Genomic DNA, 72,089 nt, shown 5'->3' on the forward strand with positions numbered 1-72,089 from the left:
GACTTCAAGTAAGTACTCATTTCCTTATGTCTCTTTAAATAAACTATCTTGAATTTAAAGATCCAGTATTTAATCAAGCTTGAGAATATTTATCGTTAATTTACAAACACTTCTTCCTCTTCTGGACAACCTTTACACTTCTCAATTTCACAGTGAAAAATTAAAAACCAGAAAAAGCTGTTATTTGAACAAGAGCGCCGCATAGTGTTACGATTTGTAATAGAAAATCAAAGGTAAGTAAGCCAACCCTAGCCTTAAAACCTGGGAAAAGGAAATAAAGTGGCAGCACTACCCTGAATATATAGAAGTCTCTATCTGTTTGGTTTTTTTTTCCCCCCATCTGTTTTTTGTTTGCGACAAGCAACAGAGGAAATTATGACTGTTCAGTGTGGGGAAGAGATAAAGGCCCACTTCTTTTTAGTTCATTAAACAGTATTTACATCTGCTACCAAAAAAGTTACTTTGCCTTAACCAAAGGCAAAAGTCAATTAAATTGCACAAGTTATTTGCATCACTTTCATCTGAAACACATGGCAAAAACAGAATTTCTGCATAAGACAAAGACAAATAAGCAATATTCTGAGGCTGCGCATAACCACTCAAAATACAATTTGTGTTTGTGCACTTCTTGTGGTGACACTAATTATGAACAAATTTCTGCTTTACTGAAAGGGTTTGTTTGTCTAAAGAACACAAGAGATAGGTTAACATTGACTCATCATCACAAGCTTACCACAACAGTAGAACACCAAAATCAACACCAAAATCTTCTGTCTTCCCCAGAGAAGACTTCAGAAGGATTCTTTTTTATCAAGTCAAGCAACACATATTTTCTCCTGAACAGTATCTGAAGTTACCAGTCAGTGAGGTGAGGAAGTAAGGGTACAGCAGCCACACAGATCCAGATCCAAATTGCCTGGCATCCTTTTCCTGCTGATACCAAAACATATCCCCGGGTATTTTTCATTGAGCTTGTTTTTAAGAAGAAACAATGAATGTGGGGAGAGTCCCTAGAAGATAATCACACACTGCTCCCTCTTACTCATCACCCAGGAGAGAAAAACCTTCATGTATATATCAAACTTCATCTAGTTTCCAATCAGATATGGCAAAACACTGCATGAGGCTTCATAAACTATACAATCCAGCTAGTACTACGAAAGAAAAACAAAGAGAGCAACTAACAACTTTTCATCTCTATAATTGGTATTAAATTTGAAGCAAGTATCTTTCCCTCTTGRCAAAAAACAACTGCACAGGGGAGCATAACTATTGTGATAACAGTTTTTCCAGGAAACATCTAGATAGCTTTAATTTAGAAAGTAAGCATTTACCAAGTGCACAGACAATCTCTATTTGCTGCCACGCAAGGCTATTCTTCTAGTCTCTACATGACAGCTTTCATCCAATTAAGAGCCAAAAAAAAGCTTCAGTTCAGGTATTTTCATTCATGTTTTAAAACCTCTTAACAATTAATAAATTTATTGTTGCAGAAGAACAATACAGCACAACACAACCAAATTACAGAAAGAATATGGCATTGACATTAATTTAAAAAGCCACCAATCACATCCAGAATTCAAAGGTTTTCTTTTATAAACCCATTATATACAAAACACTCCTCCAAAATCTTGCTTTAAAAAAAAAAAAAAAAAAGAAAGAAACCACCACGAGGAAAAGAAAAGCACCCACCAACAAAACCCCATACGACCAACCACATACTTCTTGCCTTTCAGCATAGGTCTTGCCATAGCTCTTCATAGTCTCAACTTCTCTCTATATAAATGATTTTTCCAGCTCAGAGGAAAGAGGGACTATTCAATTCAGACCCACTCATGGCCTATAGCTGCCACTTACAATGGGATTAATCACAGCTCTGCACATGTTCTCACAGGCTCCTGGAGCGGCCAAAAAGAAGATAGAGAACTAGGAACATTGTCTTGGAGCTTGCTGTAGAACTGCTTCTGCAGCTAGCTGCACTATGGATTCGGGGAGGTGAAGAAAGGTGCAGAAGAAACAGCTCAATCAAACAGAGAGAATCACTACTTGATCCTCATGTGTCCATATTTTAGACCAGGTCATCAGGAAGCACAAGGATGTTGCTGAAAAGGTCCATGCCAAGCCAGTCTCCAACTCCACTACAATCCTATTCAACTCACTCAGCACCTCTTTTTTTCCAGTTTGCTCACTAGTCCCTGGCTGAAACTACAAGGTGCTACAGCTGAATCAATTAAGAAAGTACAGTTTTATTTGACTGCCACACTTTCAAGATTAACAAAAATGGCATGGAAATATGGAAGTAAACTGTTTAGGGCTGCAAGAACACCTACGTGTTCATCTTTGCCTGCAAAGTCCTGTACTGCACTGCCTATTACGGTACACCTCTGAGATTCTCTGTAAAAAGCTTCCTTAATTAAGCAAATAAGAGAACATAACCTCCTTCCATTCCCTGCACCTAGTTCATATTATTTAGATAAATCTTAGTGACTAAAAACACTCTCCCACATTCTTATAGGGACAATTAAGTCTCCAAAATGTGCCAGCTCAGAAGACTCTCATTGCGCACTGCCAAAACTTTTCCTGACGTCAAACTAACTCCTAATCTCTGTTTCACTCAACAATGCAGCCAAACTGCAAAGCTGCCAAGCTGCAACCTTACTGAGCAAACACTCTTGCTTCTGTGTAGCCATCAAGTGGCTTAAGTCCATCACACTCATTCAAAAAACTAATTCAGAAACCAGAAGTGGACAGAAAGGATAGTTTCTTTGTGTTTTTTTGCAGGGGAGTGTAGGGAGAGAGGTTGATTTTCTTCTTTAATCAGCATAACTAGTTTATACAGCACTTGCACTGCAGATATATTTGCTCTTTATGGTTTAGAAGCACTGTGGGGGAAAGAGCAGTGTTTTATGAGTGATGCAAATAGTGGCTTTAATAAAGGACTGAAGTTCCCAAATCCATCTGCTTGTATTTGTACTGCTCTCAGAGCAGAGAGAATAGTTTTTGCATCTAATTGCAAAGATACATAGCAATATTGATCTAATGCATCAATCTGAAATTGTCACAGTTTTTTTTTTAAATAAGGCACAAGCAAGTTGCCACGTCACATGCCATTAGAATGCAAGTGAAGTGAACAGATACAAATTATCTGGGATGAGTCTTTTCAATTTTCTCAATAATATTCCCAAATGTTTAGAGAATTGTAACTATTAAAACAGTGTTTTCAGCACATCTTCTCAGCTTTCTTAATTTCTTACCTAACAGTGATCACTTAAATTACTGCACTTAAAATATAGACATCATTTCTACTCAGGCAAAGACTCACACTAAAAATCACATCAGGAGACAGCTTAGGCGGGACTGCAGAATCCTTCTATAGATTTGAATGCAATTCTCCCTAACGAGCAAGAGCAAGATGCACATGCACTATTTTTCTTCTAGTGCATCTTCAGGGAGGAACAATATTTCCTTGCAAAACTCTCAAAGACTTTCCTGGATGGACTTATTTCATATTTGGTTGATTGCTACCAGGAAGGCAATGAGGAACACTATATTTCCACAGACATATATGGTTAGCACAATCTGTTTAAACAGATGACCCTGCAAAAGAAAGGGAAAAAGTCACAAAGTGACATTTTTTTAAAACAAATAATCATATAATCTCATAGTAGTATTTACAAAAGGGTGACTTGCCTCTGCTTCTGCAGATGTGAATGACTGCAATATTTGTATTCTGTCATCCTCTATCACTTCAACTGTTAGTGGAAAAAAGTACAGTTAGCTCTGCTCTTAAGAAGTCAGTATTAATATTGCACAACTCCTGATTATTTAGAATTGAAGTAATTCAATTCTAAACAGTACCTAGCCAAAAAAAAGCCATCTTAAATCAGCTTTTGAATAGCATTTGAAAGAATCTCATTTGGCCTGTCATGATCCCTATTATATTCATAGCAAAAGTGATTAATGCTTTTGATTTGACCTGAAAAACATTATCTTTTCTTTTACTAGAGCAAATAATCAAAACACTGAATTTTGAGCTGAACGAGGCATTTACCTAATCTAAAAACTTTCATTTTAAATTTTACAATTAGGACATTTCATGAAGAAATACTTTCAATTAGCAAARAATAATCATTGTTCAAATATTTCAGATCAATTCCTCTATTTCTAGGATTGCATTAGTGCAGCCCAATTTAAATTCCTATCTTTTCTAATTGTTCCTTCTCCACATGCCACCTTGCACAATCTCTTAACTAATCACTTTTCTCCAGTTCTGCACATATATCCAGATACAGGTCATTTAATATGTGGACAGTGATCTCCTCTTGACGAGGCTACAAATTTCCAATGAAATTCTGATCCTTTACTGTCAATGCTGGAGCCAGGATTTCATCTTATTTTCCCTTTTCAATTAGAGTTTCAACTGTGCTTAATTTCTTGGTCATCTCTTTGCAGCATTTCACTCATGCAACAAGTTATTCATATCAGCAATCTGTAACAACAATATGCATGTTAAATCTGCATAAATTAACCTCTGCTCTATCAAGCCAGCCAGCATCAGATAATGACAAGTAACATTTATTTGTGTTTTCCAAGAATCCACCATGCTCAATTTATCCCTATATACTGTGATAAAAAGATCACTGTTTAAAGTGGCATAAAAAAGTCTTCCTGTAAGGCTTTGGTCTTAAAATCACTTTGTACAGAAGCATTATGTTATTACTTGAGATACCCCTCTCAGCTTTCAAGGTAGAAGCCAGAAAGCACATTTTAAAATTCATTCCACTGAAGTAATATTTTGGCATTTTGCAATCCTCAGCAAACAATTTATCAGGAGATTTGTACCTTTACGTATGAGGCAGTAGCTGTGTATTTCCAGAAGAACATCAATCCCAACATGCCAAGCTACAAAACCAAACATTGTATAGGTGTCCCATGGGTCTGGGAGGTCAAGTGCTGGTAGATCCATTCCCAAGAACATAGTCACAACTAGCGAGGAAAAACAAGATTTAAAAGACTCTGGGGATATTGCTCCAGGGCTATCGACAAGTTTGTCTCCAAAAAAAAAAAAAAAAGGGGGACTTACAGCTATTACTCCTACTCACCTGCTAGTATTCTAGCTGTTGTACCAGTACTCCAGTGAAACCAGTTAAACAATTGTCTCCTATTAAAAAAGGAAAACATTTCATCCATTAGTCTGTAAAAAAAATAAAATTGTCAAATGAAGAAAAGGTACATTTAAAGTAGATAACACAAGAAAAATTTCACTAAAATGTAGTTAAATTTTGTCCCTATGATTTAATAAGCTATAATTTAATCATCTAATTCGCAGTACCTTGGTGCATGCGGAGCTGGTCTGAAACCTGCCATAAGAGGCTGAAAAAATGCCAGGGCCATCACCGTACAGCCGAGGTATGGATGAAAACCTGCTTGCTAAACAGAGGACATATTTCCTTAGTATCTCTATAAAGTATCTCTATAAAGACACAGAAAAATATCCAAAAGAATTTACAATAGAGTTTATTTAAGCTTGTGTTTGTATTTTATAATATTGCAACAGGATTGTACTTATATTAGCATTAGCTACAGGGCACAATAAGCCATCCAGCAGCTGGATGCAGTTAGTTTTCCTTGAAGATGCTGATTAGCCCACCCACGTTTTGTTCCACCTTTTCACTATATGGAGAAGTTCTACCAGTTGAAGAGCAAATAGCAATATGATTGCAGCAGTTGTTACTCTAAACTTTTCATCCTCAATCCTGCTTCTTAGGGAAGGCCTGTTTCTTAAAAATCAGCAAGTACTGGTCTCTACTCTCACCCTCCATGTTCTAATCTCACTTGAATTTATGTTAAATCCAACAATGGATCTACTACTCTTACTTCAATGAATGCAAATTCAAACGTCAGAAAAAACACTACTTACTTTGCTCCATTCTCCTCGGTATACAAAAGGCAAAACAAAAGAAATGCTTGTAAGAATSACTGTGGTCAACATAAGCATACGATGCACCTAGAAAGCGAAGTTTCTTTTTAGAAATTCTTGAGTTTTCTCAATAGAGTATTACAATACAATAGATTTGTAAAGAAAAATATCCTAATTATCTCTTTAGACTTTGTCTATACTAAAGTAACTAAATTTCTGATTCCTACTTACTTTGTTTTAAAAGACAAAGGCAAGATAATTACACACTAGGTTGATCTCCTATTTCTTGATTCTAGTAGGTTTTAATTCTGTTTACAAGAGAGCTAGAGACCTGGGGGAGATTTTGCCCACCTGAAACCACATTTCCTTTCCAAACAGGTATGAATGAGACCAGATAGGTTTGAAGAATCGTGCAACAATAACACCAATGCTAACTGTAGTAATCCAGGCAACAAACATTAGAGCACCTGCAAGCAGAAGGGGGCAAGGGGAACATGATCAAAGTAAACACACAATTCAGCTGTACATGACTACAGATCTAATCATTCTATGCTCATTGAAGTTGTATGCACTTGGTCAGAATTTACCCGTGTTAAGTTTTTATCACCTGGTTCAAATTACAACTTCATAGCATTCACCAAGTCAGACAGCAGAAATACCTATACAAGAGAGGATTAGGAAATACCTACACAGTGCGACAGAGGAGCCCTGCAAATTGCACATTTAATTCACTGCAACACCACCAACAGATAAGACAAGAGTTGAAGTCATTAGCAGCTTTACAAGTCAGAGGATGAAAAACAACATTTATGACAGGCTCTCACTGATAAAGAACAAGTGATAATTCTTTCATTGGCTTTGCTCAAAGTACAGAATCATAAGGAAAAAAAAAAGAAAAAATCCCTTCATTACCTTCCATGGCTCCAGACTATCTATTGAAGCATTTCTCATTAGAAATACAATTAAGCTACAATAACATAACCAAAACAAACAAAACCAGAGAATGGCAAACAGAAGCAAGTCCCAATTAACAAATTAGGAGGAAAGGCAAACATAAGCTGAATTTCCTAGGCAAAGAGAATCTTACAACTCTGTTCTTGAAAAGCAAAACTGATGATTAACAACTTTATTCTTACAGTCTCAGATCTTGCTAACTAACAGAATATTTAATGTATATGCCAGAAAGATCAGAGAAAATATCTATCCTGCCATAGGGAGGAAAACAACTGTCCAAATTTGACAGATGTCAAAATGTAGAACTAGAAGTAGAAAGTAAAAGTTTCTGCTTACCATGAGCCTTGATAAGTTGAGGTGAGCGGGAGCCTCCAATATCATGTGGGAGGCCTGTGATATTGTATGTTCCACTGGTGATCAGAGGCTGACGATGATGTTTGTGTATTAGTCCTCCTAAGCAGGGATACCAAGTGTTTAATTTACGGCTGATGAACATCACTGTACTTTTAAAACAAGTCTTATTTATAAATCTCCATTTAATAAATCCATCTAAGATTCTCCATTTTAGAAAGTTATGATCAGTTCTCTCAACTAGGCAAAGCTTCCTAGCATCAAGTAGGCAAACAACACATATATAATAAGCTTACTGCAACCTCCAAAAGCAAACTCTTGATTCAGACACAGGAAGTACAGATGACTTCACTCAGGCTTGAAACTAGACTTCTTAGTTCAGATGCTAATTCTCAGGTAAGCCACACTTGGCCTTAGCATGAGCAGCTCTTGTTTATTACAGAAAAAGAAATACAAAGAAGCTCAAAGAAACACAAGCATATGCAAAGCAAGTTTACCTTCACTAACTTCCCCATCTGCCAGAAAGATGTAGTAACTGGCATCCAGATTAAACCTCCCTTTTTGAGCAGTAAGATGAATATCCCTTCTGAAAGAACACTGAAAAACACCATCTGCAAGCCTCCATGACACATCTTCAAGGGCACTCTGTGAAAAAGCAGACATCAACCATTTAAAACTTCAAACAGGCAAACAGAATTCTTTATCACCTTTCCAGCCAGCATTTGGACTTCACCACATAAGGTTGGAGCAATATTTTCCTGCGCAACAACTATCCCTGCTCCATTTCCAATYTTTAACACAATATAGATTCCATGTTCAACACTAGTAAAGGGAAACTACTGCATAACCAGTAATAACATGCATAAAGTTACTCAGGAGCATAAACTTTCCACCATATGACTATTTCTTAAATGGAACTTACAGACTTCCAAAGGAAATATTTTTTAGGAAGAAAGAGTAGAGCCATTTATAGCATAAAGAATTTTGAATTCATCTTATTATTTACAGTAAGTGTTAAATAAAGGCACAAAGCAGCAACATACCACTGGCCACTTCAAATCTACAATCATGAAAGAGCTTTAGTTGTTTTCAAATGTACCTCTGAATCCAAAACAGGAGGACTTCGTTCCTTCAGGTAGGCAGTGCTTATGCTAACATGGTGGTCCTCATTAACACATAGATATGCATCATCATCACCCTGGATTTTTTTAAAAAAAATGAATATATATTTATAACCCAGTACAAATCTCTAGTGATGATCTCTAAAAGCACTTTAATCTTAATCTACACAGCAAACACAGTTCTGGTCAATGATCTAACAAAACACCTAAGAGAACACTCCTATTAAGCTATCATTTGCCACCTCTCCAACATATCTGTATTACAGAGAGAACATAAGCAGATGACACAGCTAAACTGTAATTTTCCTTCCCCTAGAGTCTCTTCAACATTATCAGAAGTTTATTTAGTCATTCTATTAATGAAATAAGAGAGAGATAGAGGTTAAAGTTATAAATAAAAACAAACCAAAATTACTTTTTAGTTAAAAAAGGTATGTGTCTTGGAGCTGTAAAGGCACAAAAAAGCAACAATTGTCACACAAGCTCACACCAGGGACATGAACATAGATAGCATTTCCTCTGCACAGCTGTTACTTTAGTTTATGCATTTGTCAACAGCATTGTCCCTTCACTTTAAAACCAATTAGAAAAAAAAAAAAGAAAAAAGGATCTCTGAAATTTTGTTTTAAAGTCTGCAGTAAATATGGAATAATTCCTATACAATGGCTTTCAGTGCAACATAGCTTCTGAAGCACAGTCCAGGCAGGGTTTTTCTGGATAGGTTTTTCTAAATTTCCTCTAATTTAGAAAGGCTCACCTAACCGCAAGCCTGTCTGCAACCTTCATGTTATGAAGGATTCTGTCAAAACATGTCCACAGCGGAATTCTACCACAACAAATAAACAAATAAATAAAAATCAGTCCTGAGCTTAAGCGATGTATAGACTTAGAAAAGACCTTTTGCACTTTCTTCCGTGCTACAGGGGAAGCTACTTTGTATGTCATCACACTATTTTGCTTTTCCACATGGATGCTTTGATGGAATACCATTCAAATTTCACAAAATCACAAAATTAACTACAGAAGGAGAATGGGACACTCACCATCCACTGGTCATGGGACAATGCAAAGGCTAAATATCCCTCACTGGGACCACTCATTTCAATGAGTACTGAACTCTTCTCTTGTCGGAAGGACAGAAAAAAACAGGAAGCACTTTCAGGATCACAGCCAGATGGGTTCCTAATGCAGAACTTTGTATTTCCACAACCTGATGCATTGAACTAGACAATTAAGCAAATAAGCAATAAATTAGATAAAAACAAACCACCACAACACACACACACACACACACACACTTTCCTCTTCCTTCCCACCCTGTCCTAGAAGAAAGTATATAAGCAAAAAAATCCCTATTTGCCTCCACATACCCATCTCTTAAGTCATTTCCACAACTATCCCAGGAGTAGCAAATGAAACAGTCATGAATTTTACACTGTAATTTAAGCTGAATTTTCACTTTAAAGAAACCATAATAAAGAGATGCAGATTAAAGTCATGCTGCGACATCAAATAATAATGCTTGATGAATCCTCTAAAACTGAATTAAAAATTTGAAATTCAGTGACATAGATGAATGCATACAAAGAAATTTCTGAGGCTGTAGTTACTAAACAAGAATAAATAGGATACATGACTACAACACTTCACATATCTATTCCAAGATATGCCTAACTTTAGCTAACGATTTAAGGGTTGATAAATTGAGACTATTCTGGTGAGAACTGACAGTGTTTAACTTGCACAAATTTGCACACTGAAGTAACAGAAAGTAGGTCTGTCTATACACTGAATTTCTGATACATAAATTATGCATCCATCGTCTTTCACTTTCTGCCACCCCAGAGACAGAGACAAAATCCTGTATTGTATCAGTGGGCTTTAATTAAATTCCATTGACTGCAAGCACTAAAGACAAAATTATTTGGCTTTATAATTACTCACTGGGTTTGTTAAGTAGGAAATTGGATGTGAAGTAGATACAGGCTCTGACGTTTTATGAAAAGGTGTTGTTGGGGATGGCGCATTAGGCTGAGAAACAATAGTACCAGGAATCTTTACCCAGAAAGTCTTGTATTTCTTCACAACTGTGGCTCTTTAAATAAACAAACAAATAAATAAATAAATAGGGTGGGGGAGAAGAAAGAGGAAGGATAGGACAAAGCTTTGTTTGTACAGCATATTTGTCTGTTTTTGTTAAAGAAAAAAAACACCAGATGCATATCTGTTAACACAGTGCAATTTTGCCATTTCAAGTAGGAAAATACCTGTAGCCTCTGTGGAAAAGTAGCTTTAAACATCCCACTATCTGAGCTTCTGGATATAACAAACTGATTTATTACTGTGGCTCATATTACAGCCTCATGAGAAAAAAGAGCTATGAACTTTACATTTGAGAATGACCAGCACAAAATGATCACCTCTAAGTTCTCTGCAAGAACGACCTACACTAATTCAATTTGAAGCAAGCAAAAGACGTCAACTCTTCATGCCAAAAGCCTAAGACACATCTCAATTTTTGACCCTTATCTGCAGCAGACATAACACTACAGGTTTGTCCTGGTTTTTTTTTTTTAATAAATTTTAAGTAATACTGAATTTACTTACAGGAACTGTACATGTTTTGGTGCATCTACAGGAGCAACCCAGTAGACTTTCACAAATTTCTTTTTTGCTTTACTTGTGTGACTGACTGCCGAGTTCTGAAATCATACATACATCAAGAATTACAGAGTGGAAACACTAATGAGATTTCAGCTGATAGTCATCAAACAGGCTGGAGGTAAATCCTGAAGAAATATTGCACTGGTACACCACACAGACCTAGTCCAACTAACATAAAGCTGACCAATTTTCCCTCAGGTAGTCATAACTTGGATGAAACTTTCCAGCAAGTGTGGAAAAGGACTGATAATCCTTCTATATCAAGTACAGGGAGTACGTCCTCCTCTTTATAATACCAGGCATAAGCCCTGAAGATATTACAGTCCTCTAACTGCAGTGAGCCATGCCTCTGTATTGCAACTCATACCAACTCCTTGGGATACTTATTGAGCTCAAAGGAGATTATTATGCCACCCTGTGCCACAAGCTCTAGGAGTCTCTGTATGTGCAGGGAGGGGGTTGGACTAGGTGATCTCTAGAGGTCCCTTCCAACCTTAACCATTCTGTGAAGATTATACAGCCTAGCTCTGCCTCTCTCTAGATGCAGTCTTCTACAAACTCCTTAGTGCCCGATTTAAGACTCTATACTGTACCTTTGTATGGCCACATGTAAGAAGTTGAGAAAGTTTCTGGTCAGCTAATATAAAAGAGCCAACTGCAGGACTATCCCAGTTTTCTGCATTTCGAGCTTGTATGAAAAATCCTTCAAAATCTGGTCCAGACAGATTAACTGAATCAAGAAGGAAAACAAAAGGAAGTATAAATACTCTCCAGAGGAGGAATGAAAGATTAAGACTGACCACTGAAACATCATTTTACAAATACTGAATGGCTGCTACAGGAATCATCTGAACAAGATCCAACTGCTTAGGTAGCTGATTAAATACACATATATCATGTACTACAACAGATAAAGAAAAGCAAATCAATCCCTTCAGTTATAATGGACATCGTACCTTCGATTTTGTCCCCTGGTTTAAATTCAGTCCCATTTGCTGTAATAACGTGCTCAGGTGATGATCGTGGAGAACTACCGTGATGGGGCATCATGCTCCCACATACTGCTCTTACTTTTCCATTTGGATAACCATACAGAGGTCCATAAAGGGAAATAAACATCCAAACAGCACAAGCAAGGCCAGGCAGCTCCATCTGAAAGAAAACAAGACACAGACAATGAAATATAATCAACCTCAACATTACAGCTCTCCACTCATCTTTAGAGGAGCTAGTCAAATTCTCACATTTATAAAACACATTCAAAATAAAAATATGCAAGAGAAGACACCAGGCCCTGCTGCAATAACTCTATGCAAGTAATATATGCTTCCAGTAATTGTCAGACCTTGTTTATACAAGGGCCTGAAATGTAGTATCTGTGAATATTCTTGCAAAGTTCTGTATAACAGATCCCTTCACAAATTTAACAAATTCCTGCTCTTCCAGAGGATTTTGGCTATATCACTTTTTAGATTTCCTTTGTACCTCTCCCTTTTTAATGGAGGAAAAAAATAGTTCTTTAAGCATTTGAATACACTAAACAAATTTTAAAACATATTTGACATATTAACGTCCACAGAACTGATGAACTATCCAGCTAACATTAAGTACACTTGCTTATTAGTCATAGCTCCAAACCATGCATCATTACAGACTCCAGTTTATTTCCACAGTTTGCATCTATTTCTTCAGATATGACATAGAATTTCCAGGGGCCGACTTATTTCCCTGAAGAGACTGAAATTGTCAAGTGTCAGAATCTCCTTGTTTAAAAATACACGATCACAACTATTTTTAAGGGAACAGGAACACAGAAAACTTGCAGAACAGCAGGCCTGAAGAGCCCAAGACAGTGATATGACTGCACAATCCTAGCATTCATCATCCAGGGCTGTTTTCAAGAAAGCTGTGGTGATTGTTTTGCTATTAAGCAGTATATAGGGCTTGTAACTACACTGTATTTATAGAACACCTTAGACAGCAACAAGAAATGTTTGCATGCCCAACAAGCTGAGAGAACAAAACATATCTTTCATTCTATCCTTAGGCACAAAAAGCAAATCATCAGCCCTAGTGGTACAGATATCAGGCAAACAGGTCTGCCTTTTGGAGAAGCCAATTCCATCCTGTACCAAGTGATAAGAAATATCAGGTTATGACGTTCCCTGAGAGCACACATGGATGTGAAGATAAGAAAAGGACAGAGTCATTTCAGACTGAATCCTGATATCTAAAGATCATTCAAAAGAGAGCAAAATATGCCATAGAGTAGCCCTACACACTCATGAATATAATTTTTCTCCAAACTTTCTACACCTTCAGTACCAGGAAGGCACGAGATTCAGAGCAATACTACATTTGTTCTTCAACATAAGACCTCCTTAAAACTTTATATTAACAAATGTAGGAAAATTTATGTGCTTTTTGGAAAATTGTATTTCATGAACTAGAAAAAAATCAGCTTCTCAGAAATATTCAACACAACATGGCATTATTTACAGTTTCTAGTTGAAGTCAATCTTTCTAGCTCCAATTCTTCTCCAAACTGTCAGAAATCTAAACAAATATAATTTTGTTCTTGCTTTCGCAGCTGCTTTAGGCTCAGAAGTAAGGTTCAGCACAATAGTGGCAGTAAAGCAGTTTGCATGAACACTGATGAGATCTTTAAAAAAAGTTGGTGCCGGAAGAGATAAAGCTGCATATCACAAGAGAGACAGGAATAAGAGAAGTGCAGTGTTCTTAAGAAGAAGAGGATGTGGTAGGGATTGCAACCAAACAAAAAAAAAAAAATGTGTTTTTTGCAGTCTCATTTGATTTGAACACTGATGAAAGGTGGTAGAGAAAAGGAGAAAGAAAGAAAAATAAATGAGGTAAACATCTGAAAGAGGTTCTGTGCTGACACTATAATTTTTACATGGTTAACTAGTCCTTTAAAGAATCTGGACTCAAGATTGATAAGCAATTATGGCTATTGTGAGGTGGTCCAGTACTTCCACAATGGATCTTCTGTTCTGCTTATAAAACCTTACATACAGACATGTGCACATAAAAGGACCAGCCACTGCTATGCAGCAATTCAATATATTGCCTTTCCAATACAAGGCAATCATCCTTTCTTTTAAAGATTATATAGATTCACTTTTCTCTATAATTCTACAGACAACAGCGTTCCTTGTTTTCAAGTAATAACAGGAATTATTGCATTCTTAGAAGTCTTGCATGCTATCCTAGAACAAAGAACCATCACAGAGAATCACAGGAGTAACTAGCACTTAAAAATCTTATGATCAGTCTAACTATGCACATGTTAACAGCATAGGACCAGTTACTGGACTGGGTGTAATGTGAATGATGCTTAACCTCCTCTTGAAGGAAAAAATGCCCTTTAAAGAATAAAATAAAAATCTTGTAACAAGAACAACTTAAGAGTTTAATTGAAGCTACCTATTCTAGAGAATTACTGTTTATTCTATCATTTTGCCTTTAAATAAAAATTAATCAGCAGATATCAGTGAATTTTTTTCTGGTTAGGACAGAATAAAGCCTAAATATGAACTGTGTTAAGCCCTTAAACCACAAAAGTACAGGCTAGATTCAAAGTGAGAATCTGAGTACTCAAAATTTGAGGTAATGTAATCTGTAGCCAATGACATTCGAATATACTCTCATTTCCTGCTGTGATTTATTACAAAATGTTGATTTGCTCGTTTATGACAGATTAAGCTCGCAAGAAGAAAAAAACACCTTTGGCCATAACATATTTACAACCCTTTGAAATAAGGCAACTCCCTGATGATGAAGGCATCCAGACTGGTTGACCCTAAAGTTCCATTTACTAAAGAGGAATAGGAATAACTGACTTTGAATCATAATGATGCACACAATATCTAATTCTTGTAGTATTTTTCCAACAGGCAACCACAAGCACTGACCCCAGCTGAGTATCCTTTAAGCTTCGTCTGGTAGGACAAAATGGAGTTTAAGAATTTTTGCACTATCCAGTGATCTGTTTTCCAAGGTTAAAACATTGCAGTGAAATGCTTCTGTGTTAACCAACACCTGGGAATACACACAGCTTCCTTGCCTCTCTCAACTCTGCCCAAGGTACCACTCCACATGGCAGCACTGCAGGGACTGCACAGCCAAGGGTACAAAAGGGTGTCCCAGAACACAGCAGTCACAACAGCCAAAAGTCCTTTCTCTGCAGCTAGATTAGGAACTACAGCGCACTACATCACTGTACGTAGAATACGCTGTAAGGCAATTATGCAAATCACTACATGTCTCACATTTATTTACAACAGGAAAGTCCCACAGTCTAGAAAAAACTTTATCTGTAATTCTGTTTCAACATTCACTTGACTGGAGGAGAGAGGGGCAAAGGTATAAAAGATATTCTTAGAGAAGAGTGAAGGAGAGATTGCTTATTTTCAGTTAGTATGAACAGAAAATAAGTAGCCCTATGACAGGGCCCGACAAGAACACTTTTGTGATAAGTTAAACACTGAGTAGTTAAGGGCCAAAGTATCTGTGGCTTAACCTCAAGAGATTTTGCTGCAAAAGCAGATAACAAAGAGCATGGGGGGGGGAGGGAAAAATAGGTAGGTTTACTCACAATAGTGGCTGCCAGCTTCTGTAAAGTGACACATGCAGTTGTACTGAATTACTTCAGACTGACTGAATATCTGGAGTGTATACAGGAGTCATCCTACTCTYCTCCCAAGGAGAAGAAAGCAAAGAAAAAGCAGCAGCTGGAAAAATGAAGGAGGCAATTCAGCTGTCTTTTAGGTGGATGCCTTTAATGCTGGCAGATTGCAGAGAGAAGCCCCTAGCAAACTTCCAAGGCCAAAAAACAATTGTAGTTTTTTTCACCAAAGAGAAAAGGGAGGAAAAGAAAGAAAAAGAGAACTAATGCCTTCAGTTGGCTAATTTAGCAGTCTAATTTGGGTGCTTACTATGTGCATTAAGAATTGACCCCAAAAGAAATGAAGAACTAAAAATCTAAGGAGGTGTTTCTCATTTTTGTACTTTTTGTCAACAAAGAAGGGAAATCCTCTATACGTACGCAGCACTGGCATGCTGATTATCTCTGTGTTGTAAGCTCCCTCCCAAAAGCATGCTGAAAAAGAAGGCACAAACCAAAGCTGTAAACCTTCCAGGCCAACTCGAAAAAGGCTTCTACACTCCCTGCATGTATCAACACAAAAGAAAATAAAAACAAACAAGAAAAAAAACACATAATATCCACACAAAAATATGGAATTTCTTCACTGAACTAATCTCTTTTCAGCTGTTTACTAGAACTTCATTAGCTGCAGAAACCTACTTTCAAAGTGGGAGGGGAGAGGAAAGGCAAGATAAACATACTGCCAACTCAAAAGTGCATAAGCTATCATGGCCAGAACTTCTCTTCTGAGCACCATCAAACAAGATGTCAAATGGGAAAGGAAAATGAGCTGTCTGAAGCAGGATAAGCCATATGGACAAATGGTATTTTTGCACATGATACTGCACTATGTCCCTCAGGATTCTTACAAAAAGCACTGTTAAACACTAGAAGTAGGTTTAGTCTAAAGTTTGCTCTAGTGAGTGGGCTTTAGTACTTACCTTACAACTATTCCTTCTCTTACAGTGAAAGAGTAAAGTTGTCATTCTTTTTCTACTTGTAGTAGGGCAACCTATATAACATTGCTACTTCTATTTGACTTGCATCTAACAGCATTAACCTTCATCGCACCCAGGATCAGAGGAAGTTCTTCTGAAACAAGAAACAGCACAAACACACAATAAACAAACAAACAAACTAGGGTAAAAAAAGAAGAATAACACATTTGAGAGATCTCAATTTTAAAGTTACTTCCCAAGGTAAGCCCATAACCCCCTACAGTTCATCTAAAGTGAATCAAACTGCAGTGAAGCTCTAGCCCTACTGCATCTTGTGCTTTGGCTGGCAAGTTCTACAAACTTCACAGCAGTTTCATGTTAAGTCATTATCTTTAACTATCTTCTGGTGCAGTTAAGCAGAAAACACACACACACACTTTTGGTACCTTCTTTCCCAAAGTACAAGTTGGTACACACCTTTACAGCACAATTTTACAGCTTATTATGTATTTACTCCATACCAAACAGGAACTTAATTTTAGAATGGAAATAAATAATATTAAAAAGGCCTAAGGCCTACAGAAAACTCATTTTCTAGGGTTTTCTTCACATATTTCGCTAAGAATGACCAGGAGTCAAAGATTTTGCCCTCTTCACCTCCTTGCTTTGACTATTTAACTATCTTGCAGGCARCTGCTCTGCATATAATCAGTTAAGAGACAGCCTTGCAGATTTTTATCTATACAATGAAGTCTCYGGCAAATAAAGTTACAGATAGGCTTAAAAATGACATAGTTTTACTTATCCCAACAAGTACAGGACCAACACATTATCAACCACCGCAGACACCTCCTATACACATTAACTAAGAAGTACGGTAAGAAAGCAATATTCCCGGAACATGAAGAAGCAAACAGGTGCTGGAGGAGCCCGGCGTGCTCTGCAGGGAGCGGTGCTTTTTAACACCTCAAACSCAAGAAGGCGGGCACACGTGCAAGCTCTCCCAGGAGCGTTTCAGAAGCGCTGGGGTGAAAGACCCGCCAGTTTCACAACGCGCTCAGCGCCTCACCCCGCCTCCAACCGCTCCAGSGCTGCCTCCGGTGCCTGCCGGGCGCGGGCGCGCGCCGGGAGCCGACCGACCGGCCGCGGCACCGCCCCCCTCCCCGCCCCGCGCGGGGCGGCCCGGGGCGCGGGGAGCCGCTCGGCAGCCCGCCCCCCGGCGGCGGCAGCAGCGCCCGCTCCGGGCGCCGCGGCTCGCCGGGCCGCAGCCCGCGGCGGAGCCCGGCTCCTCCGCAGCCCCCAAGCGCTGCACGCGCTCCTGCTCCCCTGCCTCGGCGGCTGCRCTCTCGCCAGCCTCGCTGCTGATGTACCTGAGGTTCGCGAGCTTGTAGAACCGGGGGCTCTTATCAGCAAAGCAAACATGTACTGTCTGCAACTGCAGCTGCTTGCACAGGCTTCTGCAGGCCTTATTTTCCTTCACTTTAGTGTCCTCACTAAGTAGCACAAAAATTGAACTATTAACTAAAAATGCAACAGCACAGCATACAGCTCACATACATCAGCCCTGCATATTTGCAGCAGAGGTAACTGARTTGTCATTCTTTCAAGTTGTTTTGACCATGGATAACTTGTATCTGATAAGTTATTATTAATACTTYATGTTTTGGCATATTGGCATGCATTTAATAATTGCCATAATCTGATTTCAGGCTTTGTCTACATGCAGAAATAATTACCTACAAGTATGGTGACTAAGTGGAAATAGAGGCCTGAATTCCTACCTTCGGAAAATAATTTTCTGTGGGAGAAGTTGTTATTTTATTATCTTTTCTCTAAAAATGCATTAGCAGCGTTAATGATCAGAACTAGAAGAGCTTTTAAACTACTGTGAATTTTGTGCAGTGAGCAAATACTGCTGCTAATCTTACGTATGGAGTGATGCTCTTTTCTATCTTCCTACACTATTTGTCTGAGCACTTAGTCTTGGCCCATTACATGCTGGAGACAGGCCTTTCCATAAAGATAACTGTCCTCACATCTAAATTTATTGATTTTCCTCTTGTGTAACCCCATATATATTCTTCATGAGTACATTTCTTTGGTCTTTATGCCTCTCTACTGATCAACCCTTTCTACTGTTATTAGTTTTTCTTTTGTTTTATGCAGCAAAACACACTATATGTTTTTATGTACAAAAAAAATCACACTGGAAAATGTTTTTATACAAGCAGTATTTGTTATACATAAAAGGAAAATGAACCAATTTCACTTCTTTTAGTCAATAACCGTAGTTAGCCACATGATGGCATTAGCCACTAAGCAAAATAAAACATTTTCTCTTGTGATGACTACACAGAAACCTACARAGAGCAACTGGCTTGCACAGAGATAAGATAATCCAAACAACTGAGCTACAGCAACTCCCAGTTCCTGCTAGTTCACAGATGCCACTGCCTAACTATGAACAAGTTACTTCTGAGTAGTAATGCTGAGTTGCATTCATAGCTAGCCAAAAGGTCTGACATTAAGATAAACCATTAAGCAGGGGCAATGATTCAACTGAAAACTTTGAGATGGTTGCATTTCTTGCTAGAAAATTTGTATTTGTCAGTCTGAAGTTTAGCTTTCCAGCACGCTAGAGCAAGCTACTCATATCATCTTCCCATCTGATGCTCTTGTTTACCTTGTGCACTGTTGTAAAACGGAAAAACTGGTAGAAAGGAGGATTGGGACTGAAAATTATCTGAGATGAAAATTAAATGTTTATTAAATGATTATTAAGATAAAAATTAAATGTCCACATTGGGAAACTTCAGTAGCAGCATTGAAACTGCCTTGAGTAATAACCCTTTTCGTTTTCTTTGCTTTTGACCATGTATCCAGCTGGTACTTTAGAGCAGCTACTTATGAAAAGGTCTTATTTACATTACATTTACATTATTTGCTCTTCTTTTCAAAGAACTGTTGACTCCAAGTATAGTCTGTGAGATTTCTAAATCCCTCCCTGTTCACAGTATGCAATAGCCAGCCTGGAGGAAGAGGCAATTGTGCAAGGTTTGCTGGCAAGGAAATTACAAAGTCACTTCTAGACACTGAAGGCTGGTGAAAACCATAGCAAAGAGATGGCCCAGCTGCCTGTCAATTTTGCATGTCTAATTTGTTCCTACTACTATTCTACCCGTTGGTATTTCATACATTTCCCATGCCTATGTTTTATGTTCTCTTCTAGCACACCTGCAATTCAGAAAAAGCAGTTAACATTATTGATAGAGTGGTGCTTCTGGTACCTGCAAGTCTGTCCTGTGCACAAAAACTTGCCCGGTAGAAAATTAAGTAAACTAAGAAGGATGTGAAAGCAAGGAGAATCCCTCAGGGCCCCAAGGAAACATCCATTTAAAATAATCCAGTTTCACAAAATCACAAAAAGATTAAGGTTGGAAGGAACCTTTGAGTATCTCCAAAGAAGGAGACTCCACAACCTTCTCGGGCTACCTGTTCTTAGGCTCTCTTACACTTATGGTCACAAAGTTTTCTTCAAATTCAGACGGAATTTCCTGCACTTCAGTTTGTGGTTATTGCTGCTTGTGGTATTGTTGACCACCACTGAAGACAGCTTAGTCTCATCCTCTTGAGGATGTAGCCTTAAAGTATTTATACACACTGGTAAGATAGATCAATATCAACAAATACTAACAGATAACAACTACAGTTTGAAGGGAGGGAAGAAGTGTTTCTATATAGCTCAGTACCTTAAGACTATGTTGAGTGAACATATTACASTAAATGACACAATTATAAGTATATGCATGTGGTGACTGAGAGCCCTATTCAGCTTGTTTTGCAGACAGTTAACATACCATGTTTTAAAAAAATAAAGACAAGCAGTTTAACACACCAACTGTAAGCTTTATATGTAGCTCTAGGCAATAAAAATAGACTGACCTTCTGGAGCCACAAGGCTGACCTTTTCAGTGAACTGCAGTTAAGGATTTCAGTGGTGAGAGACCCCAGCAACCCTTACAGATGTTGTGTTCTTACAGCAAGGACAGGCCACAAAGGCTGTCAGGGGACAGCATTTCAGCTAAAGACATTCTTCAAATAAACAGCATTTCTTTTCCCCCATCTCCTTAACTGTTTTACATCTGGCCAAAGAAATGCCCTCAGAGTCGGTACTTTAGCCCACATGCTACATATAGCACACAACCTCTAGCTGACATCACTATTTTTTTTCCCTTTCCTTAGAGGGAAATTACCAAGGCAAGGCAAAGGGAGGCAAAGCGAGTCAGGCTGCGGCCCGAAGGGTCCAGCGCGGCCCCAAGGGAAGAGAAAGCCGCCTGAGCGGACCCACAGTCGGCACACATGGACCCCAGGCAGCCCTGAGAGGCGCCTCTTCCCGCCCAACCGCCTTTTAAGAGCGCGCAGCGCCTCACGCCCTCAGGCGGGGAAGCAGGTGCGGGASGTCACGTGCGGAAAGGGGCTGGGCGCGCACGCGCACTCGCCGAGGCACCGCCCTCAAATAGCGGCCCCTGCGGGCGCTGCCTTCGGCCTCACGCGRCTCTCGCGGGAGCTGCGTGGGCGCCGCCTGCGCGCGCGGTGGAGCCTGCAACGGCCGCTCCGCGAGAGGGAGGGCGGAGGGCGGGCAAGGGGGCGGGCAGGAGGCTCGGCGCCGCCGCCGCTCAGCGCTGCAGCCGGCAGCCTCCGCCCGCCGCCGCTCAGTCACCGCCGCGGCCGCCTCGCTGAGCAGCCGCTCCCGAGCGCGACGCGAAGCTGCTGCCCGAGGCGCCCGCCGCGGCTCCCGCCAGCGCCTGCCCCGTGCCCGCGCCGCGGGCAGCCGCAGCTGACGCGGGGCAGCTTGTGCTGCCCGGCCCCGGCAGCGCCGCCCGGAGCCCCCCCGGCCCGCGGCCGCCATGCCGAGCACGAAGCAGACGCGGCTGCTGCACCTCGACGAGATGGAGAGGCTGGACAAGACCCTCTTCAGGCTGGAGCAAGGTGGGCGCCGCGGGCACAGGGATTTACTGCCAGACTGCCGTAGTATCAGAGTAATGCTTTAGTTCCCCGTTTATGTAAATAAAAACTTTTCAAATGCAATGTTTTCCCAAGTTTTTCTGTAATCTAAAGAAGTAACGCTAGTGTTTAAATTGCGGTGTGGAACCTAACCTCTGTTATTGACTTTGAGCTGTTGAGTAAGTTTTCCTGGAGAGAGACACACAAAAATGCAGGGATTTCAGATGTCAAAGTGTCTTTGCTGGTAGCCGTGTCGGAGACACTGCGTGAAACCTGAGTACCACGTTCCTGCCGTCAGTATAACTGCTACAGGAAATAAGATATCAGTGGCATATATCCCTGTGCTCTAATTTTAGAARTCTCAGTAGCAAAATGTCAAGATATTGCTGTAGAGAATTGTGCTTGCCTTCCAAAAGTGTTTTTTTGTATAAATTTTAGCAGTCAAGTGAGCTTCACTTTTACCTGAAAGACATTCAGATAGTAATAACACTACTGCTTTATATGACTTCTTTGGTGCAGTGACTATTATGTTAACAAGAAAAACTATGAGCTTGTTGATACTTAAATATTTAAATATGCCCAGGCAGCTGAACTCTGATATTAGATCTGCTGTGATTCTACCTCTTAAGCAACTTAACCCCTTTCCAGCTTAAGAAAGTGGAACTTGTTGAATTATTTTAGAAATAATTCTTTCAATTATTTGTGTTTAYGAGTGCACCAACTTCTTTCATTCAGAATTCCCATTTGTAGGCTGTGCCGGTAGGCAATTGCATGACTGACATATAACTTAGTAAAAGTTTTTATGCAAACACGTAAACATCTACCTGTTCCAGTTATCTGGAAATAYGCTGTAGTAATTCAGCACTTGCTTGATGAAGACCTTTATACATGCAGGTGGAAACGTTTTGCAAGACCTGTTGATTGTTCTTAATTCTTCATTTCAGCTGAAATATCTCCGATACAATTTTAGTCCTAATATTTTAATTGTATTCTCTCTATCCTGATTATMTTAAACCTAAATACTTTCCAATGCGTACATGAGTTGCAGGACTTGCACAGGCTCTGCAGAGCTCAGTGATTTAAAGGAAAATATAACAATTTATTTAAATACTGTTGATACTTGCAAATAAACATGATTTTACAGYTAAAATGTATACATTTTAAACCTGAGATTTACCATTTAAAAAAAAGTGTGTATCTGCATATGATTGTGTGTGGTTTGGTGACCGTAATCTGCTGTTTTTTGATTTTAAGACTTTATATGGAAAAGGGAAACAAAATGGAAAGAGGATAAATAGTTCCATATCAATAAAGGAAAAGGCCTGTGTATAAACCGTCAAATGTGCACAGGAAAAAGATAGCAAAACAGGGAAAKATGATACAGAAATATGCCATCCTGCAGATGTTTCTGAAAGTTATATTGGTGCCTTATTTTCTTAACATAATATCAAATTATGAACTATTTCTGCAGAATAGAAATATCTAATCCTCCTGATGTCTTTAATTTCTTTTTTTTTCAGGTTTTGAACTGCAGTTTCGACTGGGCCCAACTCTTCAAGGCAAGCATGTTACTGTGTACACTAACTATCCAGCTTCTGGAGAAGTATTCGATCGGCGCAAGTTCAGGACATTATCATGGCACAATCCTACAGGAAAAGAAGATGACTCTGACAAATATTGCAAACTGGATCTCCAGATTTCTGGGTCCTATCAGTATTATTTCAGTCTTGGGTAAGGGAAAATTTATACATCTTGACAAATGTAGTATGCTCCCTATTTTTGCATCCATTTTAATCCTGAAGAAATACTGTTAAGAATAAAAGCACATTTTTTCTATGTATTTTAAATGCAAAAGTGAGACCTATCTAAATCTGATGAAATACAAAGTTGTGGTGGTTGTCTAATGTTGGAACCATTTTCATTAAATTTCAAAGTAATTGCTATTCTAAATATCTGAATAGTTAGTTTTTACTCTCTCCATTGGCCAGGCGAGGTGTTGGGGGACTTTCTTTGAGATAGATGTTCTTCACAATACTTTTATTTCAATAGAGGAAGAGAACAGCCATGTCTGTAATGGCTATAATCTAATGTGAGCTTCTAAAAGATAGAGCTGAGAATTTAATTCCCTTAGGCTAAAGAGCCCAGGTCTCTTTTTTTAACCGTATAGTTCTCCAGTGCGCAGTCACGTTTTCTTTGCAGCCATATTCTAAAAGCAGGAATGAGTATCCTGTCTCCAAGACAATACCAAAGGCATCTCACTTAGGAGAGAGCTTAAGGTTCTGTACTTTAATTATTCCTTCAACTACTGGTGCAAGTCCAGTGCAGAGATGGTACTTGAGATGCATGTTGCTGCAGTATTTCCTGTTCTATTTAGTACGCTGCTGAATAGCCTTCAGTATTTTAAAATAGGTGCATTTGTCAGCTTCTATTTCTGAAAAGGACTGGTATTTCCTATATCCATGTCAGTTTCATTATTTTTTCCTAGAAATGAGAAAAGCGGTGGAGGTTACATAGTTGTGGATCCTATTTTACGTGTTGGAGCTGATAATCATGTGCTACCTTTGGATTGTGTCACACTCCAGACATTCCTTGCTAAGTGTTTGGGGCCGTTTCATGAATGGGAAGAAAGGCTTAAAGTTGCGAAAGAAACAGGTAATACCAATATACATAATAAGAGTTAAAAGATTTAAAAAAAAAAAAAAGCATGGAGGACCTTCAGCATAAACAGTTCACTTATTCTTTAGTTTGAAGATAAATATGTAAGTATTTTCCACCAGATTCAACAAATTTCATAGTTTAAGTTAGTGGAACAATTAAAATAGATGCTTAAATGCAAGAATTTGGAACTTGTATGAGAAATCACTGATTTTATTGACTTCGTTTTGAATGGATATAATAGCTTGTAGAATGGGGAGTGTGATTAAGACAAGTATTATGCAGCATGTTGGTGGGAAAACAGAGTAATTTACATGTTACTTCAGACTTTAGCTTTTAATACTTTTTATGACTGTAATTTATTATGCTTTTGGCAATGAACTTTTACGGAGTTTTTTTCTTGTTACTTAGGTTACAATATGATTCATTTTACACCACTTCAGAAACTTGGACTGTCTAGATCATGTTATTCATTGGCGGATCAATTAGAAGTAAACTCCGAATTTTCAAGCCATAATAAAAAGTGCACTTGGAGCGATATAGGGGCTCTTGTGGAAAAAATGAAAAATGAATGGAATATGCTTTGCATCACAGATGTAGTCTACAATCATACTGGTAAGATTTCCACATGTGTTAACCAGATTAGTCTGGTAATGATATTCCACTCATTCCTTAATATTGATCCACTTTTACGTCTGTTAGAGACATATCTACTAAGAGTGCAAGAAAAGAATTCTGTATTGTTAAAGAGTGATTAGAGGTCTTCACAGAGGGCATTCACAAGCTTATACTTGACTGTTTTTCTAAGTATTGTGTTACAAATATATATTGTAGATTAAACTGTTTAACTATTCTTGTAGCTATCTAATTAGTCTGATAGAGAAAAGCATGGTCATGAATAACAAAATAGAATGTGGCAAAACTTCTTTCTGTTATTCTTTTTTAAATGACATCCTTTTTGGCAAAAGCTAAGAATATTTTTTCATTTGTTCTTTTTGCAACTTTTTGTAAGAGACAAATCATAAGCATTTTGGATAGCACTATTTTACTAGTCATAAATCAAACTATTCATGATATGTTTAAGACTAAGAAAGCTACATTGAAGGTCAGGAGATTTTGAGAAGATGGTGAACCAGTGTACCTATTTTTTTCCTTTTATTTTAATGGATTATTACGCTGTTTACTAGTTCTCTGAAGGTGTCACAGTTGTTTGAGGATACTGAGTGCAAAGAGAGGGAATGTTGGGGTATCTGCATAGTATTGGAAATAACTTCAGCGGATATCTGACCTGAGTGAAACTCACATAAGAGAAATTTATTATCTCTTTAATAAAGAGTTCATTTTGTKGTGAGACTGTAGTGGTAAATAAATAGTAGAGTTATGTATCTATTGAACATATTGTATTGCCAGCTAAAAAAGATAGTTTAGAAAAGTTGCATGCAGCTAGTTTAAAAAAATAAAATGAGAACAAATTCAAAAAAAAACCAACAGGTGGGCATTTGGCACGTCTGTATTGTGCTGAGAATAGCTGCTCTTCTCTAGGCGTATAGTCTCCTGCTGCTCTCAAAAAGCATCTTTGTCATTAGGAGCAGCTTTCTAGATGGAGTTCTGCCTGCATGTTTAAATAGAGCTTGCTAAGTATTATATAAACTCAGTCAGAGTTCCAGAGCATTTTGTGTTTCTGAGCATCTTAATTTAAGTTCTATTTCAGGTAAATAAATCTTGCAGTGAATAAAATCATGAGAAGTTAGAATTTATATTTAGTTATAGCAAGGAAATAATAAAAAGAATAGGGACAGGAGACTGATTAAGCAAAGGAGAAAAAAAGATGAATAAGGAGGTTTTGTGGTTTTATCTTTTGTTTTTGTTTGTTATATTTTCCTGTAAATAGGCCAGTGTTTTAAAAGATTATTTCTTCTAGCTATTTATAGCTCAAGTATGGTGGTAGGGAGTTTTTTTGTTTAGTTTTCCTTCAGTATGCTGTAATGAAGGTATAAATGAAGAATTCTCCTCCTACTGTAAAGTCAGAGAAGTCAGTGTGAATATTCGGTGTTTAAGCAATGTGCTTGATTCTTGCATTAGAAAGAAGCAGAGAGTGCTTGGACTCTCTTGTAGAGAAGGCTGGAATTGTGTTTTGATGTTAATGTCTTTGTTAGTCTCTAAAATAGAGAAGAAAAGTCAACAGCTATGTCCTGAATTTAAAAATAATGGTAAATGTATGTGCATAGTAAATATAGGTACATGTTGAGCATTGTTATGAGGAGATATAGGTCATAGCTGARCTTGAAAGCCCTACCTGTAACTGGGTAGATTTGCCCTCTTTTTGAGCTGATACTTCTTTCAAAGTATCCAAACAAAATCATATTTTCATCAGCATTTACTTTTCGGTAATAGAAAGGAAAATACAAAGTACCCTTTTTTTCCATGAATTTTCAGTGACAAACTTAAATCATAGTTTCTGTGTCTTTAAGAAGAGTGTCTCCTTAAGGTAATTTATTATCTTGGATTAAAATGAGGAATTTTATTTTTAGAATTGTATTTACTGATGGAGTAAAGTTTTTCTCTTTTTTTTGGAGAAGAATCCTGCCCCAGTAGTGCATATATTAAAACAAAAGAGATCTGCTTGGCCAAAAACAGGCTTTAACAGCCTCCACTTTAACTTGCAAATCAGTAAGATGCAGATGGCAGAATTCCATGTTTATAAGGTCAAACCATTTGTGGAAATTGAGATCTTCATGCCATGCCCTTAATGGTCTTGAGATGTAATATAGGAGGGTGTTTAGAAGAGCTATTCAAACAGGAGGCTGAGAGAGTACACTTTTCTTTCCCTTTGACATTTTTGTTTGAACTTCTCTGAGCAAAACAAAGTTGTTTTTCAGTTCTTAATTGTTCTGCAGTTGTGGACATGTTAATGACTGCCTTAACTCACTGAATGCTTTCTGTGAGTTTGACCCTATTTTTTTCTGTTCTAAAAAAAAGAAAAATGAGGCAGGTTTTATTTAAAAAAAGAAAAAAGTGTCAAAAGTGAAATTTGAGTAGTATTCTTTTGTCTACTGCATATCCTCTTTAACATTTTGTTTTTTAAATTCAATTTGAAAGAGTTTAGGGAGAGTATTTTCTGTTAAACTGCATGTTTAGGACAGTTTCATAAACTGAATTTTATTTCAAAAATTAAAATATTCTGTTTTGTATGTATTTACCTGTGTTGCTGTCTACCACTGTAATAGATTACATCCATTTGCAAGTGAAGGCTCTTTAACTTATTTGAATTAATCCCATCATAGTCTATTTTGGGGGGGGGGGGGCGTGTTTTTTAATCTGCTGTTTGGTACTATAGGAGAAGTTTAGAAAATGGAGATATCGTAGCAGTGTCTGATTTGAAAGTGTTTGTGTGCACCCATCTCCRTGGGTGAGATGCATTTAAGTACATTTTTCGTTAGTTTTGTGTTTGACATSTTAAGGGTATGAATATAAAATAACTTACCTTAAATCTTGATATGGAATGTACAGTTGTTCTTGAACGCATCCAGTGATTTTACAAGCATTTCTTGATATATTTCCTGCAACAAAAACATAATTTTTCTCCGTATATTAAAATTGGTGGTGCTATTTTTTTACATAACTAACAAGAAGTTTCTCTGCAGTATGCATGACTGAATGTTGTGGAAAAAATGCTATTAACAATGAACACTTTTGTATAGACAAGATTCTTCTGTTAGCTGAAATAAATGGAAAACTTAATTAAATGTGAATGAAGTATACATTACCATAAGTTCTTGGTATTAAGATATTTTCATACACAACTAARTATTCAGGCTATATATTTTCTCCCCTTTTTAAAATAAGCTGCTAACAGTGAATGGCTCAGGATGCATCCAGAATGTGGCTACAACCTTGTAAATTCTCCTCACCTGAAGCCAGCCTGGGTCTTAGATAGAGCTCTCTGGCACTTGAGTTGTATGGTGGCTGGAGGAAAGTGTATTGACAAAGGAGTCCCTCCTTTAATTGAAAATGATCATCACCTGAATGTAAGTAAATAAGAAATAAATATATATTAATGAACTGGAAACATTGTTTAAGGACTGTGATGATTTGCAAAACATGGTACATAATTTGCAGTATATGCTATTTAGTAGAAAAATTTTTATCCTAAACATTTCTTTTGTTAAAAAATGAGCCCTTAGTGTTTTTGATCATACCAGTTAATCATCAAAATTTTTTACTTACTTTTACAGTGTATCCGTAAAATTATCTGGGAAGATATATATCCAAAAATTAGGCTGTGGGAATTTTTCCAAGTGGATGTTAACAAAGCAGTTCAGCAGTTTAAAACCCTTCTAACTCAAGGTAAACTAAATTGCCACATATAATTTTTTATAGTGATATATAATGGTTCTTGAATTCTAGCATATATAAAAGCTAGAAAACAAAAAACACCAATATTTGTTATGTGAGGAAATCTATCTACTGTGCCAAGTTAAATGTATGTAGATGCCATGAGAGCTTTGAAGGCTTTTCTTGGAAAAAAAAAGAATTTAATAGAAAGGAATATATTTTTTTTTCCTCAGATCCAGTATGATAGTTGAGGACAGTTTTTTTTCTGAACAGCCATTTCTGAGATCTAAGTTTCTTTTCTTTTACAAGCTTCTAAAATGCTTGTCTTTTTTATGCCAGAATAACAAATGTAGTTTGTCTTTTAAAGGTATTTTATATTTTTATTTAATGATTAATTTTAAAATTTGTCCTCAGGCAAAATGAGCACTAAATCTGATCCACATCAGCATCTTAAAATAATTCAGGATCCTAATTATAAGCGACTTGGCTGTACTGTAGATATGGATATAGCACTGGCAACTTTCATCCCACACAGGTATTTATTGTATTATTGGTTCCAAGTTAAACATAGAAATGAAATTAAATTTGCAGAATGAAACAAGATAAAATTATATTGAGAAACATGCAAAATTTTCCTAACGTTTTAATTTGTGTATTTATTATGAAGTATTTTAAAATGAGTTTTTCTAATTGTTCTCTGTAATTTCCACCTTCCAAGCAACGGACCAGCTGCAATAGAAGAGTGTTGTAACTGGTTTCGCAAGAGAATTGAAGAACTGAATGCTGAACAATACAGACAAATTAATCACCATCAAGAGCAGGTCTTATAATTGATGTGTTTTAATGCTGACTTGTTTTAAATTGTGAATAAATTAACTTTTTTAATAATGCATGACTGATTTATTTCTAGGCTATCAACTGCCTTGTGGGTACTGTCGTTTATGAACGAATGGCTGGTCATGGTCCTAAACTGGGTCCTGTTACTAGAAAATACCCTTTAGTTACCAGGTATTATAACTTTTGTTAATTGAAAACTGTTAAATCCTATAGAAGGAAAGTAATTTCAAAGCTCATTAGAAGTAAAAATTCATAGGAGAAAAATCATACAAGTGCATGTTTCCTCTCATGTTCAATGGTCATGTAATGTATGAATTGAAGATTTACACAGTGATAATAACTGATCAAGATGTGGATTCGGAGAGCATGATACATTACTCAGGGCACATTAAAGCCCTGCATATTGCCTTGCTCTTGTGGGTGGAGGAGGGAAGGAACTAGGAAAGCCTACACCTTTCGTTTTTTGTGTACCTGGTGATGCTTGTGTGTCTGAGGGGTTGGGATTTTATTTTTATACAATCAGCTCACACTGAGATAGTGAAAACAACTGTCCTTCCTCCTTTGAGACATGTTGCAAAATAGAAAATTGCCCATCATTTGTAGTCTAGCAGCTGCTTTTTGTTTTATCTAAAAGTCAATTTATAGCAGATGCTCTTTAATTTCAAAGGCAGTGAATTGCAGTTAAGGTTATCTTGTATCTGTTTGGTTTGATTTGCTTTTTGCTTGTGTATTCCATAGATATTTTACTTACCCATTCAAAGAGCTGACTGTGGAGGAAGAGGAAACTATGATACATCAGCCAGATAAGGCTTGTTATTTCATGGCCCATAATGGCTGGGTAATGGGAGATGATCCTCTTAAAAACTTTGCTGAACCAGGTTTGTAAAGAAACTTCAAATTTTAAAAAAAAATACGCTATTTTAAGCAGAAAACTAATGTAGTGGTAAGATGGATAGTATGCTGCATCAGTGAGCAAGAGCTGGCTCCTGAAAGATGCAGCAAGTGCTGCAGGTGAAGGCAGTTGAGCGGGGGCCACATCAAGTGATGTAGGGATGGGATAGGGAGGAGCAGGGGAGAGGAAGGGGTGAAAGAATAGATCTTGTTAGCTAACTGTTGAGGTGCACAACTGAGTGCAGTCTCACAGCTTGACTGTGTAGGTAGAATAGTGTTGGTCGTTGCACTGGCATTGCAAAATTGCTTGTAGTAATACTTTAAAGACAAAGCTATGTAGATAAATTTCTAAAGTGTTCTTAAATAGTACTTACACGTTTGAAGGTTTTGAGTGTATGCTTTTTTTAATGTTTAAACACTGGGTTTTGAAGAGTGCAAGCAAATACTTTCTGTGGGTTTTAAGGATAGGAAGAGAGGTTATAGGATRCCTCAAAGTACCTTTTGAAATAATTTATTTCTCTGTGGAGTTCAGATTGCCCTGGATTGCTGTAATTTTCTATTCTTTTGTAGTCTATATTCTACATTAGAACAGATCCTGCTCACAAAGAGAAAGTTTGCTAATGATTGAACTGAAATCTTGATGCTGTTAAAGAGAAAATCACTTGAAAGCTTACTAATTGATAACATTACTCCAAGTATTCCTCCCTAAAGGGAGAATTCCAAGTTGGTCATATATATATGTCAGGTCTGTCAGTAGGGGCATCTTAAGCATGTAATTCATAAGACTTGTCAATGCAAGAATAACTAAGAAAATGAATCCAAATTAAATATGGGGACTGCTTGTGATGGTAAGATAGGATATGAGTTTACCATGCATTAAAATGTTGCACTCCAGTTTGCTTTGGACACAGTTTTGTAAGAGTGAGGCTGGCGAGTGGGAGTGTTCATTTGCTTGCAACCTGAATGAACCACAGCCAAATTTAATTCTAATTAGAAGCATCCATCCAAGACTTATGTTGAGTCTGCCCCAGAAAATAAAATACACAACCTTTAAATTTGTTTTTTTAGTATTTATTGCATCCAAAAAAAAAAGCAGAATCTATAGTAAAACTAAAACAGATAAAAGATGAAAATTTCCATATGCAACAACCATTTAAGGGACTTCATTTAAGTAGTGTAGATGCTTAAGTACTTTGGAAATATGTCTTACCTCAGCAGAAACTACCGTTAGCAGCAGTTTGAAATTGTGGCTGTGGCATGCTTTTATTTATAAACTTTATTTAACTATGATACAGGTTATAGTAGCACAAATACCTTTTAAATCTGATCATTAGTTAAAACCACCTGAAATAGAGAATTTGAGGCTGGTTGTTTGCTGTTTTATAAAGTACTAACTATGAAAAATTTCTAAAGTGGAGTTGTAGTACCATGGTTTGAATACGTGGAATCTTTTTTGTGTTCTCAGATACAGAGGTATTTGAAAAATTAATTCAGAAAGAAAAATTATTTCAGTTCAACTACAGATCTTAAGTATTTCTTGGAGTCTGAATTTATGCATCAGTGTAGGAGATAGAGATTTGAATATGAAATGGTGGTTGTTAGAATTTTTTTAATTTTCCACAACACTTTCCTACTGTTCAGAAGTAGAAAGTAAAGTATCACATTTTCATTTTCATGTATGATGCATTCTATAGTTTAATTATGTTCCCTTACAGGCTCTAATGTTTAYCTGAGGAGGGAGCTTATTTGTTGGGGAGACAGTGTGAAACTGCGTTATGGTGAAAAACCAGAAGATTGTCCTTACCTCTGGGCACATATGAAAAAGTACACTGAAATTACTGCTAAGCATTTCCATGGTGTTCGTCTTGACAACTGTCACTCAACACCTATTCATGTAGCTGAGGTACGCAAGATTAAGCATGCTTATGATAAACCAGCTTCTGACTATGAAATAAGTCCTGCACTGCACTTAAAATGCATCTGTTTTATCCAACCTCTGTTCTTACACTTCGAGTCAAATTTTTGGTTTTGTAGTTGCCTTAGTCTTTTGAGAATTTCCTAGAATAGTCAATCTGTAAATAACTTACAAAACATAAATGGTTTATCAATGTTGCCTCTCTTCATTCTTTAATGCACTACGTATATTAAAGTTCATTTGTTTTGCTTAACATTAATATTAATGATTGCACATGTACAAGCTTACAGTGGACAACTTCCATTAAAAATATGTTATGATCTATAGGAGATGCTAGCAACAGCCAGATCAGTCAGACCTAATCTTTATGTGATAGCTGAACTCTTCACGGGCAGTGAGTACATTGACAATATCTTTGTCAACCGCCTGGGAATTACCAGCTTGATTAGAGGTACAATAAGCAATTGAAAGTTGCATAGGGTTACGTATGATTGGAGTTTTTAACATGAAATTAACATTGGTATGCTTTTTTCTTACGTATTTATTATCTTTGCTTATGCAACTATCTTACCTCTTTTGTGTTTTTTAACGCTTTCTCTCTTATTCTAATTCTTGATTTTTGCTCATATTTGTGTATCATCTTTTTTTCTTGAATTTTGGCTTTCTGTTTCTTTGCATGGTATTTTCCCATTCTCCAATCCTTGCCTAGCTTTGAAACTTTTCATTTTCTGTGTCTGCCTTTCCTCTTTCTGTGGCTTTTTTGGCTGTACTTTTTGCAGTACATGCTGGACACAGCTAGAAAATTGCGAGCTGATTTGTATGTAGTGGCTGAGCTGTTCACGGGAAGTGAGGAGCTGGACAATATCTTTGTGAATAGTCTGGGCATTGCCTCCTTAATAAGAGGTAGGCTTGCTGTGTATATAGTTTTCTTTCCTACCAGAAGTTATAGATGATATGCTCTGTACGGAGAAAAGGTTCTTCCTAGTTATGTTCCTTGATTGCATGCGTTAYGAAATTAATAGGTACAGTTTTTGTATTGTGACTCTTTTGTTCCTCATCAACAAAGTACAGTATTAGCTGAAGTTTGAGAGGAGACAGCTTGCGTTAGTTTGGAGAAGGTTAAACATTTTACTCTACCAAGAGAAAGAAGTTTGAGCACACCTTTGTAAGTGCTATGTCATGTGTCCTGCTAATGAATTTTGTTGCATGAATTTCTTAAAGCCTGTTAGAAACATGTTTCAGATTTGTCTGCCTTTTTTCCCCCATCTATTTCTACATTAATACAATTATAGCAGATGGCATACTTGCAGATTGTGCATCCACATTAGAGAATAAAATTAACACCTTCAGCTCCCCCTTCCTTTCCTAGCAAACACACCAACATAAAAATTTAAAATGCTGTGTTATTACATCTGTGCATGCTCTCCTCTGTGGTAGTTATTCTCATGCAAACACAGAATTTTTTCTTCAGAGGCCATGACTGCTTATAACAGCCATGAAGAGGGGAGATTAGTTTATCGTTTTGGAGGTGAACCGGTTGGCTCTTTTGTTCAGCCACGTTTGAGACCTCTGATGCCAGCTATTGCTCATGCACTGTTCATGGATATCACGCATGATAATGAGTGTCCAATTCAGGTGAGCACTTCAGTTTAAGCGTTACTTTTAATCCTTTCCGAACTGATATTTTTGAACCATGAGAGGGCTTCATATAGTCTAGATTTGAAGTGGTATTTAAGTAAAAAGTACATCATAATTTGAGATTTTCATGCAGGGACTAACATTCTGCAACAATTCTAGCTGATTTTAATGTTTTTTTAAGTAGAATAATGTAAAGGTCTTGATAAGAAAGAGCTGCTTTGATTCTTTCATTCCAGCTGTAAGTGGTTCTCTCTGCCTGTTTATCTGTTCTCCTTGACTCTTGTTCTGCAGGAGAAAATGGGAGAGAAAATAGTGGAAATTAGAGTGCTTGCTTTTGAGTCTTGCTCTTACGTTGTTATATATAAATATATCTGTAGTATTTCTTCAGTATCAGGATTGAGAAAATGGTAATTGTCTGGTAATCAGTTCCTCTTTTAAATTTAGTGCATCTTCTATATGCATACTTGTATTTGGGGAGAGAGTGAATTACATGTTGATTAATTTTGCACTTATTTTTTGTTAACCTAGCATCGTTCTGCATATGATGCTCTTCCTAGTGCAATGATTGTTTCCATGGCGTGCTGTGCTACAGGAAGCACTAAAGGCTATGATGAATTAGTGCCACACCAGGTCTGTAATTATAATTAATTTCAAATTTAAAAAAGGCAAACTTAAGTCTTGTCCTAGGAGGGCTGTTTGTGTGTGTGTGTATTTAAATTTTGTTTATTTTGGTTTCTAAGCAGTTGCCTAGCCATCCTTACTTTGAATTGTCTAATTTTACATGAAACTTGAATTGATGGTGTTTTTGGAGCCTCTCAATGATTTTAGTGGGTCATATACATTTAAACATAAATTTCTTTACAGATTTCTGTAGTATCTGAAGAGAGGTTTTATTCCAAGTGGAATCCATCAGCACACCTGAGTTCTGGCGAAGTTAATTTTGAAACAGGAATTTTGGCAGGAAGGTTGGCTATAAACAGGCTGCATCAGGAGCTGGGGGCTAAAGGCTTTAATCAGGCAAGTGAGAATTGCACTGTATTTTCTCAGTATTTAGTTTGTAAGTTAGCACAGCTGTCATGGTTTGTCCTTTCTAGGTGTATGTGGATCAAGTTGATGAAGATATAGTGGCTGTGACAAGACATTGTCCTAACACGCACCAGTCTGTTGTGGCTGTGAGTCGGACTGCTTTCAGAGATCCTAAAACTTCCTTCTACAGTAAAGAAGTACCTGAAATGTGTATCCCAGGTAATCAGATTTATGCTTAAGAAATTGCAGGTGTATAAGAAATTCAATTTATTCCAGCTGCATACTTTTCTTGTGTTGATTTTGTATGTTAAAATGATCATTGTGTGAAATATCTTTAGATATAACAAGATGTGTATCAGAAGTATATAAAGAAAAGAATAATAGACTTAAACCCTTTAGGCTTTTTAAGGGTCCTTATATTCTGAATACACTTCCTGTTCTGCGTTCCCTATGAAAATATACTGTTGATTACTTTTCTTGCAGTATACTGCTAAGAACTAAATTCCAGAAAACAATTAATTTTCAGGGGAAGCAGGATGAAATTCAATTACGTTTGTAAAATGTTACACCAAAAAAGGCAAACTCATGGTGTCTGAGTATCCTTACCCTTCAGCTTTTTCATATGCAATATTTTTGAGTTTTAAAGCACAGCTTAATGAGGAACAGCATCATTAGTACGGTGAAAAAATCTGTATAAAATATAAGCATATGATATATAAAAATATATATTATACTTTATAGGAAGTATTAATTCAGTATGCAATATTACAATAATGTGTAGTAGCAATGTATAGCAACATTTACATCTTATCTAGTAATATTTTTGAAGAGAAATTTTCTGTGATTTTTAGCATACCTAGTTTTGTGTGTGTGCCACATGCATTTTTATTTTAAAGTCAGTCATGCTGACACGCACTTTAGAACATACACAAATGGCTGTAAGATTTGTATCTTAGTTTGTATATTATCAAAAGGATAGAGAAAATTAGGGTGTTTATATATGGACAGAATTGCTTGAAAATAAAACATCTATATATGCATTTTGGAAGCCTTTCTAATACAGAGTCTACTAAAAGGTGATAGAGAAGCTAAGAGCGCTAACGATGAGTAAACGACTTGTCTTCAATCTATGATTAATTTCTGAAGTGATTTATTTCAAAAGAACAAGATTCCAGTTTTAAATGTTGTGAACGTATAATGAATATCTATGGCTGGCTTATAGCATCTCTGYGTATATTTTGTCTCATTTGCTTGTTAAGTTGGGCAACTGGGAATTCTATTTTCTGTCCTTTGGGGTTTTTTGCTTCATGTTGAAGCTTTCGTGTTGAAAGAATCAATTTMTATGTGAAGTATCTTAACTAAAATATGATTTGTTTAACTTTTTACAGGAAAAATTGAAGAAGTCGTATTTGAGGCTAGAGTTGTTGAAAGATACGTTAATCCYTACAAAAAAGATGAACATTTTATAAATGGATTGCCCAATTTCACAGTGGAACTCAGAGAACATATCCAGGTAATTAGATTTCTCCTTCCATGCTCCAATGTGGTATGTTGTCGCTTATGATCTTTCATATAAATTTCAATTGTAAATATGTTTTCTTTTCTAAGATTAAAGACAGTAAAATTATAAAGCAAGCTGGAACTGCCATAAAAGGGCCGAATGAATATGTCCAAGAAATAGAATTTGAAAACTTAACCCCAGGAAGTGTAATAGTGTTCAGGTATGTTACATTAATTGCAAATGGCTGTTCTGGTTAAAATAGAGCAATAGGATTTTGTGTTTTAAAGACATTGAAAAGAGCAGTAGGATTTCTCGTTTGGGAAGTTATTGGAAGGACTAGATTTCTATAAGTCATGCATTTGTGTTTCAGAGTTAGTCTTGACCCAAAGGCACAAGAGGCTGTTGGTGTACTCCGCAATCATCTGATCCAGTTCAGTCCTCATTTTAAATCTGGAAGTCTTCCTGATGATCAGTCAGCACCAATATTAGCAACTCTGTTTTCTTCGTAAGTGTTCCTTAAGTTTCTGAAATAGAATCATGAATATACACAATGTAGCGACAGTAGAAGTGAAGAGCAGTATGTAAATTTAGAGTATTTCCATTACTACAGATATGGGTTGTTGGAATGTAAATAACATTTGTATATGTAATATTAAGAGGTTAATAGAAGATTCTCAGGCTCTGTTCAGGTTCTGTTTATTTAAGTAGATTTACCAAGAATAGGGTCTTTTGTCAGTGTTGGGGTATGTTTGTTAGCAATCGATTCTTCATCTCTTAAGTATGTAGTACTGCATACTCAAACTTCTGAGCAGAATCATTTAGAAGTGTGAGAAAGATTTTTATATTTCCAAGACTTAAATGGTAAGTTGTTTAATTATTTTAACTAAAATAGGAAACTAAATTTGTTAGGGAAATTCTTTTTCTGTTAGTATTGTTTTGTTTTATTTTACCCCTTTTTTCCAGTATTGCATCTAAGCTAACTCTGGCTGACCTAAATCAAGTGCTATATAGATGCGAGGCAGAAGAACAAGAAGATGGTGGTGGTTGTTACAACATTCCAAACTGGTCACCGCTCAAGTATGCAGGTCTCCAAGGTAGTAATTGCAAGATGCTTAGCATGCTTTTTTCTTTTCTATATTTTTGTTTTCTTCCTTCCTGTTAAGGAAAAAAGATTCTCAGTCTCAGCCCTTACTGTTGAGACTAAAAGTCTCAACCTTTAGTACTGTTTTATGGCTTGTACTGTTCCCTTCCCTTGGGATTTAAAAAAAAAAAAATTGTTTCTGCTTAGCCATGCTCATAATTGTTGTACCCTAAAGAATGAAACTGAGGCAGCATATTAAAACAGCCTTTTTTTGCAATAGTCAGGACTACAAAATAAGTATCAATATATCCATCTTAACAGCCGTGTTCTTGTACTTTTTTAAAATCTACCAATGAAAACCACCTTATTTAAACCTTATGTACTACCAGATTTCAGAAGAGTTCTTTATGAAAACTATGAATTTCATTATGCTATTTAATCCACAATGGGACGTTTTGGTTGACTGTCTTACCATTTTCTCAGAGGACATGTGATTCTGTGATTCTAAGTGAGTTGAATCTAACTGTCTGCAGCTCAAGAGAAATAATATAATTAAATCAATTTAATGCTGCTATTACTTTAGCTGTTTACTTTGAAAATAGCAACTGCTTTTGATAATTGCATGTCCTGTAATAGGGTTGGATTTGTATCCTCAGGGTTAATGTCAGTGATGGCAGACATTAGACCAAAGAATGATTTGGGTCATCCATTTTGTGATAATTTAAGATCTGGAGACTGGATGATTGACTATGTCAGCAATCGTTTGATTTCGCGTGCAGGAGCCTGTGCAGAAGTGAGTAAAAAATGTTTGGTAATTTTAAGGTTTTAAAAATACTTCCTTTTTCCTTTTCTGTTTCTGCTGTGTTCTTAAATGTTCCAAGCTAACTGTAGTATTATGTAATATATGCACACATACTTTGTCATCTATGTAGTGTATCTGAATGGCTTGAATCTTTCTTAGCAGTGACTTTATAGACGGTTGTCCTCTTCCTTTAAACAATACCAGAATGGAAAGAGAAATATTTCTCAAATGTCCAACACTTGCTAGAGACACAAAAACAATGAAGCTCCAGATTCTGCAGTCCCAGACCAGATCTGCAAGTGATTTCTCTAGCAGCTGTACATAATTTAGTCTTGTGATAATTCTTTTAATCCTTTGGTTTCTGTCTTCAATCCTGTCATTTTTTATCAATCCAAAATCTGTTTGTCACACTTGGTTTGTAATGAGTTTTGCAGTTGCAACTTTACTGGGTTGTATAATTTGGATATGTAAACTGTAATTAAATGAAATGGATCCTCAGTGCATTTGGTTTTGAATCCTGGTGATGTTAACATTTACATTTTACTTTAATAGGTTGGTGAGTGGTTGCAGGCCATGTTTGTCTACTTGAAGAGAATTCCACGTTACCTTATCCCCTGTTACTTTGATGCCATATTAGTGGGTGCATACACTACGCTTTTGGATGTAGCATGGCATCAGATGTCCAGGTAGATAACTGTATTCATCACATTCTCTATTTTATCTGTTGGAGAATGTTTTTAAAATATTTTTGTTAACATATTGCCCAATGGAAAACAATAACATCTGTAGTAAAAAAAAAAATCAGATACAGCTTCTAATGAGAGTGGTTTAGAAGAGTGATTGCTCTGTCTCATGTGGGTTTGAATTTATAACGACTGCTGGCCGTGCACAATAGGAGGGTGAAACCTTCAGCCAGCTTTAATTTGCTGGGTTTAGCAGATGCTCTTCAATCTTGAAGCCTTATTACKGTTTTATGATTTCTTCCCTCTTCAGGGACTTAGAGGTTTGCAAGTGCTAATGCTCTCTTAAAGTCTGGTGGCTCAGGGGAAATATCAGCTTGTACTTGACTCAGCTGCTGCGTTGAACACTTGTTTACACAGCTAAATATCCTTCATTAACTGAGCACTTTGCTTAGCAAGACCATTTTTTCATCTTCAATGCCCATTTCTGCTCTGTTTCTTAAAGAGAATAGAGATTGCTTTAAAGAAGGTTTTATTCTAGTTCTGAACTTTATAAACAAACTAGCATTATTTTAAAAAATAGACATGTCATACTGAGCAAAAAGTCTGGTAGGGCTGCAATATTGTGTGGAAATTAGTCTGTTTTGCGTGGCAGAAAAACTGTGTAGACATCAAAGTTGATTAATTTCCTTATTCTTTTCTAGTAAAGTATTGAAGATCACTAGCATTAGTAACTTAAATTTTAGGCATAACTTTAGGCAGACATTTCTGAAAAGAATTCAGGAGAGACTTGCAAATTGGAGTCGACATTCAAAATGAATTAATACATAATATTCATATTAACCAATTCTATTATTGCATTCTTATAAAATGTATAGAAGTACCATGTTGCTGAATGCAATGTTATTTTAATACAATTACATTGAATTACAGCTTTGTGCAGAATGGATCAACGTTTGTTAAACACCTTTCACTGGGTTCAATCCAGATGTGTGGGATAGGAAGATACCCTTGCCTGCCAGTTCTCTCGCCTTCCTTGCCTGATGTTCCCTATAGGCTGAATGCGATTACAAATGAGAAGGAACAATGTTGTGTTTCCTTGGCAGCTGGTAAGTGAGGTCATAAAATATATAAATAAGTCTCACAAAAATAATAAATTACAAAATAGTTTAACTGTTTTCAATAACTATTAAACATGTCCATTATGCCTGGATCCTAACCACTTTATGTAAAATGTAGGTAGCAGTACTCTTATGTGGAGAGTGTGTATATGAGTGTGTGTGTGTATAAATMTATATATATAGCCTATGTGGAGATCCATGTTCTCCATGTTCTGAATGATTTAGCCGATGACTTAGTTTTTCTCCCAAAATAGATTTTCCTTCATCACTTTGAATGAGTTTAAAAATTGAATTCTAAGGGTATGTAGCTGAAATTATAAGTTTTCAGAAAAATGTAGGAATTGATACTAGACCAGAATATCCTCTGAGCTTCAAAAAGGGTCAACAGTGGTACATAAAGCATGAAGAATGTAAAAGCAGGGTCAGCAGACAGTGATTATGCTTCTAAATGTCCTGCCAGTATCTGGCAGTCTCTCAAATGGGGACTTGCCTATGCCAAAACTATTCTGTATTTACTGTCTTAGAATGTGTGCGTGTGTGGTTTCCCATACAAACACCTCGCCACAGGAGCTGGCCCACTCGTTTTCTGAAACCCCGGACACTTTTGGCATCCACAGATTATAGGAACTTTGCCTCACAGTGCCCTTCAATTTTCTTTTGGCTCTCTGCCTTTCTCTCATGGAGTTTTATTGTCTGTCCTTTCTCTTTAGTTGCATTCTGTTTGCCTATTTTGCTGTTGCCCGGAAGCTTAGAATGAGCATTGTTCCCTTAAGTGCAGATTTGAACTAAACTAAAGGATTTGAATTTAATAGTCCTGTTACTTGCTAGTTTTCTCTGAGATTTTTAACTCTTACGTAGATTGCTGTTCTGGGAATACTTTAGGCAGATTAGTAGGTAACATGTTACAGTTTTGTTCTAGCAAGCATGCACAGCAGGCTTTAACTACTGCATGGATTTTTTTTCTTTTTTGGATTGACTTGAGTAAATTCAGGAGAAAAATGCTGTAGCATTTACTATGCTTTTACAGTCAGAATCATTCTAACAATTACAAGTTATAATGTTTCTTTTAAAATGTAGTTCTTGAAAGCTCATGGGAAATGAGAACCATGATGCACTCTGTAGTAGCTGAGAACATTGTTGAAATTAACTGTGCAGTTAAAGCCATTCTGTGCTCTKGAAGTGGCATAGCTCTAGAATGTAAGTTGTTGCCGAAAACCTGTAACATGTCTTGTCTTAGTTGTAGTCTTTTTTATTATTAGAGGGATGACATTTGGTTAATATATTTTAATCAAAAAATAATTCCACTTGATTATTTTGAAATCTTATATAATTGTTCTAAATATGTAGAGTTTTATTTAATTTCTTAAAAATATTATCTATAAATTAGTTATATATGGACTTGGATTACTTTTATTATTGTTTAACTTCTCTGTTTGGTTTGCAGCTACAAATGAGTTTGGAGAATTTGGCCATACTAATAAATGAGTTGGACAGTGACATTGCTAACATTCTTTTTTAGGCTTACCTCACTTTTCTTCTGGAATTTTTCGCTCTTGGGGAAGGGATACCTTTATTGCACTGAGAGGTCTAATGTTAATTACTGGACGTTATCTAGAAGCAAGGTGAGACTGACTGTCCCCTAGTTCTTACTGTTCTCCGAAATCATTCTGCAGATGTTAATGTAGTTAGGAGAAGAGCATGCCCATAACACTACTGCTTGTCCTTGCACAAAGTGGTGTTCTTAGTATGTACTGTTTAAGTGTTTAATCTGATAAGTGAGCAAAGAAAATGAGCCAATTGTCTTAACTTGATAGTTCTATTAATCTTTTAATTTGGATGGAGTTCTCCACAAGATATAAAGATAAAAAGAATTGATTTATATCTACATGGCAGTTTATGAAAAAGCAAGTCTTCTCCATACTAGTAAATGTTGCACTTTTCTAAAACGAACTGATTTAAATGTATTAACATTGCAGGTGTTGGAGTGGTTAAAGATAACTTTTTACTGCAAATATAGTTCATGCTAAGCAATATATTTGTAACTTTAAACATCCTTGACTTGCCCTGATATTAAAGTATACTTATACTTCATACTTATTTGGAACAGTTATGACCTTGTAACTAATTTAAGGCTGTGTATTTTTTGCCTTTTCTTCTAGAAACATAATTTTAGCATTTGGTGAGACTTTAAGACATGGTCTTATTCCCAATCTTCTTGGTCAGGGAACACATGCCAGATTCAACTGTCGTGATGCTGTATGGTGGTGGCTTCAGTGTATCCAAGATTATTGTAAAATTGCTCCAAATGGATTAGACATTCTCAAGTGTCCTGTTTCTAGGATGTATCCAAGAGATGACTCTTCTCCTCAGCCTGCAGGCACTGTGGTAAAGATTAATTAAAATTTAAAAAGCCTTTAACACAGCTATACATTTTTAGTAGAAGGATGTAATGTTTATAGCAACAAGAACCTGTTGCTATGTGCTATTCAAGGTTGAAGGGTGTTTATAGAATAAGAATTTTGTATTTTCTCCTTGAGGTCTCATTGTTATCTGCATTACATTTTTAGTCAAGTGAGAATTGGGTTGGGGAGGCTAAGGATGAAGAAAGAAAAATACTGTTGGCTTTTCTAAAACTTTGTTTTACTTTATCTTGAGAAAAATGTATACRTTACAAATTCACACAAAGCATATCCCATTGCAGTAGATAGAGGTGATAACTGAATACTAGATGCTTTTCTTTTGAAGTAGCATAAAATACAACTTAAGAATTTATTACTGTTTGCACATTTGATAGAGTCTTTCTGTTTATTTTTCACTTTGCCTTTCTTATATCTCCCATATCATGCAATCAATCTAGGATCAGCCACTTTATGAAGTAATACAGGAAGCAATGCAACGACATATGGAAGGCATAAATTTCCGAGAAAGGAACGCTGGTCCACAGATAGATCAAAACATGAGAGATGAAGGTAACGAATATGCAGAACACTGGATATGGATTTGAGAAGATGAAGATTTTATTTATTTTGTTTTCTATCTTGTCTTGAAAAAAATTGCTTCTTGAATGCTACTTAAGCGGTATGACTGTAAATATGCTTAATATCCATTGTTTACTTTCAGCAGTTGCTTATAAGCTGTAGAATAAATGATCTCTAAATTCAGCTTTTTGAATGTACTTTTTGAATGAATTTTAGAGGCCTGTCTTGGATATTTTGGCATAGGGAATTCTTTAGTTAGGAGATTTGGGTAGGTTTGCATGGGAGTTTTGGGGAGTTCTGTTTGTTTTCTTTAATACATGGATTTTACATGCGATATTCTTTCTCGGCAGGTTTTAATGTAGTTGCAGGTGTTGACCATGAAACTGGCTTTGTCTTTGGAGGAAACCGGTTCAATTGTGGCACCTGGATGGATAAAATGGGAGAGAGTGATAGAGCTCGTAACAAAGGAATACCTGCTACTCCAAGGTACAAAATCCACATGTTTTTTAATGAAATTCTGCAGAGCTATTTTGCCCCCATTAACACGTTAGAGCTGTTTTCTCAGATTGTGCTGAATAGTTTTGCAATTCATTAACTGTATGTCTTTCTTCATTTGAAGAGAAACGTGTTGAAAAAATCTTCTCAGTTCTTCACATAGACTTAGCTCTGTATGTAGAATCAGCTTTCAAATTCAAGTGAAGCATAACTTTAAAAATGCATATTTGCAGTACCACATTACTATGAAATTGCTATAKATTAACAAGAAATGACTTAAGATTTTATAGCAGATGTCTATTGATAACTGTTTAGTCTGAATATTTTCTATTTRGAATTCAAAAATACCTACAATATCTACTTAAGATTAAAGTGATTACACATTTTTAAAATAATTTTTTTACTAAATGCCAGCAAATTGCTGCCCTTACTGTCTTGAACGTGATCGTCAGTTTCAAATCAACTACTAGTTGAGAGTGAGAACCAAAAAGAAAATGCATTGTTGGAATGTTGAACATTTCAATTGGGAACCAAGAGTGATCATTGGACCTGCCCTAATGAGGCTAAGCTTCAGTGATACTGGAGAAATATAAGGATAGTTTAACATGTCTCTTTAGTGTTCTGTTTGAAAATTATGCTCTCACACAGTGGAAAATGCTGGAAAAGACAAGGGAATCCATGTGCTAAGTACTTAATGGACCTGCTATGAAGTTTGCAAACAGCTTTTTTAATCAGTTTAAGGTGTAGGCAATAATAACTAATGGGAAAAATGCAATTTCTAAATTCACTGGCAACTGGGGAAAATAAATATACAACTTATATAACATCCTAAAATAATTTCTGGGCTTTTTTGTGATTATTCTAGAGATGGCTCTGCTGTGGAAATTGTTGGTCTTTGCAAGTCAACTGTTCGCTGGTTGCAAGATTTATTTAAGAAGAATGTGTTTCCATATGATGGAGTTACCATAAGAAGACATGGTAAAGAGGCAGATCTCATAACTCTTTAAACAGAGTATTAAAATAAGTGAAATGGTGAAATATTGGCTGTGTAACATCAGAGATGATCATCAAACCACTTAGATTTACAAGAGGAGAATAACTTCAGGGAAAATCTTATTTTATAAAATTGAGGTGTTAGACTAGATGAACTTGAGATCCTGCCCAGCTTCAATTGTTCTGTGATTAAAATCTTTCATTAGAAAAAGAGAATTTTCATAGCCATATTCTTGCATTTGCTACCTATGCTTTATTCCATATTGAGTTCTGTGTTCACAAAATAATTTGGGAACCCAAATACCACTTCTCAAGTCAATGTCAGTGATAGGATTACACTTACAGTGCAGGAATGAATATACAACTGAAGCCATTTTACTGTTTAGTAAAGATAATGTTGAGAAACAATTTTTACTCAGTTTCTATTTGCTATCTCATTTAAATATATGCATTTAATATGTATTAATGTTTATACATTTAATATATTTATATAAATATAAAATACATACTAACTCTTAGTGTTTCTTTTTTTTCTTTTCCTACCACTTAAATTTTGGTAGTATGGTTTAATTTGTGACTTGCTGAGGGAAAAACAAGTAATACTCTCATCTACTTAATGCAAAACTAAYGCTTTTTTCAAAGTCATGGCTAATCTAAGATCTATGCACAGCTTATTGGAGAGGATATCTCTAGCAGAATTTCACTAATGAAAATATTCTAAGAAATGTAGATGAATTCAAAACAAAATTTAGGTGAATTGAAAATCTTTTTTTGCTAATGGTGTTGGTAATTTAAATTACCAATAGTAGTTGTAAGATAATACATTTCAAAAAATTTCACATTCCAAGCTATTTGTTTCTTTTAAGTGTACAATTTTGCTGTTTATCTGCTTTCCTGTCAACTTATAAATAATAACTTTTGGTAATGCATTAGCTAAAATAGTAGAACATGGCTTGAGTGCAACCTTGGTGCTGTCAGAGGTATCACAGCTACTGCTGTGGCTATTTCCAAATATAAAACTTGTTTGCAATGTATTGTATTGCAGGAAAGAAGGAGACTATCACGTATGATGAGTGGAACAGAAAAATTCAAGGACATTTCGAAAGGTTGTTCTTTGTCTCTGAGAACCCAGCAGATCCAAATGAGAAGCATCCAAATCTTGTCCACAAACGTGGGATTTATAAAGACAGCTATGGAGCTTCAAGTCCATGGTGCGATTACCAACTCAGGCCAAATTTTACAATAGCAATGGTTGTGGTAAGTGATGCTTTCTGTATTGATCCTTCTTCGAACATTTGCTAAAACACAGCCTCTGATAGAGCCTGCCTGTGTATGACTGAAGTCTTAYGGGTGACTAGGATAAGTGTGCAGGGTTTGTAATGTATTCTGAGGTTTGGTTTGTTGTTTGGGTTCTCCCCTGTCCCAGAGTAGAGTAGTTTAAAAATAAAAATAAATAAAAACAATCGTGGAGTATTTTGGAGTGGTTGGATRTGTTTTCTTCTCTCTCCTTTTTATGGGTCTTCTTTAAAAGATTAAATATACTTAGCAAAGATGATGAATCATGAAAAAAAATTCACACAGTGACTATCTGCTGGCTTGTGTGTGCTCCAAAGGCAATAGRAAATTTATAAATGAATTTTGACTTGGAAATGCAATTGTTATGCTTTTTGTGGGTAGGGTTGTCTTTTGGGGTTTTGGGTTTTTTGTATAAGCAGTTTTATGTTTGCCCATGCAGTGTTTACTGATAAATCTCAATTAATTTATTAGGCCCCTGAGCTGTTCACACCTCAGAAAGCTTGGAAGGCTCTGCAAATAGCAGAAGAAAAGCTGCTTGGTCCATTAGGCATGAAAACTTTAGACCCTGAGTAAGTATAGTAGATACAAGAACCATGTATTAATCACACAACCAGATGACAGAAATTATCTAATGACTGGTGGCAGTTTGATTTTGTGATAAATAATTCAGGACTGTTGTAGAAGYTTGGTGTTCTAAAAGTTCATTCAGTTCTACTTATATAGACATTGATGGGTATTCTTAGATACCACATAGCAGGCATTTGATATTATAACTTGGTATTATAAAAGATTTTGAATTTTAGTTTGATACATACTCATATATATGAAATTGTATACATGATTACAGTTTGAACAAAAGGAATAAGACAGAATTATGAGTACAGGTCATGCCAGGATGTTAACTATTTTCCATCAGTTTATTACTGTATTTGAAAGTGTGTTTTCATATAAAATAGAAAACTTGATTGTGCATGCAGTAACCCTCAAAAAAGTAAATGCCGTAATTAGAGCAAATATTTGATTCATTTCTGCTTTCAGATATTTGTGTAATTAGTCTTAAAAATGTCTTATTTTCTTTCTTGCAGTGATATGGTTTACTGTGGAATATACGATAATGCTCTTGACAATGACAACTACAATGTAGCCAGAGGGTTTAATTACCACCAAGGACCTGTAAGAGTCCGTTTCTTCCATCTTAGAAAAAAAATGTTGCTTTTTCAAAGGGGCAGCTATAATAACCATTTCTTATCATTCTTTGCTTAGGAATGGGTGTGGCCTATTGGATACTTTCTTCGTGCCAAACTCTACTTCTCAAAGTTGATTGGTCCAGAGATCTATGCAAAAACTGTACTTCTGATTAAAAATGTTCTTTCTCGCCACTATGTTCATCTTGAAAGGTAGGACACTAAGATGTATTTGAAGCATTCTTTCAAGTCCAATTCAGCGTTCATCCAGTAAGCTACTTTTATTTTTAAAAGTACAAATTTTTATACGCATAGCATCTGTTTTCTACCTACAGAGCTCACTGCTGTGTTGACTGTTGCATATCTCACACTTACAAGCACTGCTAAGATCTAATGCTTTTTAGATTTTGAGTTAGTAATGTTTATCCTTGTGAAAACTACAGAAAATATTTAGAAGCCTAATTTCTTACCAAAAATGATTTTCAGAAAGTGTTATATTTTTGAAATATTTTAACTATTAAAATATTTCTAACTATTAAAACAACCTACAAAACAGGGAAAAGACTAGTAGTGACAGGTTAAAACTGATAGGTAAGTCTATATAAAATGTTGTTAGAATTTTATGTGTTATAAATGAGCAAATTAGTAGGACAGATCCAGAATCTTAATAGTTAATTATTCTAACAAGACAGAGGAGCTTATTATATTAAGGTTTGTAAGGTTGTCTTTATTCTTTTGCATTTTGATTTTTCTTTTTTAAGATGATTTTTTTTCTSTTTGCCTTCTATTATATTTCTATGACAAAACAAAGATATTCTTGGCACCTTTTCCATATACTCTGTTTTACAATTACTGAACTCAGCACTTCAGATTAGAAGTTCATGCATGCGTTTGTGCATACCTATATGAGTACTTTTAGCACTACTGCCAAGTTTCACATGGTTGAAATACCAGTTATCACAGAAATCATAGCTTTGCAGCCAGAAGAACTCATCTCAGTAGAAAACAGGAATTACATTCCAGTTGCAAAAAGTGTAGCACAAGCTTCTATGTTAATAGTATCAGAGTCCACTTTGAGGGAGAAGTATCCACAGAAATAACTACAATTTCCAGCTGCTGAAAAAAGTAGAACTCAGCTGTTGGAATCCATACTGGGTCTGTAGGGGGAAAAAGGTCTTATATTTGCAGTGTTCAGCTTCCTATTGAGATCTTCCTCTGAAAGGTTTTGTAATAAAATGTTCTTTTAATTTTGRTATGCAATCTAACAGTAATATTTTTCTTTAATCAGATCGTCCTGGAAGGGACTTCCGGAGCTGACGAATGAAAATGGCCAGTATTGTCCTTTTAGCTGTGAGAGTCAGGCCTGGTCAATTGCTGTTATCCTTGAAGTCCTATATGACTTGTAAAAGCTGCTTTTGGTTGCTTTGAAACTTACACAGTTTTCTYTGTATGGGACATAAATGAACTCTTGGATCACACTGCAATGGAAGTATCCTGTTCTGCACAATCACTGAAGTTGTGTACTAAGTTGTGTACTAAGTTTTAAAGGTGCTGAATGCCAACAGCTCCTTGCATTAGACCTGAGCATTTTTGGTGGGGCTTGTGTTTTTTGAAAAGCTGGCCATAACAATAAAAAGCTGCAGCGCACACTTCATGCAGGAACTTTTAGAAAAGAGAATTTTAGGAATATGTAAAAGCTTACTTTGAGTTGCTTTGGTTTTTAGAGTTTCCAAATTAAAATCTTACRTGTAACAAGCAGGATGTTTGTTTTCTAGCCTAAAAATATGAAAAACAGGTCTTTCAAACTAGCAATGGTGGTGATTTTTTTCCTTTGTCTCCTCAAAAGTAAAGCAATATTTTGCACACATGCTTAAAGTGAATGGACTAACCTGTAACTGTTTTCAATATGCTTTGTGCTATAACATCGTGGACTGATGAGGGCAAAATGTTTGTTGCTAAACTGTATTGGGAGAGGTAACCATAAAAAAGTTTTAAGAATACAGTATTAAATTACCYTTACCAAGTTATATATAAAATTTTCAATAACTTTAAATTACTCTGGGAGTTATAACCATTGAGCAATTATAGGGTAATATCCCATATTCATCCATTTATAAATTTATTTAAATGTTGTGGACCATGCAATCAAAGTATTTCTTCACTTAATTTTGTTTTTTATGATGAGAGTATCAGAAGGAACATGTCCATGTGCATATAGTATGCAGCCTATATATTACAGGAGGTCAGAGGTCCAGAAGCCAATATTCTTAGCTTAACTTCTATTAATTTATCAAAGGCATATGATCACCTCAGCCCTTTATCCACAGCAAAATCCTGACTCTCTTGAAGCAGGAGGAAATAATTCTCTCTAACTTCAGTGGGAAAAGGAATTCTTTTACATCCACAGTGAAGAGATAAGGTTTGTAGGCATTCTGAACTTAGATGCCAAAAGTGCTTGTAGTTCTGCGGGAATGGCATTCAGGTAAAATACTTATGTTCTTTTAGTATTTGGATACATAAATGTCCGGATCTGATTGCAATTCRTTGTTCCCAAACTGAAAGGTAGTTGGTGGGAGTGCATTTGTAATTCCAAAGCTCTATCCATTTGAATCTACTATCTTAGAGCAATAAATAAGGAAGAAAAGAAGGTTGAAAAATAACTTTGAGTATTGTGTTAAGGTGGGGTAGGAGAAGGTGGCAAAACTGGTAATTCATTTCTTAATGTTAAACTGCATATGCTGAAAACAAAAACCTGACCTATGTGTTACTGGTTTGCTATAATTACAAGCTATGTACATTTTATTACATTTTTTAAAAATTATTTTACCCTCTTTAAAGTGCAATACAAGAGTGCTACCTTATTCAGGGAAATGTGTTTTGGATACATTTAAGGACAAGTCAATAGAATGAAGATAGAACTGTAAGAAGTGGCCACGCATAATTTATTTGAAGGATTAATGGTGAGCTTAAGTGTCTGAACTCTCTTGTTAAAGTGTTCAACACCTGAAAGTTACAGTTAACAGTGCATATTTCACCTCAGATTTTGAGCTGCTATAATAGATGGCTTGGGAAATTTGCTTTCTTATTTGACAGAATGGAACAGATATACCATTTGATCAAGAACTTAACCTAAATGTCATCATCAGGTTGTGGGGTATTTGTAATGCTTTTTGTGCATTAAAATAAATGCTCTGAATCTTTCCAAATTTTTGATCTTGAGGTTTATGTCCCACTATATCACAGTTATTGACTGTTTTCTTAAATATTTCTAGTTTCCTTTTTCAAGGTACATTTTATTGCTAATATGATTTAGAAATTGGGAAGAATATGGTAGAAGAAAATTGTGCTTATATTTAAAAATTACTTTAAAAATGGAGCCAAAGAACTGTAACTATTGAAATATTTTCCCTAGATGTCCACTTATATGCACTGGCAGTAGTACCTACATTATTGAAAAATATCTGGGGCAAACTATTAAAATCTCCCTGCTTTATCATGGATAATTTTTGACACTGTGTAGTTGATGCAGAGTATATATTTGCCATTGCTAGTTTATTTTTCTACCTTAACATTTAAAAAAAGATCATATGTGTTTATACAAATTCAAGTTACCAATTTTTTAAACATCAGTATGCCTGTGTTGCTTCTATGCTGATTAGCTACACTGCATTTATAATGGATGAATGCTTGGTTGACTGTAGTAATGAAGGTAAGATTCAAGGTTCAGCTATTGCAGAGTTTTTCTTTACCACAAACCTGTTCAATACTTTTAGTCAAGCTTTACAATTTTGAAACAGAAAGGGAGGAAAGCAGTGTTGAGATTTAACATTTTTCAGAGCTGATACTCCTCTAGTATCATATATCCTAGAAAGATTACTGCCTTTTGAAATTTTGATCCTGAACTGTRTTTTCATTTAGTACTATAATTTATATTGCTCAAAATACTACAGTAACAGTTATTAGTAAAATATTTTTGTAAGCAAACTAAAGAATAAGAAAAGTGGCTCCACTATGTACAACTGTTTCTTGATATATTTTTGGGTCTCAGTTGAAATAGGTAAACTTTTTATTCAGTAAATTCAGATACCACTAACTTGAGAATGTGAGTAAAATAATGTATCATTCTAGCACTGCATGTTGAAATGTAAAAGGGAAAGATTTGCATATTTTAATTTTACATGTTTAGCACGCAACTACTGATTTTTTGGAAACAGGTCATTTCTGAACTGCACAAAATAAAATTATTTTATTCAATAAAAGCTAACTTTTTTTGCATTGTAGCTTAAAGAAAAGCCAAATGATACRTAAAGGATTGTGCTAATTTGCAGTTTTATACATGTTAGAGCCGTCTGGGAACTCCTTGGGTCAACTCCTAACAGGTATTGCCAACAGTAATGAGCTCTTAAACATGCCACAGAATTGTGAGTTACAAAATAACTTTTTTTGTAGTTCTAATTTTAAATCATAGTGTTAATAATCCCCAAGGAAGGCAGCAGTCCTAACAAATGCCACAAACTTAAGTAACTTTCGGCATGTAATTTCAAGGGGGGTATGATAAGGAAGGTATRATATACCTTCCTCACCATCTCTTAATTCCAGCTCCACCTATGGCATTTGAGTACTAARTAATGAAGTTGCATGCTACCCTTTGTCAAAGCAGAAATGGACACACATTGCATTYAACCCCTGGCTATATTACTACTTCCTGCTCTTTACCACGACCACCCCTGTGTTATCCACATCTTGGGCCCTGCAGGAAAGGCTCTTGGGAGAAAGGATTTGGGTGTTTCAGAACTCTTTTTTTTAACCTGTGCAGTTTGTGACTGCATTACAGTTTACAGCTGGCAGATGAGAAACGGGTAGATTGTGCTGGCCCCAAAGGAAAGRCATTTTGAGCAGAAATGTTTCATAGATGCCCTTGTTGCTTGTGAGACAATAAAACTTAAATTGGCCTGTGAAATTGATCAGAAACCTATTGCTTATTTGACAAACTGTTCAGATAGCAGAACCTTTGTAGACTTTAGCTTTATATAATGAATATTATATAGATAGATACAGATACAAAGGGTGTTTTAGAGGTAAGCTTTGTTGTTGGCATTCTTTGCAGTTTACTGCTTTGAACTACAGAGAATGGCTTTTTCGGCACTGTTTCCTAAAAATAAAGCTTCATTCCAGAGATGGTTCTGTGATATATTAGTACATCTTTATTAGAACTGCTCTTCATATACTTAAGTCTTCTATTGTAGTGCTTTAGGAAACTCATTCTCGTTAACCTAGTATGAGTTATTTTTATTTGATATTTGATGTCCTAGTATGTGATATAGATCACCTGTAGCAGAAGTGTTTAAATAACTGCTCAGGAAAATGTMATTTCCAAGCTGGTAAGGAGCTGCTAGTGGAGAACTACTGCCTGCATGAAGGCCCCTTTTGCCAGGAAAGGTGACTGAGAAGCAGCAGATGAACTGTGGTAACTAGGCCCAATTTCCACTGAAAACTCCCATTCAGGTTGAAAGTATCAATTTGGGAAAGTCTTAATGGGAAAATTTCAAGCCCTTGTATGAGTCACTATGAGTGATCAGGAGAGGCGCTGCATGGCTCTGCTGGCCAGGCCAGAGGGGATGAGGCATGTCCAGCGCCTCATCCTGGAGCGGGAGCAGCTGCTGTGCGGTGAGTGAAGGACCTGGTACAGTAACAAGGAAGTGGCTGTTGAGCAGCAACAACTGCCCTGTGCAGCATGGTGTTGTAATGCCTTGCCAGCTGGTGTGCCTTTTGTGGTGGCTGTGCTTCAAATCTGTGAGGAAACAGGTGAAGCTTGTCTGCAACCATTTGTTCTTAATGTGCCTTTAAAGTGTAAGGAGAAGGAAAGTGTGTGGGATGGTGAATATCTGGGTTGTTAAGGCTGCCATTTYAGGGTGGCGCTGCAGAGCTCATGGGCAGTTACTCAGCACGGTGGTCTAGGTGCTTCCCTGATGGAGCTTCCTAGGCCCGAGCTCTACAGGAAGGTGCCCTGCCTTGTCTCAGAAAACAGACCTGTCTCTTTTAAGAGGAGCAAGTGTCTATTTAAAATGTTAAATAAAAATTATGGTTTCGCACAGACAAACTACAAAGCAGAAAAAAAAAAGTACACAAGCTTGCCAGTAGTTAGTGGCAGGAATATCAGTCTGAACTAAATATGGAAAAAGGTAAATGGAGATTTTTGTTATTAATGAGGGGATGCTGTTAGCCATCTATGCTGGTGCAGCCCCTAGACTTTTGGTGGGCACTTTGATGTCCCAGGTGCTTGTCTAGATTTGTTGGTCTCACTGTATAATGCCTGTTCCTTGAGGAATCCTTTTCTTTGGCGATGTTTTACCYCACTGCTGTGTATCTGTGCTATCTATAGCATTTCATCCACAGATGACCATTGACCACATACAATAATCTCAGAGTACTATACAAATGAAGGTAGCCTTTACAGATAACATTTTACGAGTGGGAAAGTGACATTTTACAAGTAGGAAAGCTTACTCATGTAAGCTGTACATAATTTCTGAGGCCCAGGCATCCTTCCCTTGTCTGTGCCCAGCTATATGCCAATGTCCCCATGCGGTTTCAGAGGGAGACCCTGTTCCTGCTATGGTGCCCACTCCCAGGGAGGATAAAATCAGGCCATGAGGGAGGGAAGGGCATTGGGCTGCAGCCAGGCAAGAGCATGGTCTGGATGGCCAGGGCTCCAGGCCCCTGAAGGATCTGCCCTGCCTGTGAACAGGTGACCACCAAAATAAGGAGGAAATGATTTATGTTTTAGCAAGAGGAGTGACTAGAGGTTGTTAGGAGCTTCACTGCTGTTTTACAGCATCCAGGGAGAACTTGGAGGATTTTGAGGGGTTAACTGTATACATTTTGCAGACAGCTATGGATGATTGATTTAAACATTGTGGACCAGTGTTAGAAAGGGTCTGACATAAGCAGCAATGTGAGCTGGAGGGGAGCTAGAAAAATTAGGAACACTGTGTTTAAAGATAATGTCTCTTCTTATCACAGCTGAAAAATTAACATTTCCAGCTTCATCGCAGCAGGTGGCGCTAATTCCTCATCTTTTTGTAAGACCAAGATGAGCCTCGACATTGCAGTTCTCTATTTCTTCCTGTGAGTATGAAAGTCTGGGTACTTCTGTGTAGTCACACTTACTTGTCTGTATTTTAATGGCTGAAGTCTCTGTTCCTAGTCCTGGTTTATTCCTCATCCTACATGTCGAATTTATGTGTTTTTTTTCCTTTTTTTTTTGGTATTTAAGAAGTGTTTCAATTATGTTTTCTGTTTCAGGGGAAAGAGAAAGCATTTTATCTTTGTCATTTTGATGTTTCAAAGTAGTTTTTTTAGGCAGATAAGTAATTTTGAGTATTTTTTAAAGTTCAGAAATCTGCTAAGGAAAAATACTAGAATATGAAAACAGGTATATATTATGCATTCATTTATTATATTCCTTTGCAGTTCATCTAATGATGCTGTAATTGTTTATATGTGTATCTGTCCCGTTATATATGTGCGTGTTTTTGCCAAGTACATATTTATGTAAAAAAAAGATTGGATATGGAAACTGAATATGATTCTAGTGGCATACTTTCACAATAACTTGCTTACTCTAATGCAAGCTTTTTATATGAATGTTTTTAATGGCACTTTGCTTGCACAGAGCAATTTTATAGAGTAGTCAAATGCAAGCAGTGAGGCTAAAAATGATGAAAGAAATATACTTTCTGAAAGATGAAAGAAAAAGAAATTTCCTTTTGGAAATGTATAAAATCCACTTAACTTTCTATTTGCTTTCCCATAAAATATTATAGGGTAAAGAAACAGTGTTTCCACAAACACAACTTTCTGGCCAAGAAGTTCCATTCATTATCAGCATGTTATAAAACAGGTGTCGGTGGCACTTTTATACCAAGAAATTCATAGTTATTTCATAGAAAAGACACAGTGACTTAGAACACAGGAAGAGATCTTCATGCTTAGGACTTAGTTGCCTGGGTTTGCTGTGAATGCCTTATTGGTTTTGCCTAGTAGTGAAAATCTGTAGGTAGAGATTTTTTGTTGTGATATTGTTAAACATAAATAATTCTGATGCTCTAGGATTTAAAATACATAATGGGGAGGCGTAGACAGGAATGTCAACAACAGGAAAAATCTAGCTAGACTGAAGAGCTTGATAAGAGAAGAAGATAGTGATGTGAAATGGTATGTCAGTTAAGTGACTCAGAGTGTTTTATGTGAGAAAAAAAAAAGAATAGTAAGTGTGTATCTGAAAGAAGCAAAGTGCATCTGTTGTGCAGTTTCAAGTGCTAGCCATTGGTTTTATATGTTTTTCTCAGGCTGCACTTTCAAGCAAGTTATTCCAGTCTCTGGCAATGTGTTATATCACAACATTTTCCAGATAATTTTGAAATTTGTAAAGCCTGTAATCAGATCTACTGTGACAGCTATTAAAAGGTGTTCTTTTCTTCTGCTGTCTGTCTGCTCATCTCTGTGACTGCTCCTAGGCTCTTCCCCAGTCTCTGAGGACTGGCTTGGTACGTCTGCTACAATGTGGTTAGCCCAGAGCTCTTCCTGAGKCTTCCTAAGGCTCCCAGGCATCAGTCAGATTGCCGATGGCCTGTCCTTCACGTTGCTCTCCAGGGCCCCTTTCAGAGTCTCTTCAAGGTAGACTCATTAGCCCATTCATATGTATGTTTGTTGACTCTGTAAAATAAAAATGTAGAGAACAGAAACTTCAGATTAAAAATTATTTCTGCCTTGGGATTTTGAGTAGCCTGTGGGAATTTGGTTCACACTTTTAACAAGTTAATGAAGTAACCTGTCTAAGTAGCCTGAGAAGAAATGGCTATAAGATTTATGTGTAAATATAACACTGCATCTGAAGACTCAGAGTAGCATTTGCAAGCTGTGTTTGTCAAATTACTTAGCAATCCTGAGCTAATTTGCCAACAGTTGCTGTAGGTATTGTAATAGTCAAATGATGGTGTAACTGCATGTTTTCACTATCATCAGTAAGCATGACTATACAATGAATATGAAACTTCTCTCCTGTAGGCAACAGCTCTATTCCACTTTAATTTAGTCTTTTCTGAGCCAAATTCYCTTTTTTTAAGGGAAACTGCAGTAATTGAAATACATATATTTTTGCAAAGTTATATATGTAAAAGAAAAATGTTACTTTATGAAGTGAACCTTATGGGTCAAACCTTTTTTCATAGTAAGGGTACTACTGTGACTATTACTATTTTTATTACCTGTAATGTAATAGAATATTTATTTTGGAGCGTATCTACTTCCATACCTCAGAACTGAGTGGTGTGTTTTTTTTCTTGCACGCTTCCCTGTAGGTAACAATGAAAAACAAGTAAAATAAGGATTAAGCGGCAGAAATGCTAGCAATTTTCCTATGATAAAAGCTGATATTCTAAACCTTTTTTTTATTAGGTTTTTAGCTTGAGCTTACCTTTTCCACTTCTCTCCTGTTTTCTTTTTCTACTCAGTTGTATTACATTGTTTGAATCAGTACTTGAAAGTATTATCCATGGTGATAATTTAAAGTATCTGAATAATACTTTCTACTGCAGATATAGGCATCATTTGTAAAATAGAAGCCCTTGTAAAATAGAAGCCTATAATAGAAGTGCCAATGTATATTTAGCATTGGCAGTACAAACAATAGTCAGAATATGCAGCTATAGCAAATACGGTAATGCATTTTCATGAATTACTGTAGGAATTCTTGGTGTGTGGTCTGTGAATCTCTGTAGGAGATGGGAATCATATCAGTCAGGAGATAAAACCTTATTTGTAAAACTTCTGAAATGCTGGCACTATGCTGCTATATGCCAATTTGTATCTGTGGATACCATTACACATCTGTAGCATGACTTCTTTATGGACTGGAAAGTAGTAAATAGCAGTAGTGTGTAATTATCACTTGGGCGTGTAGCGTTTAACCATGAGTCGGCCAGAAAATGGAGGGGGGGGGAAAAAAAAAAAACTTGTGTTGTGTTAAGGTAGAATTGAGCAATGTTTCTGAGAGTGCCAAAGTTTGCTACTCTGTAAGAATATAAAACAAGTAGATTAGGGGTGTCATGGAGTTCAGTTTCTGGTTTTGTCTCAGTTGTCTTTGATCTGRCTGGTGCTTATTGGCTTTTCAAATCTTTGCTTTTACTACTATTTGTGCAGTAAATATGGAGAGCTTTTAAATCYGTCTATTGTGAGGTTAACAACACCTTGTGCTGTTTTGCCCTTCCAGCAGAATACTCTACGGATCTGACTGTGGCCTCCACTAGTGTCACCTCAACCTCCTCCCTCTCCTCTGGCGAAATGGGGGAGAGGTTTATTAGCAGAGGATGCAACACCTCCAATTTGCCACGTAGGTGATAATTGCTGCATTCCAAAAAGATTACCACAGCACAACCCTCAGGGATACACGTAGCTCAAGTAGAAAGAAAACATAGCTCCACTTCCAGAGTTTGTTGATGTCTGAGTTGTAAAATACTTTCAATGTGATGCTGATGCACTTGGTTATTTCAGTTCTCTATTGAAAACTCAAAGAAATAGATATCTTAYTACATAGGAAGGTGAACTTCTAATGCTAGTTTTCCCTATTTGTCCTGATACAAAGTAATTATAATCCTGACCGTTTCCTTTTTCTCATCTTCCTATTTTCTGTTACAGACCTATAATTATTATTGATTATACCTAATTAGGTTTTATTGTGCTTCAAAGACATAATACCTGGTCTCTGCCTCTGAAAGTTTATAATCTCACATTTTGACATAAGATCATGAGTGATAGCAGGAAAGAAGGGGACAATTAGATGGAAGGACAGGAGTGACCACTTCAAAAAACTACAATCTTTGCCATAGTTAACGAGTTCAGTAATTGAAATTAAATAAGTTCCGAGTTCAAAGCATTCTCAAGACTAGTGCATAGAAGGGAATACTACTTGTTTTAAGTGGTTTATTTCAGATAAATGTGTTAAGGGCAGCTGTATTTCTGTAATGTATAGAGCATGCAAACCTCTTTACTGTTACAGACGTCCTTGCACACACACACACACAACCTGCTGTCTTCCAGGCAGGTTCTCTGTGAATCATGCTTCCTTATGAACAGGCTCTGCTTATGTTTGTCCCTCCCCTTGTTGGAGCTATGCCTTCATTGCTACACTCCTTTTGTCTCATTTCTGCTTTTTCTCTTATGCTTGGTCTCTTTTTGACCCTTATCTCATATTCAGGGTTCTACGATAATGAAATAACTCAAAGAATCAGGTTTTCACATGCACTCCTTTCCTGCAGTCCTTCAAAAATAGATTCTTCTCCTCACTAAAGGAGCTGTGCGTATGCCCATGTTATTATTTTGTCTAGGAAATCAAATGTCATTACCAAAATCTACTTCACTTTGTTATGTCTTGAGTTACCCCATGGGAAGCCCAAGTACCTGATGGTGAAGTATCCAAGAAAACAAAGGTTCCCAAGTCTATTAACAATACAGTTATCTTAGATGTGATCTAAATAGTGGAGAATTTTGGGTTGTTCCAAGGCCTAGTTTGTTAGTCTAGACCTGAGGTCAAAAGTCTTGCCAGAAGGGCTTAAAGGGGTTTCAGTATTGACATTGCAAGCCGGAAAGACAGCTCATCTGGAAGCACGTTTTCTTTCTGAATCAGATGCCAGTGGTGTTGCAGGGAGCTGACTGAAGAAAGTCAAGTGATCAGAAAAGGAAAGATTAAGAAGCCTCATTTAGTATAAGTGCCTGTCTTTAGACTCTAGTCCTCTGTCTGRTTTGTTATCTGTAACAAGTAGTCTGAGCAAATCTGGCTCTATAACCTCTTGCAATATGGCAGGACATATGGTATATGGTCTCCTCTGGGACTTTTTCTGATGAAAAGAAGCAGATGCTTTTGTTTTGGAGATGAGAGAACAGAGGTAAAGCAATGGTTATGTTAGCAGACACTAACAGACCTCGTGTTAGACGAGCAGTTGCAGATTGGTGAGTGTAGATGAGTCTTTAAACGTAGTTTTACTAAACTGAGTTTAGAATTTTCTGTCTCCTTTTTCCCCCACGATTTTTCCTTAAATCAGTACATTTTTTAACCATCAATACCTTGACATAATAGCTCAGAAAAGAAGCTGGACGGTCCCAAAGTAAAGTTACTATCAGGTTTTGGAAAAGAATGCTTAGGAGAATCCCCATTTTTAGAGGTTTCCAAAACCTGACTAGACAGCTCTGAGCAACCTCATCTCACCTAATTTCTGATCCCGATTTGAGCAGGAGTTTGAACTAGAGATTTCCTTAGGTCGCTTCTAAAATCCTTTGAYATTTTACCATCCTAACATTGTTATCTGCTGTCATGCAGTGTGAATAAAAACAATATACAGTATTTGGTATGTTAAATATATTTATTAGGTATATTATTTTAGGTATAATTAAATAAGAGATGTCATAATAATGCAGGCAGAGTGCACTACAGGAATTTCTTGGCAAAATGAATCTGTCTTAGAGTGTTAAATCTGTTACACAAGTTTTATTTTTTTAAATAGTTTTGTTCTGGGTAGTCAGAAGAGCAGGACTTTATTTCCTTTCTGCCCTTGAAAGCAAAAATTTTGGTAGAGTCTGGGTAATTCTCACTGCCAGGCAGAGTGAAAGGAAGGGCTTAGGAAATGGCCAGTGAATACCTGTGAAAACTGTCTAGACTCTGATTGACAGCTCCTGAGTGGTAAGCCACTCATCCGAGTCCTGGCTCGCATGAGGAGACCATGGAACAGGAGTGCACCTTGGCAGTAAATCAGTATTTCTGTCAAATATGATGTAATAAAGACAATAACAGGCCACTATTCTTGTAGATGACAACATGTGTAGATATATAGAAAAAAAAGAAGTCTTGTAGTAGAGATAAATGCTGTAATCACATTCACAGTTCCGAGCATCAAAAATTCTAGAAGACAACAATAATGACTGTAGATCAGAAACGAAAAAAGAAAAAAAGTCTGTAGGTTTGAATGAAGGTACAATTAGAAATAGTCTTTCCTCTCAAACATTTATACATTGATTTTAAAGCATGTTATATTAGTATTGTGGTCATATGATGTTCCTTCACGTAGATTAGAATTAGCTTAACCAGTGAGGATATAAGGAAATGACTGCCAGCAGTAGCAAATCTTAGCTGTGCTGAGGTGTTTCCTTGCCTTAATCTGAAAGTTAAAAGTATCTCACACCTAAGAAAAGATTGGTGCTCTAGTTGTAAGTCATTCAGAAATCTCCATCTAATAAATGAATTAGTAGCGCCACCCAGCAAACTTTTTTCTTCTACTTCCAAAGGATTAAGAAGTGGAGCAGAAATTGTTATTATTTTCAATTACCCATATAAATGTGGTCAGACATAGTTTATCATAGTTTATCTATACAGAATAAGCATATTGCATGTAGTGCCATTGGTAACTGTTACCCTGTGTTCTTCATCATCCTTCATCAAAATACAATTTCTGTCATCATACAGTTTGGAAGTGCTTTGGGATGAGTTTGCCTTTTGAACTGCAAAAAATAGTTTGGACAAAAAGTTGAAAATGGGGTTATGATGCTACCCTACCCAAACAAGAACTTGGAAATGAGTATCACAGKACTGATTTCAGAATAGAAAGCCAGCTGCTGAAATGATAATACGTATTGCCTAAATCTGCCACACCTAATATTTTGTTTCCAAGGCCATGTAAATAAATAGTCATCTTTGCGAATATGTGTACCCACACCTCTCCTGTTCCATTGGTTCTGAGTACAGGAGGGTCGTTCATCCCTGACTGACAGACAGATTGAAGCAGTCACCCCACTGCTTTCCTCACATTAGGTATCATTTTGGTAAGCTCACAAGTAGAGAGGGTAATTAGCATTGCTGGAACATCAGTGACATTGATAGTATTGGTTCCCAAGCCTTTTTTTTAGGAAACTGGTTTAATTCAACCTCGAGAAAGAGAAAGCAAGTTACTTAAAACTGCAGCTTAGTTGTATGCTTTCTTTTACACTCTACCTAACTTTGTATATTTTATATATATATTTTTTATATATTTATATATTTTTATATATAAAATATATATATAAATGGTTTTACTAGGAAAAGTATTTTAAGGAATATTTGAAGACTTTGTACTTAGGCATTTGCTTCTAGCTTTTCTAATATGTTTCCAGAAGGTTGATCTATAGGTAGCTTATGTTTTCCCGTCTTGCCAACTGAACCTATGTTAGGCTACCTTATAGCATATGCAATACTGTGATTTTTAGAGCTTCATTTTTGTGATCTATTTTATTTCTTTGCTTTAGGCAAAAAAAAATCTCAGGAGGTTTCTTTTTTTTTTATGCTAAGTTCTGAAATTAAATAATGAAGTTAGGAAGTAACTCAGGAAGTAACTGAAAGTCCAACTCAAGACTAACACTTTGTATGCTGGTAACTTGTAGTGTACCAAGAGGTTTGCCTTTTTGAGTCTTGATTAGCTCATAAAACAGCTGAAGTTTAGAGTCTAGAAATATCAGCARCTGAATGTGAGTTTCTGGAGCAAAGTCAGGAAAGAGTAGATATCCTTAGGGTGCTGCAAGATCTGTTCCTAAAATTAATTGAAGGGTGAGCCTAATGAAGCTGTTCAAAACAGGATATGGGGAAACACAGAGCACTCCCTCTGCAAAAAAAGCTCCCTCCTCCTTCTATACATCTCTGCATTCTCTATGAAAATAAGTAGCTGTGATGGTTTGGAATCAGATTGTTGCTATTGCTGTACTTTCCTTTTTTGGTTTCTGGATTACAGTAGCTGTAAATACTGGAGACAGTCTTATACATCTATTTTCAACGATCTCAACTTTTTACTTTCAGGGACTATCTCAATTGTTATCCACTCCTCCTGTTTACATAGATGGAATTCAGGGAGGATCATTATTTCTTTAGGATTAAACTTGCTCTCATGTTGCAATACTAAACTCACTCATAGCTGCACCCTATTCCAGACCTATCAGCATACTGAAAAATGTCAGTTTCAGCAGTGCTCTGGCCTGCATAAAGTGCCTAGCTCTTGTCCAAAGTCAAAAACCTGCATTTTGTGAGATTCCTGATACGCAAGAGAGGTAAAAAGGCCCTGATTAGAATAAGAACTTATCTAAAACTTTCTCTTGAATAAATATGAACTTACACTTCATGTCCTAGCAGTAAACAGAAGGAAATTGTTGCAATTTATTATTACTAATATTTCTTAATTAGCTGTTTGAAGAAGTAGTTGAATAGCTCTAAGAAAGGCTTCTCTCAAGCAAAGACTGAAATTATTTATTTACAAGAAGTAAAGTTCAGTTTGTTTTTTCTAAAGACAGCACTGCAGGTCATCAACTATTTCATGAACAATATGTTGCTTATGTAAAACTGAAATGAAAAAGCCTGTTAAAAGCCTGTTCTCTTCAATGAAATTTATCCAGAATTTGTTTTTTTTCTGTTCTCAATTTACAAAACACTCCCACAACTTTCTGAGGAACTTGTATACCATAACTAGCTCCTGTATCTATAATGAGGTAATGAAAATGTTGTTTAACATTAACCAAGTTGCCAGAGTATCTTGTGAGTCGTCTCAGACATCATATAATAATTTCAGAGACATCCCAGTTCCTTAGGGCTCCAAGTCATCACCACACAGGTCAGTCTCAGCCCTTAAACTTTAGGTTGCACCCTTCCAACAAAGCTGCTGTCTACAATTAGAAGACACTTAAACACTCCTGAAGTATAAATTATAAATGGATGAAACTTTGGGTAACTTGCAGCTAACCACATAATGCCATTTGAGGTTTATTCTAAATACAAATTAGAAAGAAATTTAATTTTTCTACTTAAAACTTATTAACACCATACATTACACATGTGAACTACAATTGAAGTTAATTTTTGTGGTCTGAAATTAGTAACTTCCCACAGTTGCCTACGTAATACTGGTATGGGAAAAAAGCAAGTTTCACTATATAGGACAAATTCCACTCAGAAGGTGGGTTATGATATTGACAGACATCTCTGTCTTCCGTGACCGTCAGGTATCTGTGACTTGCTCCTGTGGCTGCCTGTACTTACCTTGGAAGAACAATTGGAGGTTTATGGCTTTCAAGGACCTTCAAGGTCTCAAARGTTAGAGTCTCTTGTTAGCTGCATACTATGTTGTGTTTTCTAGTTTCATATAATTCAAATTAGAAAGGGAACCAAYAGGGGAGTTTGAGAATTCTGAGTAATTTTTTTTTTTTACAACTTATATATCTAAATACATATAAAGATCAAAAATCTGGAGAAAATTAGTAATCTGAAATTTCTTCCTTAAATGTGTTAAATGGTACTTTTCATTTCCCCTCTCCGCCCAGACTTGTCATACACATTCTCTTTCCTAATGTTTTTCTGAGGAGTGGTTTATTTTTACTATTTTTTTAATGTACAGACTGTATGGAATCTTTTTGTTCCTGTGCAACCCTTCACTGAGTGTTCCTGTAGAGGAAATAGGCCAGATTTTAATAGTCTCCACCTTGCCCATTCCAGTTTATCCACTCTCAGCTGTACATCTTACAATGCCTACCGCAGTCATGCCAAGCTCACATTTTTCTGCAGTGAGTGTTGGGTCCAGCTGGCAGGCACTGCTTTCTGAATCTAAAGTAGGTCTCCTAGTCTCAGTTGCAAATGTCTGTGTTGTTGTTCTTGCCAATGATAGATTTATACAGTCCTGTCAGTGACGCCAGTTTATGCAATGCCCTTAGTGCACTTCACTAGGTGCGAGTGAGTGATCCGGATTTTGCATGACCTGATTTAGTTTTAAAACTGCAGATTTTCGAGTGTAAACACATATTGTACAAACCACAGCTTTAGTAGATGATCCATTCTAGGTGTTACTCTTTGTCGATGTCATTATATCCAGTTTATGGCAATCCTTGCAAAATAGGACCTACAGTTAATCCAGGAGCTTTCCATTGACTTACTTGTGTTGCTTTGATGGCTACAGCCAGCTGTGGTCTATCAACAGACAGCTAGTACTGAGCACTTTACAAGGCATAAATATTAAAATCATCCTAGTCCCAAAGGCCTTAGAGAAAACAAAAAAAAAACAGTGCAAAAAGCAGTGAGAAGGCAGTAAGAGACCAGGAGTAGTCTCTTCCTGCATTTCTATATATAAATTTAGAATTTTAAAATAAAACTAATGATTTATCATCTACCTAATATTTGAAACCCTTCTGGTAACAGTGTACAGCCAAGGAATACTAAAAAGCAGAAATAGTTTTCCCATGTTACAAGTTTGTTTTGAGCCTCCTTTCTCAGTCACCCGAGGACTTTATATAGTAATTGGGGATTCCTCTGTATCTTTTTTGCCGCAGGCCATGTATGTTAGTTCTTACGACTTACGTTTAGATCCAGCTTCTCCGTACTATTTCAACAGTCATTTGTAGTGAAAGATTTTGAAAAGAGTAAATAGTAAATTTTTCTTCTTTTCAAACTTTGCCTATCTACTGGATGTGCTCTTCTCAAGAGGCTGGCTATAGAACAGGTATGCTAACTTGTTGACCCGCTGTTCTGTTTGTGTTGAATCAAGTAATTTTCTATCGGGGAAAAAAAAAAAAGTTTCTACACACAATCTGTTTAAATGGTATCTTTTGTCTCAACTTAGAGTTGGCCACTTTGTGTTCTGCCAACTGTTAAAAAAATGAAACTGAAATGTGACTTGGGGGGAGAGGATCCTTATTCACCTCTCTGAGTCACTGTGGAGATGTTGCAAAATGGTTTAATGGAATCTTAAAAATCAAACAGCTAGTAAACTGCCCAGTACTTGATAATGTTATACTGCTACTTTGCATTCTTCTCCAAATATCCTATTATTTCTAAAATATGAATCTCCTATAGACAAATATTTCCTAGAGAAAATACAGTGAAATTTCTAAGTGACTGTGAATTGAGTGGATCTGCTTCCGCTAACAGTAGAAGACTTTTCCTGTTATGATTTTGGTAACATCATTGGTACTTCTGTGAGAACCAAGCTTTGCTTTTGAGAATGTGTTCTGTAGACAGTGCTTAAGGATAGGTATTTTTGTCATGTATCCTCTGCTGTCTAGTACACAGCACTGTTCCAGGTCCTCAATATATAGTAACATGTATTTGGTGAAAGTGAATGCTTGGCCGAGTTCCTACTTCACATGAGAAGGTGGCATGTTATTTCCTGTTAGTCAAAGTACTGGTTGTTGCTTTAGATCTTCAGTAAATTTATGCGCATATAGATATTTTTCAAAGTATGATTTTGGCGGACTGAGATATTTACTAATGGTGTATATAAGCCAGATGTAYTTACCTCAAGTCACCTCATAATTTGAAGAGGAAAGCAATATGTGTTGACTGACATTATGCCACCATTAAAACATCACAGAGAACTTAAGTAGCCAGTGTAATTTATTGTGAAGTATTTGGGTAAACTCATGAAAAATGAAATGATGATTGGAATGATGGAAGCAGAAGCATCAGTTTTTGATTGTTTCCCAAAAATAACCAGTCATTTTTTCAGCATAGGTAGAGTTTGTAGGAGATATGCCTGCTTTTTCTCCTGTTATGTTTGCTGAAAGAAGTATAGAAGGGTATGTGATATTATACTCTCATCTGAGTTAAAAGAATGTGAACTTAAAAAAAAATAAATAAAAAACCTTAAAATGAGGAAATATTGACAAGAAGGAGGAAGAGAATGGAAGAGGTGGGCCTCTGGCAAGTAAGCACTGCCCAGCATGTGTAACATGCTTTTTATATGCATGCATWTAGGTAACATGCTTTTTAGAGATGCTAAGCATCTGCACTTCCCATGGACTTAATGGAGATTAGACATTACTTCACAAATGTGCTCAGAATCTGTAGCTGAAAATATGCATATGTCAAATCCATTCAAGACCCAACGTCATCTACAATATCAGAGGAAAAAATGAGCAGAGAACTAATATTAATCTGTACTGTACTATCATCTGTCTCTCTGACCTGTCACATGGTGGGACATACTGGTCTATAGCAAAGCCCCTAGTCTGTAGTTCAAAGCTACTAGGCCTGTTTCTAAATCTTTTGTAGGGTGATGCTTAGAATTAGATTCTCAGACCAGAGAAAGGAGGTGCTCTTTTCAAGACAGAGTATTGCTTTTGATAGATGTGTGAGATGTTAATTATCTCAAAATTTGTATGAGGGATGGTGTGCACAGATAGAACAACTGAAGTAAAACTCAAACTTCTCGATCAGTGACTCACCTGATTAGCCAGGCTTCTGTGCGTAATGCAGAGCTGTGATACTGTGTTACAAAGTGACTCTTCTAAAACCTTCCCACAAAATATAATCATCTTACTGTGTAGTCTGACAGCACATTTCTTCCATCCAAGGAGCTCAGCACATTTCACAACCATTAAACCATCCTATGAAATAGTTAAATACCATTATCCTGTTTTTCTAGATGAGGCATATAGAGATTATAACTTGTGAGAGTCACACAGGAAGTTAGTGACAGAGCAAGGAATAGACTGTTGCTCTCCCAGCTCTCCTGCCTATTTTTTCACTTGTAAAATTACTCTTTCGGTCAAAAGGAATAATCACCGAGTTACTGAGTTAGCAAATTAGAAAACTGAGACAGCTCTGCTTCTCTTCCACTACTATAACAGAACTACTGAGCTCCTGTTGGTATAGGAATACTGCTAAGTGAAGACAACCAGCAAGGAATGCAAGAGCCTGCAATCTGAGTGAGAAGAAGGGAAGGAGAGGGGGTTTCAGTACACTGAGGCAGCCCCTACCTGTGCAAGTCTGGCATGACCAGCAAAGAAATTAATTACTCACCATTTCTGTTCAAGCTGCAGAATCACATTGTGTTCACTGGCCTCTGCATGGGTCACATGCGATGATGGTGCTTTCTCTTTCCCAGAGCAGGGAAAAAGGAACAGCTCAGTTTTGTGGTCCATCTGCAAACGGTCCGTGTTCACTCCTTTACTATATGTGATGAGGCCAGTGTTTAACTGCTGACTCATGGACTTGCATTCAGTTTCCCAATTTAGAGTTTAACACAGATGAAAGACTACTGTTTTGCTCCTGCCCTGGCCAGCACAGCCAACCTCTCCCTATGAGCTGACCAGATTCTCTCGAAATCTGTAGTGACTATTTTGGTATTGACCTCATCTTTTTTGCTTCAGAGTTTTTCGCAATGGCATTCAGTGGAAAAACTACACTTGAAAATGCATATTGAAAGCACATTATCTTAATGTAAAAGAATATTACAGTGTTAAATATACAAAACAAAGCTTTGGTAGATGGGAGTCAGGATGTTTGATGAAATTCAGGAACAGAACAGTAAACTGTGAAAGATGAGAAGAAATTAAGACAAKGTTTACACAACTGAAAATGTAAGATAAAGCTCCAATTCTGCCTTACCAGGGAGAAGAAAGGGACATTTTATGTACTTACATTTTTTACCGTGAACATCACCTAAACTAAGTACGCTACCTGTGTTCACATAGAAGCACACAATGAAAGAACAACTTATGAAATGCCTCATCTTAGTTAAAACACAAGTACACGTAAGGGCTTATAAATAAAAAAATAAGAAATTTTTGTTGGAAAGATACTGTAAAATTGAAATAGTTTAGCTTATGGTATTTAATTTTCTAAGATTATTGTTTCTCTTATTGTCTATAAGGCTTAAACTTGTGAGAATTGTGTATCTGTAGTATAACAGGATATTTTAATTTCAACAGGTTTTTAAAAAATGAAGTCCATTAGGAGGAATTCCTGGCAAAAGTGAAAACAAGATGTAATGCGGGAGATAATCAGGAGTCCTAAATGAAACAACAGAAAAGCTGTTACAGAGATTCACRCTTAGCCTGACTCCCACCTGGGCTGACAGTTTTTCTTACATTAAAGATGAGGGTAGAAGGTGATACTTATGAAATCATAAAGATGCTGGCCTACGCAGAGAGAAGGGGTGAGTGAACTATTCAGGGAGTGTCTCTGAGTGCTGACAAGGCCTGACACATCCCAGGAATGGCAGCAGACTTTCTGTATGACCTTGGTCGCGTCACTTAATCTCTCTTGTGACTTGGTCTCCTCATCTGCAACATTAGGTAGTAACACTAATGCTCCCCTGCCTCAGAAGGAACTGAAGGGATTACTTCATTACTGTAAGGTGTGTTCTGAGAGTAAATAGGCAAGATACAATGGAAGTGTTATTATTTATTGTTGGAAACCTGTACAATAGCAAACATGTTGTTCATGCTCTGAAGAATATACTGTTGACTGGCTTTCCTTCAGGGTCTGATTTTACCAGAAACCACATGAGCCTGTCATTCCTTCCCTCATTCCTCTGCTCCCCTTTTGCCCTTGTCTCCAAGTAGTTGTACACATGCTTGTAGGAAAAATTAGATAACCCATCTACCTAACAGGAAAAATACGCCTGTTCCTGTGATTGCTGCTTCTTGGCTGATATAAGTGGTGACCCTGAGGCCCCTGAAATTAAAATCATATACTGGGAGTATCCTGTATATTGATTTAGAGATCGGTAATAAGCTTTCTAATGGGTTGTGGTTTTAAAGGAGTGGATCCCAAGTGTCTCCCAGATTAGTTGATTTTGAAGACCAAGGGACCTTCCACTGGTGAGAGCATCTCCCTTCTGGCCTAAGGGATTCCTGGAAACTGCAGCTCCATGGTTATTAATATCAAATCTTTTCATTATTTGATTATGTATTGGTGCAAATTTCGGGGGATCAGATATGGAGTTGCATTTACACTTCTGCCGAATTAGCCAAAACTCAATTTGTCTAACCAGTCAGATTTTTTTTYGATGAATGGGTGTCAACAAAGTGAGTGATTGGATTGCTGGAATCTTTAAAGCCAAACTTGGCTCACTGAACACTAGCTGCCCATTCTCAAGTGGATTGTACGTGCGTATATATGATTGCAGTAACCCTATTATGCAGATGAATCTGCTTGACCACAGGGAATCACAAATAGCCTGTAAGCATATTTAACCTGTGCTTGAGGTATGCTTAAGCATACCTCATAACAGATACAAATTATATACAGAGAATTTTTAGTAATTCCAGCAGGTGATATGGCTAAGAAAGCCATTTAGCTTCTTCATCACTGAAAAGAATTCATTTTGATTGTTAATATTAAGACTTCAGATATCTTTTAAACTGTGTATCTCCATCACTCCTGTGACCCTGTGAAAAAGCTCACATCCATTTTATATAATATGTCTTCCATTCTATGAATAGGTGCTTGAATTATTTAAATTTAAATACTGAGTTTGGGAGTCTGGTAAACCACCAACAAATGGTTGTTAACCAGAAGAGATTGTGGCTTATATGAAGTATTGCATATATTTGCAGCTACACCCAAATACTCACCTTAAAAGCACATAGGGGCAATACCATGTGCTAGCTTGCACAATGCGTGAGATAGGCTAATGCAACATTCAGATGTGACTGCTGTTGTATTTTTTACTTCTGTCATTTTTTTCTCCTGAGCAATAGCTAAGTATGTAGCATTGAGAAGCTATGCACAGTCATTTCACTCTCATGTCTACAATGGCAGAAAGTTCTGTAGAAATGGTCTGTTTGATCCAGATCCCTTTGTGTTTTCTCACAGTCAATTGAAAGACTTTTTTTTTTAACCTCACATTCTCATGTAAGGCTCCTAGAGACATTATCTAACTAAGACTTTCAGGGTGTGAGCCATTATTGTTATTTATAGAGCACCAGACYTACGGATATGTTGACAGAGCTTAAATCTGGCCAGAAACATTCTAATATTAATAGACAAGATTRTGTAAGTTAAAATTAAAGAACTGGTAGAAAAAGTTTAATACAGGAGAAAAGGTAACTATCATACCTTCTTTATTTTTTTCATGTATGTATATCACTGCCTTGCTGAATTTTCTGGTAGTTACACCCTGATTAAGAGTATATTTAATTTCTTTAAATGTGCAAAATATACAATGTATATTTTAGTTGGTTTGTGTAAAGCACATTTTTAATGTAATATACATTTCTTTCTTTGAAGAGCAGTATACTTAGTTATAACTAGAGTTATTCTGAGCAGTATTCTAATGTGTGCTGATTTTATAGAGTATTAAAGCACTGAACAAAGTATAATGTTGAGCTGTAGACAAAAAATATGGCTTTACCTAGATACATATTAGATGTTAGAAAGAGCATATAAGTATCAACACACTACAGAAGAAACACTATTGAGTATATCTCTCCATATAATCATTATAACAAAATTYACCAAGTTTCAGCCGTAAGTTTAGTCAACAGACTGTATTACAAAATAAGGCTTCTTTATTTGATTATTTTTGCTTTACAGAACATATGCTGAAGGATTCCAGCAACAATAATATCTTAATATCACTAATATTAATACTAAAACAATTCAGTATTGTACACCGAATAAACCACTTTCATTTATGGAGAAAACATAGGATGTAAGTATTGATTTAAATTGCAGAAATTTCCTTTGGATTTTAAAAGGATATCTTAGAAAATTAACGTTATTTTTTAACATTTACAGGATTTTTTTCATGTTTTTCTTATTCTACAGTTTTGTGTGCAACCTTGCTTTTTGCGCATTACCCTTTTGTAGTATTGTAAGTATGTTGATGCAATCATGTTGCATTTCTTCTGTGCACTTTCTTAGGAATGATTTTTGGAGTGCTCACTGTGTTACCATTCGTTTTTTCCCAGCACTCCCTAGATACCAGAGCAAAGAGATTATCYGTTATGCAAAGTCCAAGACTCAGGAGCGTATCCATTCTATATACTGGAAACATAGCTTGGAACAACATGGCAAYACCATACTTTGATAAGGTTACCAAACACTGATGAAAATAATCTCTCCACTATCTAACTTGTTTTTTACATATTTTGACAGCTGAAGATTTTTTATGCTTCCTAGTTGCCAGTTGCCTCATATTTACCCTGAAGGAGACATTTGCAGATCCTGTGCTCAGTGAAAACAGAGAGRAAAAAAAAAAAAGAGTTGTGCCACGGGCTGCAGGGTCTGATTTGGTGCACACAGCTTTTGGTAGAAAGAGTATCTCTAGAAAACTTTGATGGAGTTTGCAGTCCCATCTTCAAGAAGATGCTCTTATGGGAGCAGGTGGCTTCCCCTTCTTCCACCACCCAACTTTTAAAGTTTCCATCCTCCACCCAGCAGGAATCTTGTTCCTCCCRGATTCCTGGACTCTGTTCTTTTCCCATGTTCCCTGGCTCATTCCTAAAATCAAATGACACACCTTTGGAGGCACAGGCCTAGAGTGTTTTTCTCTGTTGTTGGCAAGTCTTTCTTTAAAAACATAAAATRAACAATAAAATACAATATGAGCTGCCCCATTGTAAGAAGTCTCAAACAAAAGTGCCTAAGAAACCCCAGACAAGTATGCATTGGAGGCTTTCCAAGTGCCAGAGAAGCCCATATGCATATAGCGTGCAGCTGATCTGCATGCACTTGCGCAGTAATTTCAGTACGTTATGAACTTTGTAATCAGTTTCAATAGAGTCAGGAAGTCACCATTAGTTATTTAATTTATTATCTCTGTATTTATTTTAATTTGTGATCTTGGTATTTAATTTATGATCTCAAAATGGTCAAGTGAATATCTTTTTAGTTGGCAACTCGGGAATGCACATGTATCATTGCTATATCAGTGTCTCCTGTTTGTTATAGTGGAATGCTTTTCATTTGAAATAAGCCACAAACAACATGTTGTATATGAGCTGAGAGACCAGGTTTACAACTCCCGTGTTGTAAGCTACAGGTCTGAGTCTTCACATGCTTATTCAGCGTAGTATTTTATCAGTGTTCTAGCCAACATAAACATWGTTTGTCCTACCTGTGCTTCTTTATAATGTTACCGAGATTGTAGCAATTAATTGTCATTTATATATCTGGCAAATGCTCACGCAGTCCTTGGTGCTGCTTGGAGCAGACTGGAATGACAGCTCTGATCACACCAGTTACCAGACAGTATGTT

At 36.6% G+C, this 72,089-nt stretch overlaps 2 protein-coding genes across 8 annotated transcripts; one reads left to right on the top strand and one right to left on the bottom strand.

Annotated features, from left to right (window-relative positions):
- Positions 1–1,839: 1,839 nt before the first annotated feature.
- On the bottom strand, positions 1,840–20,827 carry FRRS1 (ferric chelate reductase 1). Of its 7 annotated transcripts, none has more exons than XM_026037982.1 (17): positions 20,557–20,827; positions 16,618–16,768; positions 11,967–12,162; positions 11,604–11,740; positions 10,954–11,048; positions 10,291–10,441; positions 9,390–9,569; positions 8,325–8,423; positions 7,723–7,870; positions 7,211–7,327; positions 6,272–6,387; positions 5,921–6,007; positions 5,333–5,430; positions 5,103–5,161; positions 4,843–4,986; positions 3,691–3,752; positions 1,840–3,597 (listed from the first exon to the last, which is right to left on the bottom strand). In XM_026037982.1, the coding sequence occupies exons 2-17, from the start codon at positions 16,660–16,662 to the stop codon at positions 3,505–3,507; spliced, it is 1,827 nt and encodes a 608-aa protein (XP_025893767.1). In that variant the 5' UTR covers positions 16,663–16,768; positions 20,557–20,827; the 3' UTR covers positions 1,840–3,504. The 7 variants fall into 7 exon arrangements, with proteins under 7 accessions (XP_025893767.1, XP_025893768.1, XP_025893770.1 ...); XM_026037983.1 differs by lacking the exon at positions 20,557–20,827 and adding an exon at positions 17,441–17,536; XM_026037985.1 differs by lacking the exon at positions 20,557–20,827 and adding an exon at positions 17,432–17,443.
- Positions 20,828–21,485: 658 nt separating this feature from the next.
- AGL (amylo-alpha-1, 6-glucosidase, 4-alpha-glucanotransferase) lies at positions 21,486–50,933 on the top strand. The gene is made up of 33 exons (XM_026037853.1): positions 21,486–21,603; positions 23,139–23,349; positions 24,104–24,270; positions 24,685–24,888; positions 28,120–28,301; positions 28,509–28,620; positions 29,023–29,143; positions 29,327–29,429; positions 29,519–29,616; positions 30,184–30,323; positions 32,052–32,239; positions 33,031–33,154; positions 33,723–33,886; positions 34,418–34,519; positions 34,754–34,906; positions 34,984–35,134; positions 36,304–36,428; positions 36,524–36,636; positions 36,787–36,921; positions 37,380–37,510; positions 38,154–38,290; positions 38,852–38,985; positions 39,913–40,088; positions 41,620–41,722; positions 42,260–42,485; positions 42,958–43,069; positions 43,429–43,564; positions 44,439–44,551; positions 45,612–45,823; positions 46,334–46,431; positions 46,948–47,035; positions 47,126–47,259; positions 48,335–50,933. The coding sequence occupies exons 1-33, from the start codon at positions 21,522–21,524 to the stop codon at positions 48,450–48,452; spliced, it is 4,593 nt and encodes a 1,530-aa protein (XP_025893638.1). The 5' UTR covers positions 21,486–21,521; the 3' UTR covers positions 48,453–50,933.
- Positions 50,934–72,089: the final 21,156 nt, after the last annotated feature.

Source organism: Nothoprocta perdicaria, unplaced genomic scaffold, assembly GCF_003342845.1.
Source record: "Nothoprocta perdicaria isolate Ctin4 unplaced genomic scaffold, notPer1 scaffold_20, whole genome shotgun sequence".
Lineage (NCBI taxonomy): Eukaryota > Metazoa > Chordata > Aves > Tinamiformes > Tinamidae > Nothoprocta > Nothoprocta perdicaria.